At 42.3% G+C, this 60,948-nt stretch overlaps 2 protein-coding genes and 1 long non-coding RNA gene across 11 annotated transcripts; 2 read left to right on the top strand and 1 right to left on the bottom strand.

Annotated features, from left to right (window-relative positions):
* The first annotated feature begins 767 nt into the window (after positions 1–767).
* adcy7 (adenylate cyclase 7) lies at positions 768–30,426 on the top strand. 3 transcript variants are annotated; one of them, XM_086189216.1, is made up of 26 exons: positions 768–943; positions 5,073–5,270; positions 5,394–5,558; positions 6,059–6,208; positions 10,171–10,331; positions 12,075–12,186; positions 12,568–12,695; positions 13,198–13,356; positions 14,848–14,980; positions 15,306–15,494; positions 16,033–16,076; positions 17,969–18,028; positions 18,943–19,020; positions 20,371–20,440; positions 20,563–20,660; positions 20,891–20,975; positions 22,416–22,553; positions 22,640–22,747; positions 23,099–23,295; positions 23,482–23,593; positions 23,685–23,843; positions 25,246–25,392; positions 25,705–25,812; positions 26,036–26,150; positions 27,788–27,912; positions 28,257–30,426. In XM_086189216.1, the coding sequence occupies exons 1-26, from the start codon at positions 779–781 to the stop codon at positions 28,401–28,403; spliced, it is 3,351 nt and encodes a 1,116-aa protein (XP_086045342.1). In that variant the 5' UTR covers positions 768–778; the 3' UTR covers positions 28,404–30,426. The 3 variants fall into 3 exon arrangements, with proteins under 3 accessions (XP_086045342.1, XP_086045350.1, XP_086045359.1); XM_086189224.1 differs by having other exon boundaries at positions 795–943; positions 5,394–5,452; XM_086189233.1 differs by having other exon boundaries at positions 821–943; positions 5,158–5,270; positions 5,394–5,452.
* brd7 (bromodomain containing 7) lies at positions 29,457–38,621 on the bottom strand. Of its 5 annotated transcripts, none has more exons than XM_086189260.1 (17): positions 38,466–38,621; positions 37,902–38,095; positions 37,732–37,822; positions 37,588–37,648; positions 37,303–37,447; positions 37,014–37,124; positions 35,675–35,844; positions 34,926–35,040; positions 34,632–34,707; positions 34,329–34,436; positions 34,105–34,240; positions 32,521–32,632; positions 31,988–32,035; positions 31,169–31,253; positions 30,119–30,262; positions 29,711–29,842; positions 29,457–29,598 (listed from the first exon to the last, which is right to left on the bottom strand). In XM_086189260.1, the coding sequence occupies exons 1-17, from the start codon at positions 38,512–38,514 to the stop codon at positions 29,525–29,527; spliced, it is 1,851 nt and encodes a 616-aa protein (XP_086045386.1). In that variant the 5' UTR covers positions 38,515–38,621; the 3' UTR covers positions 29,457–29,524. The 5 variants fall into 5 exon arrangements, with proteins under 5 accessions (XP_086045386.1, XP_086045394.1, XP_086045422.1 ...); XM_086189268.1 differs by having other exon boundaries at positions 31,988–32,032; XM_086189296.1 differs by having other exon boundaries at positions 35,675–35,778.
* An 8,802-nt stretch (positions 38,622–47,423) lies between these two features.
* LOC147269689 (uncharacterized) lies at positions 47,424–53,638 on the top strand. 3 transcript variants are annotated; one of them, XR_015111546.1, is made up of 4 exons: positions 47,424–47,706; positions 51,432–51,582; positions 53,255–53,350; positions 53,439–53,638. It is a non-coding gene; the product is annotated as an uncharacterized LOC147269689 (long non-coding RNA). The 3 variants fall into 3 exon arrangements; XR_015111540.1 differs by lacking the exon at positions 53,255–53,350 and having other exon boundaries at positions 53,442–53,638; XR_015111543.1 differs by lacking the exon at positions 53,255–53,350.
* Positions 53,639–60,948: the final 7,310 nt, after the last annotated feature.

Genomic DNA, 60,948 nt, shown 5'->3' with positions numbered 1-60,948 from the left:
TTGAAGAAGCCTCAGTAAAGTTAAGCCATACTTTTGGTTTACAGTAATTGGTGTGGATGTCAGCGAGATAAATAAAATTTCTACAATACTCACTTTTAGGTCTTTTATTCAACAGTATCTTAGGTATTATATGTATTTGACTCCATGTTACCAGAGAGTTGATAAAATACTTATCTTCCTCTTTCTTGCCCTTTCTGCCCATACAGGTGCAACATTTCTGCTGCCTCACAAATATGGAGCTGCTGCCTTTCCTGCACTGTTACATCCTGAATCCTGGTGGAATCACTGATGAGCTTGTTTGATGCCCTCATCAGCTTCTGGTTTCCTTCCTCTTTATCCCTCTCCTCCCCTTTCTTGAACCCTCCTCCCCCTGTCCTCTGTGTCTCCCAGCCCAAGGCTTATTACTCAAACCCACTGAAGGGAGCAACACAGTAGCTGGCAAAGGATGAAGCAGGTCTGCCTGCCAGCACCAGACAGTGGATAGAAGATACAAAAGGACCAGCGAAGGGGAGAGACAGGAAGAAGGGGGAGAGAGAGCTTCAACAAAGCTCTGGGAGAAGCAACAGCAACATTCAAGATGCCACAGCGAGGGAAAAAACACAAGTTTCACTTGAGCATCAAGAGCTAGCAACGTCCCTCCTACAGATTGCGAACTGTAGATTTTTCAACTATCTATTTGGACTATACACACAGATACACACAAGTTTCGGATAAACAGACTCCTGCTCTCTAGGGCTCCTAGTTAACACTTGCTATGACTCTGTAAGAAGTGTGAGCCATGCCAGCGAAGGGGAAGTACTTGTTGAATGATCAGGAGCTGAAAAATGAGGCACTGTACCGCAAGTTCTCCTGCATCAGCCAGTATCAGCCACTGGTACTACTGCTGGGCCTCTCCATGCTCTCCTGTGGGGTCCTCCTCATTCTCTTCTTTGCTCTAAAACTGGTGAGTCTTTCATAGTCACACATTCATTGGAACAGTCATTTTGTATTGTTGTAGTTATTCAAGTAATGGTGTATGAACTGTGAAACTGGTCACACCAATTGGCTTCAGTGGAAGCCTCTAAATCATTGCTAAAATTGTGTAGTGTTTGTAAAAGTTCAAAATAATTAGTCAGAATGCTGAATTAACATCTGAGTGTAATGGAAAGTCTGCAGGTTTTTTTGTTGTTGTTGTTTTTAACCAAACAAATTGTGATAATGGCGGGTTTATTTTTTTTAAGATGGCTTTGCAGAATATCTGTACAAAAATGTTTTAAAGGACCTGTGAGACAGTGCTGTAGTTTTGAAATATTTGTCTCTGGTCGAAACACTGAAGGGAGGGATTTAGCATAGATATCAATCGGCATTTATTGTAGCCAGAAGCACTGAATGTGCATAATGCCCCTTTGATCCCATATGCAGAGAGACTTTGACCGAACTGGCTATTTTTAGTTGCTAATGAATATGATTAAATTATCTTATTGTGTATCCTGTCAGACTTTCCAAATGTTAACAGACCAAATGGGTACAATTTTAAGGGAATCATTTTTCAAGGGTTGTGCGACACTCAAAGTATTTTAGCTGCCATTTTATAGCCTAAACATGTTGTGATAGCTAACTTAAGATTGCTAGCATGAATGTACATAATTGATTTAATGATGAGGATCTTCTCAGACCTTCCAGGTGTTATCAGACCAAATGGATTGCATTATGGTTGTGAAACGATTAATTTCTCAAGAGTTGTGTGTTGGATGTCTTATCAGCCGCTTCTTTTACAATGTAAGTGTATGAGGAAAAGTATCTTGGGGCCATACAGCATCACATGCTTTCATGATTTACAAGAAGAGAAAATAACAATTTTGGTGTAAAAAAAAAAAAAAAGGATACAATGAGCTTTTAACTCATATTTAGCAAGAGATAAATTACCTCAGGTTCAAAGGATTAGAATAGGGAAAATGTACTTTTCATTTTATGGCATCTTTAAGGAATCATTTTTCAATTCTAACAGGTGCTGGGTTTGTGTATCTCAAGGAAATAATCTATATCTTACAGAACATACCACCTTTTCACAGATTTTCCTCTACACTTTTTCCTTTTCATTGTAGGAGAGGCTGTAGTGTCCATGTTACTTTAATGTGGGATGGTAAATGTCATCAAAAAGTACCAGCTTGTCAGTATGCAAAGTATCAGGACCTTGAAACCAGCTCTCCCTATTGAATTTCAGTCTTTAATGTTATACACCTATGCTTTTCTCTCTACGACACACCAAAATATCTGCTCTGCAAGTTTGATTTGATTATGTTTTAACTTCCTTTGTCATGCAGAAAGAATGTTGACATTACAAATAATACAGTAGGAATGGGTTGGGGACAAAATATTTTTTGGGGCAGTGTAGTTGACTCTCAACTGATTCAGCATTTGGAAAGAGAATATATTCAAACTACTAAGTAGATTCAGTGACCATTCAGGCATACTTCTTTATCATTGGTTCATACATCCTCATTAGTTTTTATCATAACAAATATTATTGGGTGTACTAAGAATGCAAAGGGCCTTTCACAGCCCTATATGACATAGTATTATTTTTCTGTACTTTTTTTTTTTTTGTACTCACTTCCATTGTGCAGTGGACTGAATAGGGTTCAAGTCATGTCCTCTAAGGCACATACAAACAACATCTGTATTTTGATAAGGTGGGAAGCGAGCCTGTACTTGGGCCTGTCAATGATCACTTGAATCCCCAAGAGACCGAGGGAATCACAAACTCCTAAGTTACTTTAACAAAACACTTCCCTACCACTGTAGTAGCTGCATCACTGAAATAGAGGATGCATTTTGTTTTCCCAGGCTTCCTAAGTGGACAGGCTAGAAATGCATTTCATTAAACAAAATCAAGAGCATATTTTAACAATGCTAATGGCACTTCTCTGTTAGGAAAGTGTCTCATCAGGTCAAAGGTCAGGGGTAGTCAGGGAAGCTACATAATGATGAGGTTTTGCTTAACTCTATTTACCTGGTGACAGTGGTTCTGTTAAGCATGGGCACTTTCACTGAGGCAGTCTCCCTCCTGATTCCACTACTTTGCTACACTTAAAATTCAAATCAAATTTATAATGAAAACTGAAAGATAAAAGTAACAGAATTATGGATTTAGATTTTCATTGTAAATTCCACAAGGTTGCATCAGAATGAACAGAATGTGATTGTGTTTCTGGCAGGAGGAGGCAGGTGTTCAATGACTTGTGCTGATCAGCAGCATGCTGTTGATTTTGGCATGCTGGCAGGTAACAAAGCAGTCAGTCAGTCTGGCTATTCATATAGTGAAGTGACAGCTTCTGTTACAGGAGATTATATTGCTTTTCCTTGTTGGGAAAAAAACATTGCAGCCTCCCTTTTCTTATTTGCTGCTGACTCTGCCGCACTCCGTCTCTCCTCTTTGTAATTTCACAAAAAGATCTGCCATCCTCATGCAGTCCTTTTGAAATGTCTCCATTCCTCATGTACATGCACATACATGCATTTTATTAGGGGAGTGGGCACTGGTGTCAGGAAGTCACTTTCAACTTAAATAATTGCTCTCCAATGGTGGACATCGGATGAAGGGCATTGCTGAGAGGAAAATTGCCTGAGCTGATGCTCCAAGTGCCATTTGTACCATCAATCTCAAGCCGTGATTGGAGAGAGAGATGGTATTTGGCAGCCTGTTGTTTGGGCTCTTTAAATTTTTATATGAATACAGCAGGTCTGTATGTTCATAAGAGCTGTATGAGAGTGGGTGTGAAGTGTATATTTCATGTAACTCGTAAGAGAATGTTATGATCTCCCACATTCTCACACACACATATGCTTTGGTGTCTAACTTCTTAGAATTGTGATTATCTAGCCTTTGAGACTGCTGAGCTTATTTTTGGATGGGACAGTGTAATATCCTCATAAGTAATAATACTAATAGAAGTAATAATAGAGATATGTTAAGTTTCCAGTACAATGAAAAATATGATGCATGTATTGGTTGATTGTCAGAATAGCTATAGCCATCCATGTGGTTTCAGCTCCTATTCATAAGTGTTCCTTTTCCGCCTTGTCAAGACTCACAGCTACATGGGGAGCACAAAGTGCTCTGGTTGAGATCTGGCCTTTTAGAATGCTGCCATGGTAACCAGAAAGCTCAACATACAATGCTGAAATGGCCTTCTACAAGCAAAGATCTATTAACACTGACTTAGTGTTTCTGTCTCACTCTTGAGCTCTCATTTAACCCCTTGTTTTCTCTCATCCTCTACCCTACAACCCCCCCCCCCTCTTTCTCTCACAAACAACTACACACTTAGACAAAAAAAAAATTCTTGCTTTCCTCCATGCATGGATATACCTGAACAATGTGCACAATCTTATAACTTCATGCTTATTTCTACTGTACAGTAACTCAATCAGGAAGATGGTGGCCTGGAGCAAGCAGGACATGACGCAGGGACAGTTGAGATATATTAAAAAACCCCTCTGTAATCCTACATAAGCCCCAATGTTCAGGCTGAATATGGATGGCTCTGAGGAGTAGGTTGTACTTGTAAGATCTCTGGTTTAATGTCAGAGAACAGATTCACAGGTTGGCTTCACAAATTTCAGATGTGTGCAAACGTATGTTTGATTTCACAATAGATAGACTATGCACAGGCACAATATGAAAGCACTTGTGAAAAACAGTTTGGTGAAAGCTATGATTTTTGTTTTGAAAGTGTTGATTTAACTCTGCAAAATCTTGACTTTTGGTCTTAGTCGAAAGCAATTTCTCTGTTGGTTTCCCTTGGTACTTAATGTATTTTTTAACCTTTTGGCATATTACTTTTTTTCTGAAGCTGCTGCTCATGTATCTGCAAGTGAGATAGATAATATATGGTCTTGAGACCCAAGGAGAGAGAAGAGTGCTGTCTGAGTTTAGCATAAATCAGCACAGAAAATGTATGGTAACTGTTTGTAATAGGTGTTTGCTTTATGCAAACAGTTATCACAAACCTGACCTAATCTCAGAATTTGCAAGTTAGTATGTCTGTAATAAAATCTGTTTGTTTTCCCCTCCCTTGCTGCCGGAACAGAGAGCAGAGGAACACTGTGCCTTTGTGAGCGTGGTGAGTGGCAGCCTATTTGTATTCCTGGCTGTGTTTGTGTTGGTGTGCACAGAGATGCTCTCACAGCGATGGAGACGTCTGTTGGGCCTGATCATCTGGGCCACACACCTCACCATGGGTTACACCTTCATCTTCAGCGGCCCCATCATCCTGCCATGGGACCAGGTAACCTCACGTTCCAGCAAGGTTTAGCATGAGGTCATATTTTTGGTACTGTTGACTTTTATAATTTGATCTTCTTGTGCAATGTGACCTCTGAATAACTATACTGATCCTTTATTTTTCCAGGTGCCTTTCTTCCTCTTCATCATCTTCACAGTGTATACCATGCTGCCATTCCAATTGTGGTATGCTGTGGTGCTGAGTATCATCTCCTCACTCTCCCACATCTTGGTCCTCTCATTGCGCCTCACCATTTACAGCAATGCACCCACGCCTTACCTTGCCAACCAGGTGAAACTAGTTGGATAAAAATGATAGCATTTTGTTTTAGAAGTGTTTCTGTGATGTAATGAATTGGCCTGTTCTAGAGCCAACACGAGTAATTAAAGACCAGCATTTGCTTTGTGTTTTAATTATCTTTACTGCCAAAGTTCACCAGACTTGCATATCATCCAGACAGTAATTAGACTCTTCATGTATTAAAGGAGGTTTTTGTCTAACTGAACCCAACACTGAAAATGTGGTAGAGAATATATGCTGGATTAGAGGTCATTGCCCAGAAAAAAAATCCCTTTGTTCACATTTTTCTTAATGTACACACCATAATTGTTTTGAAAGTCCCTTTCATCAAGGTGGTGAATATTGGAATACATTTGTTTAACCAGAGTCAGACATACAAAACAAACATATTAAACTCTGAAAAAGCAAATGAGTAATACAAGTTATGCACATCCTATCTAAGCTGTATTTTCATTTCAGCTCTGATGTCTGTGTCCACTGTGTTTTTGTAGCTTCTGTCCAATGCGGTGGTGTTTCTGTGTGGCAGTGTGGTGGGAGCCTTCCATAAAGTTCTCATGGAGAAAACTTTGCGGCAGACCTTTCAAGACACCCTGAGGTTCCTCAGCATGCGCATGAAGCTGGAGATAGAAAAGAGACAACAGGTCAGTATAACCCACTGGCTTCCTGAATAATGGTGCATCCTAAGTGGCACAAAGTAACACACTGGAGTACGTTACCAAAGCCTTTCAATGTCCAGGCAATTTAAGTTGTACTGGTTAAATATGTACGAATTAAAGTACAAAAACAATTGTCCCCTACTTATATTTTACTTCAAACACTTTCTTGGAGAAACAATCTTGGAGAGGAAAAAACAAGGTATATATTCTGTAATTACTATCACAAGAGGAAAGTTTTATTGTATATTATAAGCAAGTGTTTCTAATCATCAAAATGATTTCCTGTTTTTCTTCCAGTAATTTCATAACATCACTTCATGAAAACATGCATAACAGACAGATGATGAAAATCCATGTAGTAACAGTTATTGCCATACTTTCACAATTTGATTTGTACTTAAAACTTTGCCTTTGGTTAGCCTCAAGCATGGATGCTTTCATCGGGACTAACAAATCCTTCTCAAATTAGATTTTCCTCTGTTGTTTCCTCTAAATAAGATGCATTTTTGCTGACTCTCTTTGACTTCTAGAAATATTTTTTCCCTCTTTTGCATTTGTTGTCACTGCTGCTTAGGGCAAGACATGAAACACACTGGCAGGGAAGCCAGTGTGTTGCCTAGGAGGACAGATAAATGTCCTGTCGTGTTTGAATTGGGGCTGAAAAAAGGGAGCCTGGTGCGCAGTTACCCAAAGAAAGGAGAGAAAATAATAGCACGGTGGGGGAAGCTCCGTAACTGCTCCAACTGGAGAACCAATAAGAAACGAGCATTGCGTCAGCAGGGGGAGCCCACTGTGTAGCCCCTGAAGTGTTTCTTGGCATGGTGTGATTAACGTCAAAATAGTATCTAAACTACATGACATTAACACGTCCTTAATGAAACGAACACTAATGAAATTCTTTTAAACATTCTACACTTCACTGTAACATAAATTGGTTGAGGGGAACAGTTCATGTCACACCAGAGAGGCAAGTATCCATATGAACACAAAACAAACATGCTCAAAAATTGCAATTGTTTTAGGGGAGTGTGCATCTCTTTAACTGATGGTTGCTGAAATAAAACCTGTCATTGATGGTGGGAGAAGTACTATTTGGTAACATGGTGAGTGTTTCCGTTGGAATGTACTTGGTTGGAATATTTAATGTCATGCAGCATCCAAATAGCCAAGGTTATGTGTTCATTTGTCAACACGGCTATAGAGGTTTTAATAAATTAGAGAGCTAAGGCTAAAGTTCAATGAAAAAATTGTCCAGGTCCCCAAAGGATATTTCATTATTTTGTTTCATACTAAGTCCAATGTCGATTTAATTTCTGTATTTATTTTGCTTATTTTTGAATTAATGAAAAGTTAAATGCTGGAATGTTATGAGTAAAAACATAGTCACCACTCAGCAATAACACTCCAAATTAATTTAAGATGTCATTATAACATGGATGGTGTCCAGTAACATTCGTAGGGAAGAAAAGGCCTTTGACAGCACTCTTGGCTTTTGCAAAAAGCAACATGGAAAATTTTGTTATTTTTTAGCAAAAGTTCTGGCACTCTGGTGGGACCTGAACCCTTGCTGCTGTGCAGGGTATTGCTTGAGACCAAAAAAACAGGCAGAGGTCATTTAACTCAACCTGCATACCATGAAATATGGTAGTGGTAGCATAATGTCTGTCAGTAGGGGGTACTTTCATTTTAATTGGCCTACAGAGGAGAACTGACACATGGATGGAGATGAATACAGGATGTTCTTCCTGGGTTTATTTCAGGTATGTTAGTATAGGAATACATTCTGTGATTCGACATTAAAATGACCTGAAGTAAGAGGCATAATGAACACTGGAATAACTTCAAAACAAGAATGTGAATGTCCTTAAATGGCATAGTTGAAGCCCAGGCGGGTCAAAATTCCTCTGAAAATCTATGTAGTGAATTTAATACAACTCACACAGAAACATGATTCATTCCACCTGACCTATCTTGATTAAATATGAAAGCCAGAGTAGCAAACTTTACAAAATCCACATTTTCTCATATATTTATATTTCTGCATTACTTTGGGGTTTAGTAGAGTGACACAATTCTCCTGTTTGTTTACAAGTTTTGTACCACACCAGAAATGCAGATATGTTGAAGAAAATGAATACTTGCTTCGAGTTAGCAGCGTATCACTGCTACTCTGCCCAAAAAGACAGCTGATGGAATAACAAACACACGCATGCATGCACACACACGCGTGCACACACACACACACACACACACACACACACACACACACACACACACACACACAAATGTGAAATTTGACGTGTTGAAATCAGCTCAAAATGAAATAAACAAGCCAGGCCTTTCTCATTGTCAGCATAACAGGCAATGTATCCACTGCTGGTTTTTTGTTTGTTTGTTTATTCATATGTCACCATGCCATGGAAGTAGTCTGGGGCGCAGTCAATTGACTCTGGGTACTGTTAACTGCTTTCCTTTGCATTAATATTTATGGATTCATAATCAGATTAGATGACTAATTGTCTTTAACCATCTTCTCCAGTCCTGCCCATCTCCTGACAGCAGACGAGTACAGATGACAGTAAACTTGCTACGACACGTTTGAATCGGCATCTCAGCAGCATTAGAGCAGCACTGTGGACCTGACTAGGTTTCCTTCATACCACTTTGAAGCCAGTGATGCTTTTGTTTGCAAACATAGAATATGTGGTACTGAGTCATGTCCACCACCACTCCTCCATCATCTCAAAAGTTTACTTTTACATATAGTATTAATCAGAGGTTTATCATCTTATTAAAGTGTGTGTGTGTGTGTGTATTTATTTATTTATTTATTTTCCAGTTGGCTTGGTCACATTTTAATGTGCCATGTTGCTTACACCGGGAGTCCCCCACCCCCCCACAACAATAGCACACTGGTGTACAAGTACTCTGCTCTAGGATCATACAGTATGTTAACATTTGCTGTTTTTTTTTCACTCTGTTTGCAGCCACTTGTGCGTTGCAAACAACTTTATTGTGAATATATTATGTCAAAAGTATTTTGGAAACAATTCCAGTAAGCCTCGACTCAGCCAGTGCTGTCAGTTGATCTTACCTGATGCTGCTCTGATGATATGAAGAAGGATTAATCATCTGGAGAAGTTGCCTCTTCAAATTTCTGTCTTAATCAAGCCGTTGAACTTTGAAGCCTTCTCGGGCCACTAGCTGTGGGGCTGGACTGATTCTAATAGGTTAATATCTCTCACGAGGAGGTTTTCTCTTCACCTGCATCTGTTTGTTTGTTCTGTCTGTGAGATTACACAAAAAAAGGGGACTGATCTGCATTGAACACAGTGGAGGAATGTAGCATGGACCAAGGAATAAGAACCTATTTAATTTTTGGGCAGATTCAGTATATATAGAAAATGTTTTACAGTGGTGCAGCAATAACACTTAAGTTCTACAGATACTATGTTATTACAGTGATATATTTAGAGCAGGGGGTCCCTGCCTCTGGAGACCATGTTGAAGTGTCTTTTAGCAAGATACTGAACATCTTTGTGTTCTTGTTGAGCCAGCTGGTGACTTCCATGACAGCTTTATTGTAGATCCCTTTGAGTGCCGTAACGGTGGAAAAGCACTACATTAAATTTATTCAATTTACCATTTTACAATAGTTTAATAATTCTTTTACCTAATTAAAAACAGGTGAAAAATACTCCACCAGATCGTCAGTAAGACAAACTAAATGATGGTAAAACAGGTCTGAGATAATGAGCTTTGGATAATACTTGCATCCTGTGTCTAAGTGTGTGTTTTCCCTTTCCCGGATCACCTAAATTTCAGTGAAGTAACCAGGTGTGTGTGTGTGTGTGTGTGTGTGTGTGTGTGTGTGTGTGTGTGTGTGTGTGTGTGTGTGTGTGTGTGTGTGTGTGTGTGTGTGTGTGTGTGTGTGTGTATGGCTGCAGGAGAACCTGCTGCAGTCTGTGTTACCAGTCTATATCTCCATGAAGATGAAGCTGACAATCATGGAGCGATTGCAAGACTGCAAAGACAAAGAAGAGCAACAGCGACTGGTCAAAGATAACAACTTCCATAGTCTTTATGTGAAGAGGCATGAAAATGTCAGGTACAATCACAAATTGCCTTGTAATACAGAAGAAACGGTGCAGCTCAGTCTAACTTATCATGTTCAGCCATCAAGCCTTCCCCTTCTATTTGTTTTGCATCCCTGTACAGATTTACTGAACTTGAGATTTTGACAGTAAAAAGTCTTTGCCCTGAAATTTTTGTACATATACTTTGTCAAAGGACGCCAAGTTGAGATTTGAAAAAAACCTTAAATTGCTTTTGAAATTCCTTCTTGCATCAACTTCAAGTCATTTAATTTGTCACATCATTGTTGTCTTTGTTTCATCTCTAATGAAACAAAGAAAAATCATCTAAGAAATCCTCTTTGTTCTAATCATACTTTTGTTTGCTCTTATGTAGAAACACATTTAACTAAGTTCTTTATTTTTGTTCTGTCTACTTTCTCAATGTTTCAGTCTTGCATACCCTCAATCTTAGGGAAATTTTATTAATGCCCTCTCTATGTGCATGACTGTCTAAAACAAATGAGCAATAAATACAAAAGGCAGATTTTCCTAATGCTTCTCTGAATGAGAGAGATAAACATGTCCGTTGTCAGACCAGTGACCCAGTTACAGCTCTTTGTTTTATGAGGGTGTCATTATTTCAGCAACTGTGGACAGATATTTGGTGGGCTTAAACTGAACTCTGGCTAATGGATCACCAGCTTAAAAATGCAGGAAAGTTACAGTCTACCTCAATATTGGATTTGCAGCAGTCTTTCTTCAAAACAATAAGTGCAAATTTGCTTCATCAGTTTATATTTTTTTGTGTGTGTGTTTACAATATCAATATTTATTTCAAAGAGCAGTTTCAGCACCGGTCGGGTGCTGGTCAAGAGGTGAATGTTATGGTATGTTGACTGCTGTGTTCACTTAAGGCCACATTGAGAAGGTGTTGAATGACAGGCTGCTTCTCTTATCTTGCCCTATAATTTCCTTGGTCAGAATAGTCATTTTGGCTATGTTGACTGTCTCACGAAGCACCTGGCCATTTTCATTCATGTCAGTCAGTAAAATAACTCCATTCAGGTGCAATTTATGTACCCCTTTGCTGGTCAGCTGATGGGCAGCTGTACACAGGCCAGTGCAACCTTAAACCAACTAATGCCTCTAATCATCCCTGACTGACAACTTCAATCCTCACTGCATCCTACTTTATGTAGTGCTTTGTGAAAAATCAACTGTGTCAGACAAATGCTGTGTGATATTGGCTTTTTCCAAACTTAAACCTAGCTTTTCTAGTGGCATGTGGGTCTACTGCAGGTCAGTGGTGATATCAGTGTTTCTATGATTTGCTTACAGAGCTGTCTAGGCTTTGACCTGGCATTGAACCAGACAGGCCATTTAGGCTGATTAGGTCTACTAGAGGTTAATGAGAGATGGTGTTTTTTTTCCCCAAAAAGCATCATCCCAGTTCACAGACCTTAATGGCCGTAATGAGTCATAATGGGCCGCCAAGGCAGTGCAGAGACACTCAGCCTTTTTCCTTGAATTTGGAGAACATAAATTGTGTAAGGTTCAGGGGCTCCAGTATCCCTAGTCTTTCGCACAATAGTAAGCTGCTCAACACTGAATATAGACACTGAGTATAGATGAACCTTTTCAGAGGGGAAAGACCTTGTGATCATTTGTTTTAGCAACTTGGAAATATAATTCATTAGCTATTTCAGTTGAAAAGAAGGCTTATTTTTTCCTGTTTCCATGTGTTGAACATTTACTGTATCATTTCTTCCTTCCAGTATTCTTTACGCTGACATTGTTGGGTTCACCCGATTGGCCAGTGATTGTTCTCCCAAGGAGCTTGTCATTATGCTAAATGAACTGTTTGGCAAGTTTGACCAAATTGCCAAGGTGAGTAGTATTTATTATTTAAGTTACTCCGGATAGCATTTTCTTCAACAAATAACCTGCTGTTAGCGGTTCCTCTCTTTTTAATGATTGGAGTTAGTTGGTTTGTATGTGGAAAATTGCTGCTATTTCTCATACTAGGCGGTACTAGCTAGCTGATAGTTAGAAAGTTAGGCAGTCAAGACACTCTTCTTATCAAGGCATGGCTATGACACAAATATAACAGCTGTGGTTGGCTTTAGCAGCTTCCATGCATGTATAAACACATACTCATCAGCTGTTTCTCTGCTCATCCATATTTGCCTATTTAATATCGGTTAACCAATTGAATAAACCCCTAAAAGTGTGTTTTTACGTGTGTCTGTTCTGTCTTTAACCTTTTAGGAAAATGAGTGTATGAGAATCAAGATCCTAGGCGATTGCTATTACTGTGTGTCAGGTCTGCCAGTTTCTCTGCCTAAACATGCCAAGAACTGTGTCAAAATGGGCCTGGACATGTGTGAAGCCATCAAGTGAGTCTGAGCAAACCAAAGTGTTGAACTCTGAAACTAATGTGGTTTGTCATTTCAACTCTGGAATGTGCTAAGAATTATATAAATAAATGTGACAGAAGCAATTTGTGGGTCCTTTCAGAATATACTGCTAATCTGCAGTGGTTTAAGATTGAGACATTATAAAAGTCTTATAGGGTAATGCCTGGAGTTGTTTATGTTGAAAATGACTTGATTTTTAGCAGTACTAAGCTGTTTAGAAAGGGATTTGACTGGTCTGTCAATAAGTATAATGATAAAATTAAAGCGCAGACCTCAAACACAGAGAATTTTAATCAGTTTTATTCACTTCAGAGATGAAGTTTTACCATCCATATTAATACACAGAGACATGTACATCTAGATCTCATGCAGTGAACACAGGGACAGAACAGGACTGTAGACTTATTGTTTCTGACAGGATCGTCTATACAAACAACCTTTTCTGACAGATCATTTTTGTATTGTTGTGACACTTTTCCAGGCAGGTACGGGAGGCCACGGGAGTGGATATCAACATGAGAGTTGGTGTACACTCAGGTAATGTGCTGTGTGGTGTAATTGGCCTTCGCAAATGGCAGTTTGATGTGTGGTCACATGACGTCACCCTGGCCAATCACATGGAATCGGGAGGCCTTCCAGGGTAAGTGTTGGTAATACTTCGTTGTGCGTTTTATCACCCTCTATAGACATTATTGTAACGTATCATCATGTTAGTGTACACAGTTGAGGTTACTGAAGACCGACTAGTTTATTTTATAAAGGAAATAAGCAATAATTTTTTCTTGAGTCTATTCTACAAACTGTTAATGTCAACTTCTGTTTATAACAAGGGGTGATGCACAGTGCAATTAAATTTAATTGCATACAACCAATTACATAAAAACAATATCAGTTTGGGCAAGTTGTCTGGGAGCAGGAAAATAGAGCAGGGAGAATCACAGGAATGGCTCAGGGGACAAAGACTGACCAGAGAGGCTCTGGCTGACAGCCGGATGCTGGACGGGGAAGAGTAGGAGGCCTTGGGTGGGGGCCTGAGTATGGGAAGAGATCCCAGGCAAACTGTCTGGAGACAGGACATGGGTAAAGCAGGATTTATCAGCTTGGTGGCCTCAGTGTTAGAGGCCAGGCAGGCTGAAGTCCTCTGGCAGTTGACCTGAAGGTAGGGTAGACAGGGAGGACAGCTCAAGAGGATGATCCTCGTGTTTGTGACAAAGGAAAGGGCAAAGGCTTACCACTGGAGAATCTGGCTGAAGTTGTGTAACTGGATAAACAGGTTGATGGCAGTGGCGGGAATAAGAGTTTGAGAGCGTGGCTTGGGGAACAAAAAGGTTGTAGCCTCAGAAGTAGAAGATTTAGGCCTAAGCTTAGGTGAAGTAAGTTGTCAAGTATAAAGCTGCCAGGATCTCTGTCTGGCCAAGACACACTCTCATTATCCAGGATGTGGAATTAACAGGCCAGAAAATCTTTGCAGCAAAAGCATCTCTCCAGTCTGGGTCAACATTCTTATGCAAAAAACAAGTTATTTTTTTTTAGATTGTTTTAACTCAGAAAGTTCATTTGGCTTTGAGTTTGACAGCTAAAACTGCTGAGCCCATGCTTGGTCAGATCTGTCTGTCACATTGAATAGAGGCAGGTGGACCCAAATGTACGAATCAGCAGTAGCAGGTAGGATCTTGAAAGAGTGTTCATTATTTAATTTAACAAAATTTTCAAAGCAGGAACTGGTTGAAGAGTACGAAACTAACTAAAAAAATTGAAAATAATAGCATGGAGCAGGGCAGGATGGACAAGGACTAATTAACTGGCGAGACACAGATAAATATAATAACAAAAAATCAATACAACAGATAAAAGAGGTAACAACAGTCTAAAACAATCAAAATATGAAAATCAACATTGCAAACAGGACTGTGACAAAAATGAAGTTAATATATAAAAAAATTGAAACAAAGAGTTCTCATCATCTTGGCAAAACCAAATATCAGTGCAATGAATAATTTACATGAAGTTATGATTATTGTGCAGATGTGCCACTTTCTATGTCATAATCAAATTAAATGGTGCTGAATCATCCGAAGCTCCTCCTTCCACTATTTGATTGTCTCGTCCACTCTTTCTCTCAATTGGTCAGACGTGTCCACATCACAGAGGCCACCCTGAAGCACCTGAACAAGGCTTACGAAGTTGAAGAGGGCAATGGCCACCTCAGGGACCCCTACTTAAAAGAGCTCAATGTGCAAACTTACCTAGTCATTGACCCACGAGTAAGTGCTCAGACTGATGTTCTTGAAAATGGGCATTTGTATGACTTGAAACAAGTTGACCCCTTGACTTCTACGTTTTTTTGTATGATGGTGGAAATTTGTTAAAGTCAATATGTTTTTATCATTTCTCAAGCAGTGTTTTCATAGATTTAGAATTAGCTGTCTATATGCCATCAGGCTCCTATGTGTCGTTTGTGTGAGGGATGTACTTTCTAACTGGTCTCTGGTTACTTTGACGTACTCATGACAGCAATTTCTATGAATGTCAGTTAAATGACCACAATCTACTAAAAATATAACATGAAACGTGCGTGTATATCTGCAGTCTAAAGATACATCACAGAACAGCCGTACTGCACCTAAACCTCGAGTGAATGACGGCTTGAAGATGCGGGCATCTGTGCGTATGACCCGCTACCTGGAATCCTGGGGAGCTGTCAAACCATTCGCCCACCTCCAGAACCGAGAGGGTTTCACCGCCGACAACATTGTCAATGGCAAGCCACACTGCAAGGTGAACATTTAAATACTCACTGTGTATTTTACAACAATTATAAAACATACTAATAATAATAATGCAAAGGGGAAAGATGTACTGTATGTAGAATACATAAATGACGTGGTGGTGGATGGTCTTACTACTCTTACAACTAGAGAGGCAGTCAGAATGCAGACCTCCACTCTGTGATGTTAAATTCAAGCAGTTCCTCCTTCTTGACCCATGCAACACAACTCTATGAAGTTGAAGGAAAATTAATTATCATTGCAGTTTTTTTTTTAAATATTTTTTTAAGACAAATGCCACTAAAAGCACAATCAAGTTGGCAACTAATGTTTAATGTTTTAACTGTTTCCAAGAAATCGCTGTATCGTATTTATACAAAGTCATAATTTACACAGCTTACACTGAATGCAAATATAATGTAAACACAGTAACTTGAAATGATTATTTGTCAAGAAGTTAGTCTGTGTTCTAAATTAAGGAATGAAATAAGTTGAATTTACCTTGGTGGTGCGATGCTGCGTTAACATCTGCATCATGTCTTTCTCAGGACATCCCCCTACGGTCAACCCCCGGCTCCAAGATCCCAGAGAGGTGAGAATAAGTCTGATGCTATTGTCAAGTCAGTCTGTATGAAGTGGCAATTTTTATTTTCTAGACTGTAACGGAGGGCACGTGTAGCATCTTGATGGTCATTGTTGAGACAGAGAAGAGCGTCTCTCATCATCTTTCCTTGCCAAGATTTACTACATCTACTACATCTGTTTTCATGATCTAAACTCTGGCCATACCCCATTACATGTGGATGATTAAAGTGTGTGATACAGTCTATCCAACTGCTTAGTTGTTATTTTCATCTATACACCGAGAATATCATAATGTTCATCATCTTCACAGGAGGTTAGAAATTTTGATGGGGTGATTCCACGAGTGGATATGCTTTAAGTTTATGAGAGGTGAAAGGTCATGTCAGAGAATGTGGCACATTTAAATTCTTTGGTTCCAGATTTATTTATTTTTTTGTCTTGCATTGTAAGTTTGTGTTATGTCTATGCATTTGATGATCATATTCAGAGTGATTTACCACAAAAAAACACAGGCAGGATTTTCTCCTCTTCATCTTTGAGTGTTTGTAGAAATTGAAATATATACTCATAGAATAAGTTATGGTTAGATAAGAAATCCCTTGAGGAAGTAATTCTAACCTGTGATAGTGATGAGTATTAACTGACTCCAAAAAAAATATGATAGTCCCACTAAGATGTTATTTCAAATGACTGCTTAAAGTGATTCTCACCCCAAAAGGTTTTTGTTTGCCTTTTCTGACTGACTGGTGTCCTAAACTCATGAAGATGTTTTTCCCCCTGCATGACTCATTGGTGACTACAGAATTCAGAAAATACCAGCCATATATATTTAGTTTAAAGCTAATAGAGACCAACTACTAACAACAACAAAAGTGTCCAAAATGACTGTTCACAAACTCTGAAACCCACATGCTTCAATATAATCCCTGACTTCTTGATCTAACCATATGCTCAATAATCCACAATAACTTCAGTTTGAGCTAAAACTAATAAACTATAATTCTTCTGATTCAGAATGAGCAGGATCAGCTGACACACTTGGTCAAATGAATGGATCAGAAATCTTGGATTATACCGGATAATATGGGAGTTGTGCTGTTGTTGATAGTCAATCTTCATGAACTGCTTGCTAAAAATCTATGGCTGGCATTTTCTGAATTCTGGAGTTACGAAGAAGTCATGTGGGGGGAGAGTCTTGAGTGAGTACTTGAAAGGCAAATTGCACTCTTTGGGTATAACACTTTAACCACTAAGTAGGAGTGGCAGTTGTTTGATAGAAATATGTCAGGTGGTATTCTCTGTGTTGCTTAAAATTGTATATTATTTGAAAAGAAGTTACGTTCTCAGGAAGTGTGTTACACAAAGCAGAGGAGTCAGCCCAACCTACAAATAAAATGTTTGCCAGCAAAATATTGTCACTGATGTTCCACTCTGTTCTACTCGCAGTAAGTGTATGGACAAATATTTAAAGTGTAGCAACTGCTTACACTCCTACACAAATAGTGTGGGTTGGAGTAATGTGATTTGAAGAGATAAGTGTGTGCCTAAAAGCAGAAGCATTCCATCCTCTGAGTTTTATCTCGGAAATGGTTGATTCCATTCATGTATCCGCAGTCCATTGTAACAGAGGCAGTAGCTGATGGTCATGTCTGAGGCTGACGTGACAGAAGAGTGAGGCGCGCCCACTCAGTCCTGACAACATCACACAGTTTCTCTCTGTAGTTAAAATCAACTGCAGAGCATTACTTCGCCTTTTGACTAGCAAATGTTTAATATGAATTATTTTAACTGATTTGTATCGATATCCACATTGATATGACAATTGGCCCTGTGTTTCTGGGCCCCCACTGGTGTGGTGTGATGAATTTGTGTGTGTTTCTTACTGTTGGACCCTGACAGCCTTGATGAGTCTCTAGAAGAGCGGTTCTCCTTGCCCACCTCACCATTCAGCAGCTATAAGTGAGTGGGGCATTCATGGCCTGCAAGGTCCTCATTCTCCTCAGTGCAGTAGTTCTCAACCTTTTGTGGCCACTAAAAACGAAAATGGTGAGCTTTCCTATTAAGTTCCCACTGTGTTTTTGTATAATTTTTTTAACATTTAAATTATTATTATTAATTTTTTCATTTTTATTTTTACAAATTGCTATTAAGTGCCCTGTAATCCTTATGCTTCATAACTTTTCTCTTGGGGAATTATTGAAATATTAATAATTTCATCACTGACTCATTAAGATAATTTACAAAATGCTCCCACTATTAATTATTCTGTGACACCACCACCCCAAAATTCTTCCATGTGGTGTCCTGACCCCAGGGTGAGAACTACTACCATAGTGGATAGTCTTGCTGTTCCGTCTCTAACTTGAGGAGTGGTTTACTGCTGTTCTTACCTCCCCGTTTCATACCGCTTACTTCTCTGTAACAGGGCAACATGTGATCTCGAAAAACCATAAGAAACCCTGTAACTGCTTAGTGAACTGACATGCTACTATTAACACTGATCACTGATTGGGGCTTTTGTGTATCTGATCTGCGCATCTGTGCGAGTGTTTCCTTCCTGACAGAATAGGGGGTTTCCAAGCAGAAGCACGGCAGAAACACTCTGGCTGAAGCCCACAGAGATCATCTAACAAGCAGTATTCTGCAACCAGCACACTCACTCTACATAACTCTCTCACAGGCACAAAATAGATGTCTTTCTTCCAACTAATGCTCAGAATGGCATTAACCAAGTTGCCCCCAGTGACAGCTTAAATGGACCTGAGTAACCTGCATGACCTGATCTGGTTTTCCAGCATCTGTTCCAGTCATCTTTGTGGCTCAGCGTATGTACTCCTGCCTCTTTCAAATTGTCTCTTCACTTTCCGGCACAGGAACAAGTCCCAGAAGAGTAAGTTTGATGAGGAGCTGCACAATAAGATGACAACAACAATAGATGAGCTCAGCAGCAAGTAGGTCCATTTTAAGGTCAAGCATCAAGTTTTATGTATGCATTTGATTAAAGAAGTCAACCCAATTCATCAGAAAAAATCTGGTCAAAGGTTAAATCCACAACAAATCTCATAGGGCTCAGAACCTACTCTGTACTTTCTTGTCAAAAATGGTCTGTGACAGAAAACATCATTGATTTGACTTGCAGAGGTGGAAAATATGATACAAGAAATCTTAAATATTTGCCATTAAGGCAAAGCAAGGGGAGACAAAAAAAATCTGTTTCTAAGACATTGTGATTCCTAGTTTTCATACCTGTTAGATATCAAGTTATACTTAAGAGCCTGGATCAGTACAATTCTTTACCTTGTGATTGTAAAAGCAACATGTCAATAATAAGGCCACACTGATTGTTATTGAACCTTTAGTTTTTCACATAGCACATCAGCAATAACTCATAAATAAAGCCCCACAAGATGGCAATTTAAAATGATGAACTATCTCTTGGTAGAAGACAGAACGTAATGCCGTTCGGGTCTGTTAGGTCCTCCAATGTCAGCCCTTGCATTTGGAGTAATACAGACAGCTCTAGCAAGGGGTTTGTGGCAACATTGCCAGAGAAAATCCCAAACGGCGCACAGTTAAGGACACATTCTCTGCTTGTTTTTGGTTAGCTCACTACATTTGCTCAGCGGGAGCAGTGATTGTGCTGCTGGATTGGGTAGGCGCAGCTAACTCAATAGGCTCGCTCTTCATCTCATTTGTTTGTGAAATGTTTGTTTTTTGCTTTTGTTTGAAATTGGTTATTTTTTAACATGTCCTGTAGTGTGAGTAAATCATCACTGGAAACTGCATGATGTCACACAGGCAAGAGTGTCCGTGTCAAAGTCCATAAACTTGGCTTTGATTACTCCTTATTGCCAAACTGTAGTTTCTGCCAAATAAAAGTGAACATTTTCAAAATTCTTTATTTGCAAGGGAAAAAAAAAACCTTCCCAAGGGTTGGCTTTTTACTCCAATAGGAGGTACGAAAGATGTAGTTAGGCTACTGTTATTGCTCCTCGTGTTTCTTGCCTAACTGAAGATGCTGGCCAAACAAGTGGGAGCTGCCTGGCATTTTTAGACCAAATATACAGCTGTTGGAGAATCAGACCTGTTTACCGAAGTGCTGCTATTTTTACAAGATATTTGATCAAGCTTTGAAGACATGAACTCTGAAAGCAGCTCTTAATTCTTATGTGGGTCAGTGCTAGTTAACCCTTTAAAATAGCTCAGATGTTATGTTTAATCTCAAAGGAATTATCCTGTGTTCTTAATTTATTTTTATTTCTTCCTCCCATCCTACCTTCCTTCCTTCCTTTCTCTCCTAGGCAGTGGTCCAGTACTGAGGAGAGTAGTAGTTTAGCTCTGTGGTTTCCCAAGAAAGACCTGGAAAAACAGGTTAGTTGAACAAAAAGCAAAATTTTCATCATTTTAAACATTTATATTTTCCCTCATTTATTTCCATTCAACCATTCCTGCATTAAACAAGAAGTTCACTTGCTCTGCTTCTCACCCCTAAGTACCGAGCCCTGGATTTGCCAATGTTCAAACACTATGTTGGTTGTGCCACCTTCATCTTCCTCTGCATCTTTTTGATTCAGATGTTGGTCACGAAGGAGTGAGTATGACCAAATTTTTGTTCTGTTTTGACAATAAAAACTCTATAAAAAATTTGAATTATTACCATGCCTTGAAACTGGGAAGAAGAAACAATGGCCCTTTTTTGTGTCAGTCCTTTCGACGTTCATTTCAAAAGCCCAGTGTGAAGATGGTTTTTAGTCCAGTAAGAAAGGCAGATGTGGGAGAGTGATTTTGATCTGCTCATTGTTTTCTTTTTATCTCTCTCAGCCAGCAGATGTTAGGAACGTCATTTGGAGTGTTGGCTTGTGTCCTGCTACTGACCCTGGCCATCTGTTTTGCTGGCCACCTACAGGTCAGTGTGTTAAACACTTGAATCTCCAAATCATTGGCTTAAGACTTACTGTAAGTTCAAGTTCGAGATGCTCTTTTCAAGCAGTGTTTTTCCTGGTAGCACTTTGGTTTGTAGAAAGTAGAAAACATGGCAAAGAAATCTTGACATGCCTCTTTGAAGTGACCTCTCAAATTTGCCATTTGTGCTGCAACATGTTTGACTGTATACAGCAGTTTGTAGTGAAGCAATGCTCCCTGCATTCATCAAACATGCTGTAAAAAGAGTAGTTTTCATGGGTCAGAATGGAGTTCAGCAAACTGTTGGATCAAAGCAGCCAAATATTCAGACACATTTTTGATGGCACAGGTTTATGGCAAAACCTGAGACAGCATTGGCGAGCCCACACAAACTAGTCAGAGCTTGTCTGCTGAAGGTGTCAGACAGGAAAGGAGAGAGGGGATCTTGTATCTTGTTTGGTTGGATACAAGAGGGGTCCCACATGACACAGACCTCTGAAATTACAGACAGTGTTTCCTATTTTACCTCTGCATCTCTAATTCTACATTTGAGTAGAGCAGCAGTCATGCAGGCTGATGGAAAGGCAACTGGCCCCAGATGTGTGAGAAGTTAAATGAGCAGGAAGAGAAAGTCAATAACACTTAAGTTTTAGGTTTAAGGAGTAGAGACCTAGCCTAGCAAGCCAGACCTACATGACCAAATTCAGTTTGCTTCGGCTAGGGGCAGTCTAGATTTCCAGGCTAGTAGAGACCTTGTTTTTGTCCAAACCTTATAGTTAATAACAGATGTTTGTGTTGTCATATTTCAATATTATACTGTGAATACCATACCTTGTTAAAAAAACATGCAACCCTACATTGACTTATGCTGCTATTATTTGAAATGAGAAAAATGTGTGTGTTATGTGGTTTTGTTCAGATCTGAGGATAAAGAAATTGGGTTATTACTGATCTAGTTTTGAACATGTTTATGTTTTGTCAAACTGCATAGTTTTATTTCTCATGTGTCAATGAACGTTCCAGAGAGTGCACAGTCTAGAAAATTTTCCTCAATGGAGAGGTTTCGGGAAAAGTCATGGTCATGTAGACGTGCATGAACTTTGTAATGTCAATGTAAGGAAGCATGTACAAGTACTGGAGGAATCGTTGACGGTGAGGTTGAAAAGGATGCATGGACATGTGTCAGTATAGCTTTTCCAGAATTAGCCATTGTGAGAGGACAAACGTGTCATGGAAGCTATGCCCAGGATTGACTGCGCTGTAGCTTTCTATAGCTAACCCTACTGACTTGTGGATCACACCTGCCATTCAGTACTTGACAGGTTGTATTTTCCTTTCTTGGAAATAGCCTGCACCCTCACTCATAATGGCTCGTAAATGTCATATCCTTCTCATACCTGTTTGACTCCTGTTGTTCTTCACGCTTCTCTTTTATCGTCTGCAGCGTCTTTTTCCAGAGAAGCTGTCAAGATGCCAGTGGCTGCCAGCTGTGTCAGAGGCAGTGGTGAAAAAGCCATGTGTGCGCCTCCCTCTGGCCACCATCACAACTGTGGTCATCATTATCCTGGCTGTGTTCAATCTGGTGAGGGAACCTCCCACCCATAACACTCTGCTACTCCTGCTGGGTAACATTTCATAGTTCATAGAAATCTTTTTGATCTCTCACAGTGCTTCATCCAGACAAGTTTTACAAAATGTTCCAGTGATATTCCTGACTTGCATCACACAAATGATTCCCACGAGCAGGAAATACAGGGAGACCTCTTCTACCTCCCTGTGAGTGAAAGATTTGTTTAAAATCAACAACACTAGAACAGTATTTCATCCTTATTCATGTCAGACTGGATTAAATCTTATTTCTGTTTGTGTTTATCAGATTAGCAGAGAATTGTGGGTTTTGTTGTAGTAATGACCAGAGTAACAATACTGTAATACTGTATAAAGACCCAAAATTTCACACTAGAACATTGTTTTAAGTTATGGTAAAGTGTCATAAGCCCATTTTATTTTTCTGTAGTCTGCTTATAAAGGCTAAAATAAATACCAATATATTCCCAGTATATCCTACATTCATAATTGACACTCCTGGTCAATGCATGTCTAATTCCACCTCTCTCTCTCCCCCAGTACTCTGTTTACTGCTGTATCTTATCACTCATCGCATGTGGAGTTTTCCTGCGGGTTAGCTTTGAGCTGAAAGTGCTCTTCCTCACCCTTGCCTCCACGGCATACTACATCATCATCCTCAGTACCGATAAGGACCTCTTTATGGCATACGGAAATGTCCTCTACCCTCAGTTAATTGCCAGGTGGAACTGCAGCAGGTGAGACAGGATACAAACAATAAATTGTTTAGTTTTTTTCAAAGATAAATATGAAAAGCATAATATAAAAAACAGGTGAATGATAAGGGATTAGCACAGTGGAAGTAGTGGTGGTGTAGAGTCACAGTACCGTAAAAAGATGAGTTATCTCATGTATGAGCATCAATGTTCCCATTTGTTCTGCAGCACAGACGATGAATCAATCCTGAGACTCACTGGCCTGGTGAAACACCCACAGGTGATGAGCTGCATCTACATCACCCTGTTCCTGGTCACCATGCTCATCATCTCACAGCAGGTAAAGACATTATTAGCTCTTCGACCATTTATCATATCACATCATATTTCTTCAGTTTCTGCTTCAACCTCTCTGTGTTTGTCTCTGCTAGAACGAGTCCTGCTTCCGTCAGGACTTCCTGCTAAAGTACAAGAACCACACAGAACAGGATGAGATCGAGACCCGGGAGAATCTAAACCGCCTGCTCCTGGAGAACGTGCTGCCAGCACATGTAGCTACGCTGTTTGTCGGGGAGAATAAAAAGAATGAAGTGAGATTCATTTTAGTCTCTTAATTAGATTCCAATCTGATTAGGATACATATCTGCTGGTACAATTCTAATTTTAGTTCCCAAATTTTTTTTCTTGGTACTTATTATTGTTACTGATGGCATTATGTTCAAGGTTACATCACAGGCTATCCAATAATCCCAATCTGATATCCCATCCATTGTTTTTGTCTGAGCCAGAGTATGTTTGCTTTGAAAATTCAAAGTCCCCACACTCAACATTCATATTACATAACATCATGACTGGCTTTATTTAGGCATCACACAGCTAAACATCATTCAAGCCAAAACTGCTCTCCCTGTATGTTTCCCACCTGATTGGGTCCCACTAAAGTGCCATTACCTCCGCCAAGGTTGTAATTTCACCCACATCTGTTTATTAGGTTCATGCAGAAACCAGTGTGATGAGTTTCATGCAACGTGGAGGGGTTTACCATGAACCCAAGACATTTGAGCAGCAGATCCAGGAAACGTCTTCACTTTCTATACTTTGACATTTGAATGAACTTCTCAGGAAATATTACATGGCTCTTCATGAAGAAAGAGCATGCATGTTAAGAGTATTAAGAATTTAGAAAAGATCTTGATCAAACTTTATTAAGGAGTAAGTTGTTGCTCTTGGCGGAGTTCTGTGGTCTCCTTTCTAGTTCTGAACAATGTGAGCACAAGTTAGATATTCATCTAGACATCTGTATTTATGAGGTGTTCATGAACACAATTGTTTTTCTTTCCCTTTCTCAAGCTTTTCATGAAATATATGTTTTCATCTTGAAATGTTTTCCCCATTATTATGTTAGAAATCTTGTGTGTTTAATCAGCTGGAATTATCAAAACATCTTTACACAAAGTCAATGCAGAAGACAAACTGAAGACCAAACAAGATGCCAAGAAGTAGTAATAGATGGCTTCAATACATTCTGTGTGTCCCCTTTAACAACTGTGTTCTTTTTTGAACGTTTTAAGTTAATGTTGAGTTGCGTAAAACAATAAATTCACCTGTGCATTAACTTTGGTCGGCTTTGAAATAAATAAAAATGCCTTGAGGACCAGTTATCAGCGCAGTAATATTCTGCTCAAGCGGAAGAAACAATATTTTCTCAGTTACTCGATCAGATGATACCAGATACCAGATACTAGATACTAGGTTGATGTTACGCACATTTTCCTCACCACTTAACATTGAAGCCAGATGTGAGGATTGACCTTTTAATACAGACTGGGGTGGAAAATATCCCCCATCCCCTGTTAAGGCAGTGGGTTATAGGTCAAGTTAGTTATTTTTGACCAACAGCAGAACTATTAGCAGTTAAAAAGAGGGTGTCTCCAAATCAAACATGAGAAAATTATTAACTATGTCCTCTTGGTGTGTGTGTTTCCCTGACAGGATCTCTACTACAAGTCCTACGATTGTGTGTGTGTGATGTTCGCCTCAGTTCCAGATTTCAAAGAATTTTACACTGAGTGTGATATCAACAAGGAGGGTCTGGAATGTCTGAGACTCCTAAACGAGATCATCGCAGACTTTGATGAGGTCAGTGTGTGTCAATGGAAAAAACATCTTTATCCATCCTTCCTCTCTGTAGGCAGCACTGTGCTGAGATACCTTAGCCATTATCTGTCCAAAATAAATCTGTCACCAGCCACACTGCCTACACCCAGCCATTAATGTCCTCACAGAATGAGCCATTGTAGCTCATGTAACAGCAAGAACATGCACCTTGTGACTGGGTTAAGATAAATGAAAATGTTCTGTAAATGAGAACCCACAGGAGGATGAAGCTCCCTCCTCATGTCTCATTTATATCATTTTGGTATTTTTTTTTGTTTTCTTCTAACCCAACAGCTGCTGTCCAAGCCAAAGTTCAGTGGTGTGGAGAAGATCAAGACAATTGGCAGCACTTACATGGCAGCTGCAGGGCTTAGTGGGACGCCTGGTCAGGAGAACAATCAGGTGGAGTAGCAAGTGCCTCAGACCTGGATCACGCTGGTCCTGGTAACTGGCAGAAGTACAGTAAATACATGCGCGTTGTGGATACTTCTGTGCCATCATATTGTTTCAAAGCTATTGCCTATCATTCCTCTGCTCATCTTTTCCACAGGAAATACCAAACGCCTGAGTAATCTTAAAACATGAATCAGTCATAGTGAAGATGTTGAATGACATGTCATTTCAGGACAGGGAGAGGCAGCAAGCCCAGATCGGGATCATGGTGGAGTTCGCCATCGCTCTGATTGGCAAGTTGGATGGCATCAATAGGCATTCCTTCAATAGCTTCAGGCTTCGTGTGGGTGAGTGTGCTCGGCCGTTTGGCAGCCTCGAGCGAGCCTCTCATTGACTGAATCCTGTACTGTCCTGTACCCAGCTTAAGAAAAATCCTACGTTTCCCTGGTTACGCTCAAGCTGAGTGGCATCTATCTGGTGTTCTTGCAGTGAGAGTAGTTGTATTCACCCAGACGATTACTGCCCTGCCATGTTGCACTCGGGTTGAGTAAAATGTTCATCTGGAGCTGTGACAGAAATTCTGCTTAGTATTTCCGACAGATGAGCACGCACTTCAATATTCTTATAAACATGCTAACAAAAGTTTCCTTCATACCTTGACATGTTTCACCTGCCGAACCTCCTGCAGTCTTCCTCACGAGTCACATGATGTTGCTGTGATATCAGCTGATTTATACAGGTTCTGTCATCTCTACTTGAGGTTGTAAGATGACAGTGGCTCTTGTTTACAAGACTATTTAAAAATATAATACAAGTGAGACTAAATTCATTTCAATTTCTGACTATGATTCAACATGAATAGTTTATCCTTTTCAGCTGATACTGATGTGCTTGTTTGTCAAACTGTTACTTTACACCATTAATTTGTGTCAATGGCAGATTGACTGTTTCCCACCCAAGATGAGTTATCTAGGAAGATTTTAAAGTTACTGTCACATCATGTAATGAGACAGAAAGCCTCATTTGTGTTTCTTGTGTCTGTAGTTTTTCTTACTTCAGACATTCCCAGGCTGTTGATCCTGAGCCAGAATTCTGGAAACATTTGTTTCATTCAAATATTTACATTTTTAAGGAGCTCAAAGCTCAGATAGAGCATAAACACTGAATGTTTTCACTGATCAGAATAACATTCTTATCAATAGGTTGTTGCACAACAAGCTGGGACTCCCTACAAAATTTCGTTATGTTCTCATAATGGCAAGGGAGCCTCTTGAATACACTCAAAATCCCTTGGCAACTGGGAAACAAAAAAACAAAGAAGTTTCACCCTTGAAATAATCGTTATTGACAAGCAGTTCAAAGGTTTACGGTGGTGCCATACTTTGTCAATGTCAGGAAATGTGTCCCATATATTTCAACCTTTCTGATGCCAAATCTCTGGTGCCAAATTAAATGCAAGTTTTTATTGTTTTACTGCTGAATTATAATTATCTGTGGACTGTTTCTAATATAAATCATTTTGGTAATGTAACTGAAGCAAACCCAGAGAATCCTTGTCAGTGGTCCTCAATTTTTCCAGTCAAAGTTGTCCTCTAGATAGTGATTTTAATTTCTTTCCTTTTGGTTCCTCTTGAGGCATTTAATGTGTGTGCAGTTATAAAAATCACTCAAAGTATTTTCCAAAGCCTGCATTGAAATGACACTGGCCCCTAATGAAAAGGCCACTCATAATTTCCTTTGCTGGCAAATGTCCTTGACAAATAATTATCAGAGATCTTTTCTTTCCGGTGAACATTTCACCTCTTATTCCCACCTCAACCGATGTGCTGAGTGGGTGCGTACATGGAGGGATGGTTTTTATCCTTTGTGAAATTTTGCATTTAATTCTTTTCGTAATTATTTTGCCTCAAAATACTGCATACTGGATCAAATCCAGTTGATCATAAAATGCATACATTAACTAGATACCTCTGTCTGTCCACAGGTATTAATCACGGCCCAGTAATAGCTGGAGTGATTGGTGCCAGGAAACCTCAGTATGACATCTGGGGCAACACAGTCAACGTAGCCAGCCGCATGGAGAGCACTGGGGAGCTGGGAAAGATCCAGGTACATCCAGCCCAGCCAACAAAGGCGCACAGCATCATTTCATTGGGTTTATTTAAGAGGTGAAACATTCACGTCAGGTCTCACACTGCTACTGCTACTGCTACTGCGTCCAGATATGCTGCAAGAGACTGAAAAACAACCTCCTTCATACGTACCACGGTGGGGGGTGGGGTCATCTGGAGATGAAGTATTTGCTTTTCCTGAAATGTAGCATGAATATTATGTTGTCAGGCTAAATTGATGTGTGTAATCTTCAGGAAAACACAGGTGTAACTTTAGCTGTGAGGATCTTGGGCTTTCACTGCAGTTTTGTGATCAGTCTGTGTGTTCGTGCCCACCTCCAGGTTACAGAGGAAACGTCTGACGTGCTGCAGAAGCTGGGCTACTCGTGCGAGTGTCGAGGATTCATCAACGTCAAGGGGAAAGGCGAGCTGAAAACCTTCTTTGTTTGTACTGACATGAGCAAGCAGCAGGGTATGGGGCTGAGCTGAGGCCAGGCTGCCACAGCCGACAGAACTCACAACACACTCATATACACAAGTCAAGAGTTTACAGACTCCCGCTCACCACAAGAGTTCAGACAGACTATAATTCAGCGGTGTTTCCTGTGGGTGTGGATGGCTGAACATACGAAGGCAAATGAAGGACACGGAGGACCTGCTGCCTCGCTGGCTGTGAGGTGGACAGAATCTACCCGCGGCCTGATGGAACATATCAGGACGTGGTAGTGAATTCTGGGGCGGTGGTCAGTATGTACAATCACCATCTTTTTCTATTCATCAACACACATCTGTCCAGTGATGACACTTTTCTACTTGTCTTTAATTTAGATGTTTGTAATAGAAAAATACACATTGATTGTACTAATGCTTAACAGCTCATTTTTGTAGACCTCGCTTGTCCTTTAAAACAGTATAAGGGATTCTGATGGGTCACATTTGAAAACTCATCAGCTGTGTCTGTTAGAGAGGAGACAGACAGTTACTGTGGAATCAGCACATGTACAGCTACAGAAAGAATAACCATAATGAAGAGTGAGCGGTCAAGCTTCAGTTACACCTGATAACGATGATGGTTACAGCCTCATAAATAATGCTTCAGCTGTGTAGTTTGGCCTAGTAACCATTTAATGCTGCATATATGACAAAACATCTGCTTCATTTCAGGAGGAAATGAATGAATCCATGTGCTACGCTGTGTTTATACTCAAAACAGTTTCAGTGTGTCTTGCTGCCTGGCTGCATATGTGGTGTGATGAGGGAAACCCTCGTCGGTGCGACTGAACATCCTGCCTGCTCTTAATCTTTCTCTGGCTCCGGCTCAGGTAATCACCTGAATTGATTCAGATCGCTTTCCGTGCCTCTGAAAACTTGATTTGTCTTGTGGCCTTAACTTGACCTTCATCTTGTCCATAATGGTGTTTACATAATTGTGTATTGGCCTTTATGTGAACAAATGTGACATTGAATTTTGTCCAGTTACAGAATGTAATAAATGTTTTCTGAAGTCTGCGGTTTGCCATTACATGATCCACAACAGTCATGGCTTGTGAAAAGAAAAAGTTTATTGATTGAAATGTCACACAACAAGGACGATATTTACAAAACTTAAGTTATGAAATCGCGACAACTGGCACCACATCCTGACAACTTGACAAGGTCTCCATTGGCTCCACCGTCTCCTGCACTGAAAACATTCAAGTACAACATTGCATGTGTAGACTGTACTGCATTTTCACCCAAAACACATCAGACAAAACTATTTCTTTCAATGTTTGTATATATTTGAAGATATTCACCTGTAGTTAGGTCTATGAGGGGCTCAGAGGGGACAGCGATGCCCATGGCCTTCCTGATGCCGTAGACGCTGCTGACATCACATGGAGCCACTTGGCCCGTCAGCTCAGCCAAGTTCCCTGTCACCTTCTCCGCTGCACATGAGGAGATACCAAAACAGGAAATGAGAAAAGTTTTTTTCCCGGGCAAACTAAAACAAAACATGATCCGTCTCTCTGGGGCTGGAGCAGATCATGGGAAATAAAACACAAGGAGCTTATGGGTTGTTCTGCTACTGGGTTCTTCGCTGTCACTTTTGCTGCTGAGAAATCGGGGAGACCCCATGAGTAGAGAGGTAAATGGAGTACTGGTGGGGCCCTGCAGCTGCCTGAGTGCAGGAACAAAGGGGCCATGAAGAAGGGGGATCTTACCCAGCTCCAGCTCTTTAGCAGTCGGGGCCAGCAAACAGATCATGTTGGGGGGCTGCTTGGCACTCAGACGCTCCTTCTGAGCTTCCTGCAGGTCACGCAGGAGCTTTGTAGTCTCGTCCAGTTTCTGCTGGATGTGAAGAGCGTCTGCAACACACAAACACACGGCTGGTACTTCCTCTGAGCTCCTCCGGTTACATAGCGGTCAGCTCTTCCATTAGACACAATACAGTCATTCTTTCCCAGCCCTGATACAGATCCCTGAGCGGTTTCTACCTTTTTTCCACATTCGTTTCTGAGAGTGCAAAGGGGGGGGGGGGGGGGGGACCTCTGCTGAGCTGTTTGAAAGATGCTAAATGGCTAATTGAAATCCCTGTACTGGCAGCGGAATTCTTTTTTTTTTTTTTTCCTTCTTAAATTTCCTCAACAGCAACAAGTTCAAAACTTCTTTTCAGTATCAGCCTGGTCAGAGCAGGTTTTTATTGAGATGTGGTTTGTGTCATTACGGTAAAATGCTCTGGTGTTCGTTTAGATTGCTTCCTTTATTAAACTGAACTTAAGCTGCTAAGAAACTATTTGATGTGTGCAACTTGTCACCTTGTTTTTTGTGTATTTATATTAAGCAGGTTTACATTTGTGAGACATAGTTTAGATTATTAATAATCCTTTGAAGATGTTTTTAAAGTCATTAAAAAGCACCCATTGAATTTGAACTCAGTGCAGTGGTTGTGTTCACACAGGCCTATTGGTGTATTTGTGTCCCACATTTGCAGGATTATGGGGGTTGCAAGTGACTGGCATCTTATTGGGGGGGGGGGGGGGGGGGGCTGAGTTTCAGTTTGGGAACCCCAGCTGAAGGAACATTTTATTGACAAATCCCCTGTCACAGTTTTATACCAAACCAACGACTGCTTTCCTGAATCGTGTCAGTTCCCTTCTCTCACTCCCCTCATTTCCTGTCTGCTCTCATCAGCTACACAATAAGACGTTAATGCCCCAAAACATCAGAATAAATACATACTAATACTGTTCTAATAATGAAGGATGTTTTACCCCCAGACAGCTCTTCATCTATTTTCAGACCCGCAGCAGAACACAGGACTTCAAGCCTGCAGCTGGACACTTGGGGCTGGGATACCTATGAGAGAGGACGGGGGTGCCAGGGGCAACATGTTTAGTCAGATTGGAAAAATGCATTCCACATTAGACAGCTGATGCTCGGAGGGAACATCCCGGCCTTTTGAAGCCTCTTTAGTCACGCTGCTCCTTCGCTCCAATAAAATCAAACCGTAATGAAAAGCTGCAACACCCAAGCAGGGGGATGAGAGCACACTGGAGCGCAGCCAAGAACAGCAAACAGCCGGGATAGAGGGCTGCTGTGTGTCTACTGGAGGGGCCCCTAACTTTGGTTTCCTCCGCTGCTCTGAGGGCCGATTCAGCTGTGCCGCCGGCCGCGGGCACTGAAAGACAACACGGGCCCCTCCACAGTCTCCCATAGCGAGAAGCGCCTCTGTGTTTTGAGGAGAAATGTTTCCATGTGTGGCTGGAACAAAGCTGAAGGCAGGTCTTGGCTGTGTTGACACAGCTGGCGGATGCAGCAACTATCTGCTGAGAACATCTATGATGATACAAGTGCGATGAAGGATGAAGCATGTGTTACTGCATCAGGCGTAATGCAGGGACATGTGCTTCAGCCGGACCTCCGCTCCCAAACATCAACACTTGTGAGGCAGAGCAGCTCTGGGTGGAGCTTTCTCAGCTCAGGCTGTTGCTTCTCATTATGATGTCGCCTCCATTTGAATGTTTGTAACCGCTGAGGACCGAACAGGTTTCATCTGGAATGTAGCTTCAGTGTCTGTTTTGAAATCTCACCTCCATATTATCCTTTTCCTCCTGTGAGTTTGCTGGTTCCTCCACCTGCTGGACAGACACACTTCAGTCCAGTGGCAAACTCAAGAGTTCTGTCCAGCACTGCTAAACTAAAGCTGGGAACACATGACAGCGCTGGTCCAGCCTCAGGACCCCTGCCCCTCTTTTTTTCCTTCATGACAAGTCACGCAATTCTGATTGTTTCTATTATGTAAAAGACCATATTTAATGTATTGACTGTTTTGCACTTGGTCATGTTAACAAATGAATGAATGAATGTGGTCTGGAGGCAACACTACACTCAGAATGGACATGGTGGGAATGAAACACGTCCTTCAAATTAAAAGCTCAGGGTGGATAAGCCTCTTTAGACCTTTTGCATCAACAACAAAACATGCACAAGTTGCTACCAGATCTAATACCTGCAATGGCACGCGGGAATATTTTAGGAGAGACGCCAATCATCTGGTGTGTGCATCTTTAGGCAGCATGAGTAGTAAAGAAATCCCAGCTAGGATAGAAGACGGGGCACTTACTGGCTCGGTCACCCTCAGGGTTTTTGAATGTGTTCCGTTGGTCAGCGCGTCCAGGAGATTGTCGGCCAGCTTGAACACATACTCGTCTGATTTGGCCAGGAACTCTGACATGCTGCCAAACACAAACATTTACCATCAGTCAGTCCTCTCAGCAGCAGCAGCAGCAGCTTCACGTCGCTGGCTGAAATAATGACCGCATCGCACCTGTAGTTACAAAGTGCTTTATAATGAAAAGAAAATGAGAGTTAATAAAACAAACTACTGAGGAAAGGCTGATGTGGGCTCTGCTGAAGCAACAACGGAACCTCCTACACAGTCAGACGGAGACATATGCTGCTGCTAAGTACACACTTTCACACACTTGCAAACAAAAGTTATGTGCTTCTCTGTGAAAGCCACGCTTACCAACCCAGCAGCGGAGTAAGCACCCAACTAAATCACCTTTATGGTTCAAAAGAAAGAATAAAAGCAGACGGACGCACCGGGGCGTGTCTCGCTGCGTGTCCTTGGAAAGCCTCACACCAGCAGGACTAAATCACCGTACTGAGATGGATAAACGAGTTGGGTCCTAAGTGCTCCTCAAACACACACCTTTAATCTTTAGCTTCAGTTCAGAAACTGTGGCTGTTCTTTGTTCTTTTTGAACAAAGGAACATTCAAGAAGTTTCTCCAACAGATGAGCGTCCTTAAGGACTGCCTCATCCACTGATACCACCTGCTGAAACACTCATTCACGCAACAATGGAGGCAAATGTTTATTACGACACACCCCTGAGTAACACCGAATACTCTCAGTGCTATAATACAAGTACGGAAAACGTCTTATGTGACTTGGTTTATGAAGAAACTCCAGAAGAAAGCCGGTTTCTATTCATTTCTTTTTCGTTTCCTTAAGAAAACTGGCAGATAAAAAAAGCATTGCTGCATCTCTCTCTCTCTCTCTCTCTCTCTCTCACACACATCCAGAAGTCAGTATCTGTCCCTCTGCAATCAATTTAGATTATAATCCAGCCAGATCATTCAAAACCAGATTGTATTTCCATAAACAGAATCAGAATGTCAGCGATGAATGGATGTGTTGGACGACACTGTCGTGGGGAAAAAATTCTTTGAGCGCATCGTCGACGACATTTCGATTTACAATAAATGGAAGCATGAGTTGACTTTGCTGGGACATCAAGAAGAAGAAAAAAAAAAGGTCCAAATGGCTGATTTTCTAATGTGTATTTCTCAGCTTCGATGTACAAACGTCATCTAGCACAAGAAACACAGAAAGAAACATTTATGCAGTGTTGTATTCAATGTAGTGTTTGACTAAATAAAATAAATAGCCATGTGTTACAGAAGCAAAGCCGTTTCTGGATACTGCTGCTGAGCAGGAGCGCCGCTGCTGCAGCAGAGTTCCTTCATGTGGCTGTGAGTGATGAAGAGGAGGACGTGTGGGCTGAAGTCAGGATGAGGCCCAGTCTACAGCTGACAGCCGCCCTCCTCCGCACTGGGGAAACATCTGGACTGAAATCAGCCAGGAATGCCTGAGGTGACGTCACGTGTAAAGCCAACCGAGCTCAGGTGTGCGCTACATACCTGTCTGAGCCCTGCAGGCTGGACTCGTCTCCGTAGACGGCGTAGATGAGGTCGGAATCCTCCTTACTGACGTTGGAGAAGCTGGAGTCGTAGGTGGGTGCGTAGGAGGTGAACGGCCCGTAGTTTATGTAGGACACTGAGGAAAGCGTGTTAAACACACACGGCTCGTTATCAGCAGTAACCTCAAGCAGAGCCCAGCTCCGTTGCTACACGCTGTCCAGTACCTGGAGTTATCCGGTTCCTCTTGTCCTCCCTGAAGCCTTGCAGAGAGTTGACGCCGCTCTGCAGCCGATTGGACATCATGCCCAGCTTCACAGGACAGTAACCCACATCTGCCACAGGAAACAGGTTCACATCCAAAGCTGCACTTAGCAATTTTGATCTTAGAAATACATGATGTCCCAGCAGCAGAGAGATGTTGACTTGTTCAAAGGTGGACAAATGAACTCTTCATACTTTATTTCTCGATGTAACAGTAGTTGCTTGTTAACCAACTTTTAAATCAGCCACTCTTCTGGTGGATTTACCTCCGACTGAAGGCTCTGCTGGGTTGAGAATGCCCAGCGTGGTGGAGCCATCGGCCTTCCGCCTTGCAAACTCCAACTAAAGAACCAAAAACAGGTAGCAGAGACTTCTTCAGAGTGAGAACCAGTGTGTGTGTCGCGGGTCTGAGTGAGTGCTTTTACCAGCAGATTCACTAACAGGGCAAAAAGTGAGTAAGTTCATGTGTAGCTGCTTTAAAATGAGCTACTTTCTTTCCACACCGGCCCTCTGAAACAGGAGACGTCATATTTTGGACAGTGGACATGTCTGTTCCTCACATCACACTGCAGCACTCTGTTGGACAGCTTTCCCCCGGACTCCGAGATGACCTTGCGGATTTCCTCCAGCTCTTTCTCTGCCTTCGCCGCTTCGTCCTTGGTGTCTTTGTCCTGCCTGCAAAGGAAACACAAATTGAAAGACGGCGGTTGACCATCAAGGAAAAGATTTTTTTTTTTTTTTTGTGGCATGAAAAGAAAAAGCACGCACAGCTGCAAAATACAGCGATCCAGGAGCGTTTGTGTATTTCGTCTACATTCATTCCTCAGTTAATCTCTATGAGCAAGATTTTCAACACAGTGTCATCTTTTAAGAGGGGAAAAAAATTGTGAAAGAGGTGGAAGGTGTTTCTGGGTTGCTCCTCTGGCACGCAAGATGGAAGCAGTTGGCATACATCACAGGGTAACAACAACGATTCACCACCGCGAGAGCAAACAAGACCCGGCACGCTGGAAGGAATTCCTCACATTCTCAGCCTCCAGCTTCACAGCAGAAAGCTGAGTAAAGGACGAGTCACAGGAAAACGAGCTCTCACACTCTCTCTCTCTCTCTCACACACACACACACACACACTCACTCACACTCTCACTCACTCAGCACCAACAGGGTGGGAAACTGTTCCCATCATCATGACACTGTCTTTATGAACACAACTGGTTGGTCTGAGCCTCGCTGGTGTGACATCATGGTCTGGTGGAATTAGTGGTGCCTGTAAAGGAAACCTGTGTGTTTAGCGAGCGCGGTAGAGGACCTGGGTGTGCTGGGCGTCTGTGAGCGCTCGCTGGAGTCGGTGGCGGGGACCCCCTCTCTTTTCAGGACCAGGCTGGTGCCCGCTGGCTCTTCAGACTTGCCTGGCTGTTGAGCAGAGGGGTTCAGGCCAGAAATGAACTCTATACTCTGCTTCAGACTCTCCAGCCTCTCCTGGAGGAAGGACAGGGAGACGTTGTTCATCGTTTCTCTTGGACAGGTGAGTTGAACAAAAAAAAATAAACAAACAAACAGATTCACAAAGCTGTTAGCAGCCCTGATGATGCCGCTGATCACTGGAGGATAAACTGAGGCTATTTGCTGCCCCCAACTGGTTCAGTGTAGCAAAGGCAACTTCACGTTTAAAGTCAGAACCACCTGAGTAGACGAGCTTAAACAGGGACAATTCAAGCACCTTTCAAGCGTTTGAAGGTTCCTAAATTATATCAAAATAAATGCAACTGTGAAAAATAACCATTACAGAATTCCCTCACACCTCCTGTGTAGGCAGAGTGCAGCAGGTATGACGTATTTTTGCGGGCATCACCGCGCGTTCCCTGGGTCGAACGCCAACAGGATTTCTACTCTGGAATTTGGATTATTGCTGAAAGGAAGTTTCTGCGGCAAACAAAACCTTAAGAAACTTACAGGTTGTGTTCAGCATGATAATCTTCACAAATCAACACCACTTTTACGAGTTTTGAAGCATCGACGCAACTGTTGGACCAAACTTAACATTGCGCTATAAAAGAACCAGAACACGTGCACGTCTTCAATGTCAACACAACTTGCTTCCTACAGCCTCTGTAGTTTTGTTAAGCCGCTTTTTGTAAGATATTAAAATGCTTTGAAATTCAAAGTCGTGGAATTACAGACGTGTTTTACACTGCAGAAAAAACCTGGAGGTACCTTCAGCTTGAGTCACCACAGAGCTTATCTCAGGCATCTCACAACAACCCCATTGGCTTTAAGAGGAAGGAACCGGACGTTTAACAAATCTCTCGTATTTCCACATTCAAGGACTCAGTCCTCCACCGCTCTACAGTCACTTTGTCTTCTTCATCATCTCCTCGTACAAAAGCTGGATTGATCCTCTTAAACAGACGTACACTGACAGCTGCAGACGCCACGGACGTAACGACGACAGAAATGTTGCAGAGAGAAAAAAAATGTCACAGATGGTGATGATTGTTGGTAAAAGGACAGATCAGGTCACGTTCTTCTGACCTTCATTGAAACAAGCTGGCAATCATAAGTAAATACCGATATAAACTGAAATGGGAATGCCTTAATATTTCGGTTCCCAGACCTGATTTACACTGTTAGTGACGTCATTTCCTCACCTGGCTCAGGATCTTCATCCCAGAGTGCAACAGTTTCCGAGCTGCTTTGTGGTAGATCGTCTCGGGTTTGTTGTAAACCATGGCGTTTTCACACATTATCCTGAAATCCCCCTGTCGCAGCGACGCCATGTACAGTCAAAGAACAGAAATAAAAGTTGTTAAATAACAGCCACCCACGTACACCCTGCATGGATGATACTGCATGAATACCACGCATACACAGACGGGTTTACTCAGCGGACTTAGGGACTGGTTTTAGTTCATCCCCACGTACGAACACGCGAGATACCTTGAGCTCATCCAAGGACTGGTAGCTCTCTTTCTTTACTTTGTCCTTCATGGTGCTGAAGTCCATCGGACGCTTGATAAGCGAGGAGTATCCAGGAGCTATGAGGTCCGTCACTGGGAATGTGAAGAACGCACTGGGGTCTTTCCTACAGAGGAAACACACAGTTACATACACAGAAACACATGTCAAATTTGAAGGGTCAAAGCTAACGATCCAATCAACTCCTCACTCAGAAAAAAAGGCGATAGGAAGCTGATATTTATCAATAAATGATCGATAACGCACCTCTGAAGTTGCCTGATAAGTTGGTTCAAGGCTTCCTGCAGAGGAGTCTGCTCTTTCTCTGCTGAATAGATGGACGCGGGGAAGTCAAGACGAGCTTGAGGAGAAGCGATTTCACTTCTCACAAGCATTAAATGAAGAATTTACCTTCCAACTTATCCAGCTCGGAGCGGATCGGGGTTCTGCTCTGCTCTCGGTCGTCGTCCCCTTCATCGTGACCTTTCTTCTTCTTGGTCATCTTCCATCACAAACACAAACATTATAACCGGAAAATGCAGGCGACTGCTCACCCTACAGCACAGTCGGCTTGTGTTTACCTTTTTCTTTCCTCTGTCGCTCTCCGGCGAGCCGAGGCTTCTTTCTTTGTCCTTCTTCTTTTTCTTCTTTTTGTCTTTGGGTTTATCATATTCCGTCGACTGCTCGTCGTAAAAAGTATCTAAACTGGAGCTCCCGGTCGTCACTTCGTTACCAGACACTTTCAAAACCAGCTTCAGGGGTCTCTCTCCGTATTCTACGGATATCAGGTAAACGAGAATCATAAGAATGCTAACACCAGCTAGCTCACCCATACCAGACGGAGAAGTGACAGCCAATGGCGATGTTAGCGGAGACAAAAACGGCACGAGTAGGTCGAGCCGAATTATAATATAAAGCTACCGTATTTACAACCATTCTGAATTTAACTCGGTGATAGAAACACGCAGACAATAAACCGCATAATACCACGTTAGACCAGTGCAGCTACACTAGCAGAGCAGCTAAGCTAACAGTCAAGACTACACTCGTTTCAATGCTGCCAGTGTCTGGATTCGGTCTATTTCTGCGTATGTGTTTTGAATAAACACGTCGGCAAGTTCTGTGAGTGTCTGTTGATTAAATACCTTCATAAGCGTGTTTTTCGGACTTGTGTTTCTTGTGCTTCTTGCCCATTGTTTGTAGTTGACGTTAAACCGGGCTGGCGGCTCTTCTTTTCCTCGACGGTGGCCACAGCAGCGCAGACGGGAGGGGAAGCAGTGAGGAGCCGTTACCCGCCACCTTCCGACGGGGCGGTGATATTGCGTGGTAATGGGACTTCTCTTATCGCCGGTAGGTGGCGAAAAAGAATAAGAAACTTAAAATTTAAACTTCACGGACCACTAGAACTTCACTTACATCATGTGATAAGCTCCTGTTATTCAAGATTCAGTGTTATCTTCTCCCTTTAATCCCTCTCATTACCGACTCTTACAAACATCTCCAGAGGTGGTAGGACAGGCTTACTAATTTATCATAAAAATGACCTTAACGACCTGATCAGACATTAGAAAACTTAACCCAAATGTAAAGTAGAAAATACGAAACTTTTAAAACTCAACCGCAGAGTGAAGAGTTAAATCAACTCATGTGTCAAACACATATACGCTTGAGTTTCACAAAGTTGTTGACTTGATTATTTATTTTTACACCGATGCAGTCCCTGCACCTCTGTAGAAGCAGAGCATCTGAAAGGGCCAATTAGGGGGGCCTTTCCTGCAAATGTGCATACCACCTGGTGAGGGCCCCAAGTTCCTGTAGTGGAAAAACTGCCACGAGTGTCATCCGTCTCTGCTCGGTTGTGTTGTGCTTCATGAGACACTGTACAGACTACAGGTTCCTTGCCGTGCAGAGCTGTTATGCTCTGTTAAATCAGCACATATTGCACCAACTGATGAATGACAGATGTTTTATTCATGAAGGAAAGATAGTGTGCATTCTTTGAAGCACATTCCAGGTTTTATGAGGAGGGCGAATGATGGGGGCAGAAGGTTTGAAAGGAATGAAGACTGACTGAATCCACCTTTCCAGCCCTTGGATGAAGGGGTGACTCTGATGCTCTGCTGATTTTCGAGTCTCCGATCCAAGCAAAAACATCCCTAACAAATTACCTCCTCATCTGTGTGGTGAAATGTCAAGCTTTTAGCACCACTCCGCCTGTACCCCGAAGATGAAGAACGCTTCAGTTACGAGGCCAGCAGAGTTTTTTCTTTCTGTGGAAGTCAAAGGTCACATGGTGCTCTGACAAAGTGCCAGCAACTTAATTAGTCAGGAAGTGCTTCAACAAATATTTGACACATCTTGAAGTAACAAAGTAAAACAGATGTAATCGGAGCGGGACCAGAAGTATTCATTCCCGCTTGTCTTTCAGGCTACAACTTCTCTCACACCATCTCCACCTACACAAAGCATTTCAACGCCATCTCAGAGTCAATATCCATCCATGCGAAGACACCTGAAACCACGATGTCTCAGGGCTGTTCATGCTCACTGGGTGTAAATAGGAAGACGACTGCTCACCCTCTGATGAGTTATAGAAAATTCTCCATCCGAGGAATTTCTTCGCCTGGAACTACAAAATGGTGGAATTGCTACTTTGAAGCAGCTTGAGTGCAAGGTGATGCATAGACTGGAGGAGGTTGTGGAGCAAATACACCGATATGTTTGAGTTGTACCAGGAGCTGATAAACCCGATGAGGAGGCTTTGGTTGGTCCATGGTGTTGCTCATCCACAACAGGGTCAGAAGAGTTTTTAAAGGTCTCTGTTCTCAGGCCTTGAGCAGTGTGGATGTGAGGTGTAAAAGTAGCCAATGTTACGGGTTTTAGCATGGGGGAGTAAATTCAGAATATTCAGCTGTTCTTTTAAAATCACATTCCAGAAATTCAGCGGAGACGGTGTATAGCAAGATGATGTAGAGCATAAGAGGAGAACAAATAGAACATCACTCAGAGAGCCCTGATTTAAAAACAAGAAACCAGCTGAGATTAGCATGAGAGCTAAAACCAGGCTTCTCCAGTGTGACCTGGGCCTGAGAAGGAGAGTGTTTGAGATTGATCCGGCCCGCTGCAGCCCCAGAGAGGCCGTGGGATCCATCTGCTTCATTCCAGCTGCGGCGCTGCACACGCGTTGGAAGTCCACGGATTAAAAGGAGATCAGTTACACCAAACATGGCTAACAAATGGCAGATGTTGTGAAATTCATTATCCTCTGTCACAGCAGAGGGGCTGAAGGGACCCAGAGATTGTTTTCACATGAAAGCAGCATCCCGGCAGAACCATGGGAAACCGCGTCCCACTCCGCAGGCTGGAGGGAACGGAGCTGTTTGGTCTTTCCACATATACAACAAAAATACAAACAACCACAACGTGGAATGATTTATCCGCCTAGTTTGGCTGAACCAGCATTAGAGATCACAAATGTGCTGTTTGGGCGACACTGAACAGACCACTGCGGTCAATTTATTTTTAACATGCTGTAACAATTCAGTTTAGGTTTCTCAATGTTGTAAATTTTTTGTTCTGACTTCCATCACGACTCTCTTAACATACCAGACTGAGAGCCATTCACTGGATCGCTCTGACAAATTCTCCTCAAAACAAAGTAAGGATGATTTTTCCACAATCTGGACTGTTTCGTTGTTGTTTTTTTTTCTGCTTAATTTCTCTACTTAATAGTTTATTTTCCCCCCTAGAAGTGATAATATGAAAATCGTACCATAAAACACAATATTTTGGCCACAAGTCACATCAGCACACGTATTCAGAGCTGCGCAACTTATGAACATTGATAAGTGGGCGGTCCTGAAATAGTAAAGTTTAGTTTGATTTAGTTTACTGGTTTAATTATCAGGGAAACCTAAATGACATAAATCATTACACCAGATTTGACTGGAGAGCTAATTTGCCTCTGCAGTCCCTGGAGAAGAGATACAGACAGTACAACTGTTAGGAACGCACTGTAACAACAAGGACACCAACAATACAACCGTTAAGGACGGACAATTCCGATTATTCCAAAGAACATCAGATAAAAGAGACGGCGCGGATCTCCAGGTCTGCATGCTGGAGAGCAGTTCGACGGATCTGAGCTGCGTTTCAAGTTAAAAATACCAAACCTTGTGCAGCCACTGAAGTGGGTGGCACTGAATTCAGTTTATTTGCTGCTCTGACTGAGAAAAATGCTGATCACCCAAAAACTATATTCTTAAATTTTAGCTGAGCGCTCCGGACACATCGGCGTCGTCCCTGCAGACTGATTGTGTGAGTGGCGCCGCTGCAGGTTCACGAATTCATCTATGTTCAAGACACTTGAACAATAACACGAGGCTGACTTAAAAAAAATAAATAAATAGAAGAATTTGTTTCCTTGAACTTGAATTGAAAAAAAATTCCGGAGAAAATGTTGAATATAAATGTTCTAGGGATCATTTTCTTTCAGTAAAAGTGCGGGAAAAAAGTGTAACTAGTAAGGAAGGAATTATAACTCTAAAGAATAAATAATGTCATAGGGGATCTTACGTCCTGTTTAGCAGTGGTTTTATTGTATTAACCATAAATAAACCAATTCATGAATGCTTAAAAACTCTTTACCCGGCTGACTCATCAGAAAGTGGAAGTGTTAAATTTACACTCTGCCTTGTGTTCTTCTTTTACTGGCACTTATAACTCCTGCCTTGATGTCTTCTAACAGTCAGTTCAGAAACTTTCACATTAGTAGAAATTTCAAAAGATATTGTTGGGGCTTGGTAGCTCTGACACGAAGATAAATGTTATATGACACCGGTTTGAACTATAGAATTTGAACACTGTACTCGCTGTAATTGACTTTTGGTAATTTCATCACATTGAATGCCTGTGACACATGCAAATGAACAACTTCTCCTCTTATGGAAGGCTGTGAGAACGCGGCGTGAAGTTTGGTCATAGAAGTATATTCTTTTTACTAGAAGTTGTCAGAGCGCCGCTCAGAAATGACAGATGAAATGTTTGGGGTCATTACAACTGTCAACGCAGAACGGGTTTGAAGATGTAACCAGCCATCACCAGTAAGTCAGACAGAAACATCAAAGGGAGGAAGCCAATCATTCTGCCTCAGTGATTTTCTCCCGCCTGCCAGTCTGTCACGGCAACATCTTTGAGCATCAATCACTCATCCCAGTCAAAGCCTGATGTCGATGCTGACTATTTTTATCTGCAACCAAAAACCTTGTCTGGCTTTAATTTTCAATTTTTGCAGCTCAGTGCTGTCACCGTGATGCTCCAACCACCAACGCTGTTGATATTTGGTTGAATGTAGATTGTGATGTTAGCCGAGCGCGGTCTCTTACGTTTCCAGCGCGTCTTCGCGCGTCATTTTGGTGGAGAATAGCGGCGAAAGCGGATATGTCGGTGTGTTTTTACTGGTGGGGAGTGGTGTTCTTAACTGACATCTTTACCCTCCAAATGTCACGGTGTTTGCATCCATTTTGTGGAATACGAACATGCAGATATTGATTTTCTGTCCCATGTCCAGCATCTTTCTGTAGTTAATTTGATGTCTGGTGCCAGCTGGAAAGACGAAGGTCGATCTCATGGTCAGTCTCCAAACAAACGGAATCATTTGTATTTATTTCTAAAAAAACAAACAAAAAACAAACAGACAAAAAAAAAAACCAACAACAGTTATTTGAATTCCCTCAACTTCATCTTATAAAGATATGTGAAATGAACACAACCTCTGACCCCCCCCCCCCCCCCCCAAGCATGACATGGTGGTGGCACACAAACAAAATGTATGAATATGTGTCAGCACCACAGAAACAATAATACAACAGTAAATTAGAACTCGGTTGTTGTGGTCGAGACACAAAATCTGTTTAAAAAAAAAAAACCTCTATGTTGTTGTCTATGTAATTTAATTGTTGTTATCGACAACAGCTTGAAATTAAATACATTGTATTTTATGACGTGTCAGTGTGGTTAAGGTCTGGTCAGGGTTAGGAACAGAGAATAGTTGAGGTTTGGAAAGTACTGACCTGGTGCCGCAGGGAGCTGAAACCCACACAATCACACAACAGCTGGTTAGCTTAGCGCCGTGAATGGTAGAGGGTGCGGGGGGTGTTAGCATTGCTTTGGGAGAAAAAAAGTCACCTATCAAATCTATTTTTCTGTGCATAAACAGAAGGAGGGTTGTGCATGACATCGGTTGTCTGAACTGCTTTGGCCAGTAAAACAACACTAATCATCTCTGACGATTTCCTCTGGATGAAATGAACCTCATCTATGTGCCGGTTTTCTGACTGATGTATGCTAACGCTTCCCACTCACTAGCATTCATAATGCTAAGCTAACTAGCGGTCAGCTGGTCGCAGTGGGTCTCAGTTCCCCACACAGAGGAGAGAGGCGGTGTCCAGCCTCTTGTCTGGCTCTGGGGAGGACGACCAAACGATCTAAATCCTAATAACGTGGCCATGTTTCTTTGAGAGGCCATGGCGGAGCTCACCCTGGTTGTTTTGAACGAGTTCCATGTGAAATTGCATGAAACACGAGGATGCGACAGCCAGCACCTTTGGGCCTTCAGGACGCCCTGTTGGAGTTACTGAACGCGCTCTTGCTACCATCTGCATCTCCACATGTTCGTCGCAGCCATCTTTGATCCAATTACTCTGATGTATTTTTCATCGGGCTTGCTTAATGTTTTTGTATACTAACGTCACTCTCTGCTTTAAGGTACTTAATGTATTATTCTGTTTCTGAAAACGCAATTATAATGGAGGATTTTTTTTTCTTCAAAGGAGGCTGGTCTGATGTGTGATTCTATGGGGGATGCCAGTGGGAAGAGAGTGTGTTTTCATGGAGAATTGTATGCGTGTGTGTGTGTGTGTGTGTGACAGTAAAAGAAAGGTGTGTGTATGTGTGTGTGGAGGATGGTGGGTGACCACTGATTTCTGTCAATCTGAGCCTTTATTCTCCCCGAGCCTCTGAAGACAGGGGTCCTGGGGTGGGAAAAATACACAGGGGAGAGCGGTTCAAAGCACGCGAGCTTGGTGACGATCCTGCGTCAGATCCTCATCCGTTTGAAAAGTTCATATAAACTGAACGAAAGCCGCTGGGACAGGGTCTTTGCAAACTCAATGAGAGTTTATCATCTCAATACAGGGAGAGGCGCTGCTTGAGGTGGAAACGCACTGCCTGTAATATCGCTCTCCTTCAGAGGCTTATCAGAAACCCCTCCTTCCTCCAGAAACGGATAAATCAGGGTCCTTATAAATGAGGCATCTCAGAACAGTGGCTGTTGTCCCTCTTAGCCTGTAGCCCCAAGAAAACAACTCCTGTTTGTGACGGCGACAGAACCGCCAATCGCAATCACACGCGTTTTCTCGATTTTTACACTTTAGGCCAGAGGAAGTTGCATTTACCTCAATTATCTCATGATCAATGTATCTATTTGAGACCCAAAGGCCATCGAATTTCCTTTTTAAACAGTTTTTAAAATCACAGGTGGTAAAAGTACACAATTCATTACTCAAGATTCATTACTAGAAGCGCGTTTACTGAGAGTGAAAGAATGAAGTGAAAGAAGAAGTACTCATGCACCCTATTTAGATAAGTAAAATAAAGAAGTATAAGCTCTTAAAAGTGCTGAAAAGTATAGATTATAAAGTATTGTGGCTTTTCTTTGTACACTTTTCAAACGCAGCTTTCAAGCTTCACATTTAAGCTCTGCTCTCCAAACCTGTTACCTTCTTCAAGCTTTCTGACATTTTGCAGAATTCTTCTCTCTTTTATACATTTTTGTGTTGTGAAACAATTTGTCTGCCTCTTTAAACTCTTGCCTGTTTCTCTCGTTACTTATTTTATGCCATTTTTTATTTTTTTTTTATAAACAGCCAGGCATCAAAACTAATCGTGGAGCGTGGTTTTTAAGAATGTAAAGAAAAGAAAGGACAGATGTTCGTGTTAAAATGTGGTGAGTAAAAGCAAAATGTTGTCAGAAAAATGTAGGTGCCTGAAAAATTACTTAACTACAGTACAATGCAAAGTATTTATACACTGTTACTTCCCTATCCCTGTCGTCAGAATTGGACAAAAATATTCACTTTGTAATATTTCTCTGTGATCATCAACTTTCTTGTTAAATATACCGAGTCGCCGGCGGCCGGCTGTTCTGCCGTCACGTCGAGCCGAGACAGACAAACGTACAGTCTCCTCTAAGCTGACAAACAATGAAAACTTTCCCACTGGTTTGGCATAAAACGACCTCCATGACAGTGAAATCCAGGACCTTGGAAAAGTGGGAGGAAACCAGCGATGACTGTGAGGGGATGGCGATAATTGTCTGGTTTAGATACTGATGCCCACAGGTACGAGTAATTACGGAGCCCATTATTCCCTCCTGTCTGTGGGTGTGTGTGTTTGTGTGCTGCAGAGGCCAATCATTCAGGCAGGTCCCAGCAGAAGATTACAAAGGTGTGGCTGCTACGCGACTTCCAAATGTGGCACATAAAAGACAAAAGTGTGGATCAACAGAGGGTGTCTCAGCCCCATTCCGCTACTTTGCCGTCAGTCTGACAGATGGCATAGGCCTGTCTGAGGCCTTGGCAATGAGGAGTGCAGTGGCTTCAAAGACCCTCTGTAATCTGCAGAGACATCACAGGCTGGGAGAAAGTGACTGTCTCCCAGACACCCACCCTTCTAAGAGGGTGAGCGAGGCGCTAATGAAAGGCAGATAAAGGGATCGCAGACACACACAGAGACTCATGAAAAAAAGAGAGAGCGAGAGAGAAAACATCAGGTAGGCTCGCCTTTTTGCTTTGCCTTTCTTTTCCTTTTAAAGAATCTACAGATAAATGGTCTCGTCAGTCCTTTTGTATCCTCTGAAAAACAGCAACAGACAGATAATTTTCAAAGCTCTCCTCCCCCACTGAGCGTGACTCAATTCAGACTAAATGGTCAGCGCTGAGTATGGGGTAAAGTTAGCAATGATGGAGGAAGGATGATGAAGATTGTGCTTTTTGTGTGTGTGTGTGTGTGTGTGTGCGTGTGTGTTGGAAATGCCACCGGGTTCCTTGTGTTTTTTGGTGGCTTTGATGTGCCAGTCAGGCCTGGCGCCCGCTGTCAGCTTCCGCATTTATCAGAGGAACTTAGTTCTTTGTTTCACCTTGCTGCATTCACTCATTTACAGAAAGGAGCCACATCCCTTCATTTGGACTAATCAGTTCTTCTTTAGGTGACATCTCAGCGCGCTGCAGGTTAACGTCTCTTTCTACGCAACACCGATGCTCCACAGCAACATTTTCAAAAGTCCTTTCATTTTGTAGAACTGCAGGCTGACGTCAAGCTGTACATAACCGAGCTAAGCAGAGACACACTTCTGAAGAGTTCACAATAAAAAAAAAGAAGGAAAAACAGTTATTTTCTTGTGGGAGGAAAAAGCACAAACCTTTTCTACAGTTGTGGATCCGTCTGATTCCTAATGTTCTACATGACTGACAGTATGATGGGGACTACGGACAGCCTGCAGGTCCCTGGAGGGACTCACATGCTCACTGGAGGCAGTACAGAGGACGGACGGGTTCAGTGGAGCAAGCCTGGGTCAGTTATAGTCAGCAGGCCCCCACTCAGCTCCAGACTCAGGGGATTTGTTAGCTCCTCTCACGGTAACCCGACCGCTCTTCCTTTCGACACATTCGCCTTTTGTTTCTGACGAACCGCTGGACTGTGCAGGCCTGTCAAAGATGGTAATGGCGCGTTTTCAGGAAATACACACAGCCCCACATTACCCACCCATTTCAGAGTGTAAAGCCAAAATACAATCCTGCCCTGCGTCTTCAAGACTGGGAGGTGTTTCTAATACTGTCCCAAACCAAGTTCATGAAAATGGGATGTAGCACGTCTCATTACAACCAAGAACAGATCAACAGCAACACACACACTGCCTCCAAAGTGATCATTCACACACACCAGCTGCTTTCTCAAACTGATTCAAATTAAACAGTAAACCTAATGAATGAAATTATCTAATAAATCCAAGTGTACATTGCAGTTAATATCATTGTTGTGTATATGTTGTTGCTGTGCCTGCCTCAACTTTGAGTAATTTCCTGTTTTATTTTGAAAATATTTTTTTAAACTTCCTGTCTCTGTTTGATTTTCCCACCAGTGTGATTGCTGGCTCCGCCCCTAACGTGTCTCAGGTGTGTCCAGTTAGTAATTGTTGGTCTGCTCTGTTTCCAGCCGTGCTGTTTGGTTTTCACCAGTTCTTTCCTGCTGTACTGGATTCTCTGGGGGTTAAACCTTTAGATTTGTTTGTCTTGATTTCCACAGATTGGATTCCTCCTGTTTTTATCTGTAAGTATTGATTGATAATTAAATATCTTTTTTTATTTTTTTTTATTTCTGCGCTTCCTGGTACCCCAGCAGCCTTTAGGCAAGAGGTGGGGTTCACCCTGGACAGGTCGCCAATCCATGGCAAGGCACAACAGAGACAAGACCAACACATAGAGACAGACAACCATTCACAGTCACACCTACAGTCAATTTAGAGTATCAGTCAGCCTCGTCCCCTCTTGATGTCTCTGGACTGTGTGAGGAAGCTGGAGTACCAAAGAGAACCCACACAGGAACAGGGAGAACATGGAGACTCCACACAGAAAGATCCTGTGCTGGAGTCGGGGCTCAAACCTGGAACCTTCTCGCTGTGAGGCAGCAGTGCCGACCACTGCACCACCGTGCCGGCCTCAGTTTATTTTGAAGGTGTTAATAAGAATTATTCTGGGGCCGAGCGCCACACCTGAGAGTAAACACCCTCTATGGCTTTCATCAGTTATTTCCAGTTGGCGCTAAAACACCCCCCTGAAAGGGAGTGGACTTAATTAGCATCATGGCTTCTGGTTGACACAAGACTGATTTAGGGTCAGATTAACACCATTGCTCTTAACTAGCACCGAGAGGTGTGACCATAAATCCTAGTTTGGGTGGCACTTGATGTCTCTCAGCTCCGGCGGGTTGGTCTCCTCCCTGCTGCCTGCCGGGGATGCAGGAGTCATTGTGTAATTAAGCTGGAGTTTAAATGAAGGCCACTTTAAAGAAGAAGGAAAAAAAAAAGGCGCATGTGGTGAATCAGAGACTTGTAATGAAATGCTTTACAAGTTCAGCGTCACAGTCCGAGGACTTAATTTATCGTTCACGGTCGGCGTGTGTATAATCTTGTTCAGTGTTACATCCCGGCGAAGAGCGCTGAAGCACAGATTCTATAACTGAACAAGACGAGAGCAGAAAAGCAGTTTCAACTCTGAAGAGGAGGTCGTGTTCGCCCTGTCAGCAGGGTGACATAAAAAAAAAAAAAAAAAGATTTTCTCCAATCTTAGTGGACAGAAAATGACCTGTTATTTTACACTTCGATGTAGCGTCCTCCTCACGTTACCTCCTCACAGATTTCGCCAGGCCAGCTCGTTGTTAGGAGTTTCAGGTAGTTTTTTTTAGTTTTTTTTTTTTTTAGCTCAAATCAAAGTGTTTGTGGATTACTGAGCACACGGCTGGATAAAGGAGACGTGGATTATACTGGATGATGCGCTTGAGAGTTTTAAACTTTTTTTTTTTTTTTTTTTTTTGGTGGTGGTGGTTTTGTTGCTGTTAGCCTCAAGTCGCAGCTAGCTAGAGCTACAAAAAAAGGTGACGCAGGAGGGAAGAGAACACCTCTGTGACCTCGAGTATTTGTTAGAACTTTACAGGCAAAATAAACTTTTTGGATGAGAAGTGGCTTCAACAGATGTATGTAGCAGCTTGTATAGCATCAGTGCAGCTCGTGACCCCGGAGACAGACGCACAGCCCACTGGCTGCTACGCTTGATGTCATCGCTGACCCGTTTGTTGAAAGGAAATGATCAGAATCCGACATACTTTGTTGATCTTTATTGTGGTCAGCAACCATTTGAACGTTATTGCCGCAGCTGTCCTGACGTGTTTTAAGTGCTCTGTAAAAGATTTAAACATCTTCCTGTTATGAAGAGTGGATTATTTTGGGGGGGGGGGGGGGGGGGCGGCGGCGGCAGCATTGTCGTAAAGATTTGCCAAGTCTTGTAGTAGCTGAGAGAGATTTCACTGTGGTTTTAAAGACGTTTGATAAATAAAAAGCAACACCTGCAAGCAATGATGCGATTGATGAGTACGATGAAGACGTATCAGCGAATCAGAGAGGAGGTCCTGGCAATATTCGCAGAGTCTTCGGTCAAGAATCTCTCTGCTGTCGTTAAAAAGAGACTCACCCAACCATGAAAATGTCAGCCAAGCAGAAATGCATCCAAAATGGCAGTATTATGCCTAAAACACAATTCCCCTGACATTTATGAGGCAAAAACATGTGACCTGAGCTTGTCAGGCATTGAAGGAGGAATTACACAACCCAGCCCAGCCCCCCAATTAAAAGAATTTAGAGTATCACGACTTTCAGAAATGATAAAAACATGATTACCACATTTGAGGAGCCTTTCCTCTGCCAAGCCTTTTGATGCTGCTGTATCCAACAGGCCTCAGCATATGTTGCTGTGTTGAGATGAAAAACAGTTCAGATATTTCAGCCATGCTGAGATTTATTTTTGTTAAACTGAATCCAAGAAAAAAAGGCATCTTGAGGTCATGATTTATTTATTTTTTTTTCTTAACCCTCCTTTGTGACTCTGGAATGCAGGGAGAACCAGCCACGTATAATTAGCTCGACGTCAACGTGGCGGCAGCAAAACTGCCCCCCCCCCCCCCAAAAAAAGTTAAACTCTCGGGCACATCGTCTCCTGACATCAACATCTTCTCTACCCAGCTGCATGCTCAGAAATTCACTTTGATTTGAACTAAAGTCCAACTGTGACACTTCTAGTTCGGCACTATCGCGAACAAGTGGGCTGGAAGCTCAAATCCAAAACGTTTATGGATTGTGGGGGAATCCAGCTGGATAGAGACATGGATTACAGCGGACGATGTGGCTCGAGAAGACTGGAAACGGACGTTTTTGGCCAGTTGTGGTGGTGGTCACAGTCAGTCGGCATTAGCTTCAAGCTAACACGTGGCTGGCTCTTTCTGCACTCTGGAGTGTCAAAGAAGCAACGCAGGAGGGAAAAATGTATTTGTGAGCTCAAGACAGAATTTGTGAGAACTTAAAAGGCAAAACGCACCTTTCGGGTGGTTTTCTGTAACTTGACTCTGCTGCAGTGACACCAGCCCTGTTCAGTAGCTTCTTCTTTGCTCCGAAAAGCAAAAAAACACCAGCGTGTCGTGTCTGTAATCACCACACCCATCCCTTCACATAATGCAAGCAGGCCTTGCTTGCTCACCACATGTGGGTGCGGATTACAGTAAACTTTTGCACCCAGGACTGTTCCTGAGAGAATGCATGCAATATCTGTTGTGGTCAGAAGTAAGTGAGGAATGATTTAAAAAAACAAAAACAAAAACAAAAAAACATTCCAGGTTTGTAGTAAAAATGACAAGTCATCCACAAATTCCTTTTTATGTGTTATATGTGTTTTCAGTTTAATAAATAATCCTAATATGTCATGAAACTCAACTAAATTCAGTGTAAATATCAGTGATTTGTCGCATAAAACACTGAAAGGGACATTTCTCACGATGGGCAGGCGCATGAGCACTCAGTCCAAATTTCTCTCAAACGACGACACACTTTGGCGTAAAATAAGAAAAAGGCCTTATTCTGGAATTGCTGCTTCTTCAAAGAAGCCTCCTCCTTCAACGGAGAAGCTGGCATGACCTTGTTTCCTTGGGAGTACTAGATACAGAAAGCTGGAGGGGCTGTGTGAGGAAGAGGAGGGGTGGAGGAAGGAGGTGTGGGTGGGGGCATAGTGGAAGAGGTGGGGTAACTTCAAAACCCACATCAAAAGGAATAAATAATTGTTTCTGCTGTTTTTGTTGTTGTGATACGGATCGGCGAAGCAGCAAGTGGCGAGCAGGAAGCTTTGATTTGAGGCAGCCTTCCTGAAGAGGGCTCCTTCTGTCGGCAGCTGAGCAGAGAGAAGCAGGACGTGCTGATTAAAGTCCTGTTTGTTTTAATCTTTTCTTTTGCCCAGGGGAGGCCCACAGAGAGGGAGGGATCCTGCTGGGGGGTGAGATGATTCCCTCCTCTGAGGACTGATTCTGTCTCCCTTTGCGTCCTGTAAAGGAGGCGATGTGTGCAGCATCCAGACGTATGGAGAGGAGCACGGGTGAAGGGTGGAGAAGGTCTGGACCAGAGTGGGTTGGTTTTACAGGATATAGCTGGAGGTCTCAGGTCAAAGGGAATAACGCATCAGGATGAATCATGCGCGTGAGCAGACAGCTAAACTGCATCTCCGTCGTTAAAGACTTAACGACACACCGTCATTCCAAACCTGATGTTTCAATCGCCTCTCCCCGTCTTTTTCCTCTTTTGCTCAAATCTGATCTCATAATTAACTCTAACGCTTGAAATGACCAAAACCTCTTAACACTCCATTACAGAAACAATACAAACAGAAAACCAATCAGGGTCCTTTTGTGGCGGATACTGGATCCTGCTGTCATGCTGGTATGACAGTGCAGCACTCTGGACAGCAGTCGGTGGTGGTGGTGGCCTCTTTAAATGAAATTTACTGCAGGAAAATGAGACAGTTAACTTCGGGTTAGGTTTAAGATTTGGATGGGAGGCACAGGAAGATTTTTTGGTTAATTCTCTGAAACTGAAGAGCTTTAAATGTGACACGAATGGGACACAAAACCACCTCCCACTGAAAAATATTTAGGAATGAAAAAACACTCGGTGACCTGCGACCTCCCATTGCATGTTAAGACAAGTAATGTACTAAAACTACGTGGGATGGGATCGCAGGAACACAGTCGGTTGCGTTGGAGCTGCTTAGCGTGTGTCTGAAATGTCGCACCCATCACATCAACTCCAGAGGCAGCTTGAAATGAAGACATGGGCGGAGCCTGCGTAAGCAATTTCATTGAAGCTCCTTGTGATGCGTTTGGGGGCGTTGCATCTGAACGGTTCGCTGAATCACATAACTACAGTGAAAGCCAGCCCACATTGAAACAACTAGGTTTCCTGATTTCCCAGTTTGAGGGTCGTTAGGTTACCAAGAAACTTAAATGCCCCGAAAAAGTTAGTTTTCCACAATAAGGGCCCTTTAAAATCTGACCTCCTGACCCTAAAACCAGGGCTTAAACCTCAAACAGCTATTTAAAGCTGTGAGGTCCTGTTTTTTGGTCACCTGGGACACAAGTATGGTGGGCTGTTTCGAACCCACACAAGCGCACTCTGCGGTACGTGCCAATTTTATATCATTTAAACTCAACACTTTCAGAATAAAAGCCTAATATTTGAATTGACCAGACTTAACCTCAGACGAGACAGAATTCATGAAGCAGCTACAGTGTATCAAGCAGCAACACAATGTGCATGCAGTGACATTATTGCTAAACATCAGTAACAAAAGTTGCACTCATTCTCTGTCCCCAGACTTCTCATCTTGAGTATTTGCACTGATTTTTATCAACTGATGTGACACCGATGCTTTGATTCTGACAGAAACCCAGTATTGGAAAAAGTGTCATCAGAATTGCTGAAAGAAGGAAATAGAGTTGCTGAAGCGCACATTGCTTGAAGCCCTTTATGCAGTTATTCAAACAAAGTTGTCTCATTGGATCTTATCGACATATGACGAAACAAAGGGAGGCAGCGTTTTCTTTCCCTGACAGTAAACAGCAGCTCTGTCCACAGGCCTGTCAGTGTTAGAGACAGAGCTCGTTAGGAGCTGACATCAAACGCTTATGGAGACTGATGATTTAAATATTGAATCGACTAGCGGCAGCGGCAGCCAGACAGGGGAGAGCTGGTATGTGCTGACACTAAGACAGATGTATATTTTAGCAGCCGTTTCCCCACTAAACTGCCTAATGGCCTTAGGGATGAGGCAGATGAAAGTCAGACCTGCAGATCTGCTGGGACGTCTCCGGGGTTTCATGTACTGTAAGTGGCAAATACCCCATCACCCTCCCTCCTCAGCCGTCCTCTGTCCCTGCCCCCCAGTCCCCGTTACATGCTGCTTTTCTCTCAGTAGGATCAGAGGAGAGGTTCCCCAAACGGAGGCCCCTCGCCAGGCTCCAGGCAGCGGGGACACTAACAAGCTCTAATGATCTCCAGCCAGGCTTGTCGCTCTGCTCTTCCTCCACTCGCCCACACCACGACCCACAGAACAGGCCTCCAGACAGATATGGATGCAGATTTCTTTACACCTACCTCTTGATGTGCTGCTAATAAATGCGCATGAAAGACTGTAATGATGAATGGTTGGTAAAAGAAACCCTCAATGACCCTTTTTCCTCTCTGCACTTCTGTTGTGCAGACGTTTGTTGGCATTACTGCTCTCCAAGAGGAGACCAGATGTGAGGCACTGGTGGGATTGGAGATAATTGCAAACTTGTTTGCGCCTGCTTCTTATCTTGATGGGTCCGTGCATATCTTTCAAAGACCAAAGAAGAAGAGAAAATGCCTCCCACGTCACTGCGACCGAACGACCGGGGAGCTACAAGGTCATTTTGAGCTGCATGGATCTTGAACTGCTAGCCAGTAGGTCCACCTCAAAACAACTTCACATTGTTTAAATGCAGTTGTTGGCAGGTCACGCTGCATTTTTGAGTTCATTGTCTTGACATAATGACATTGCGTTGAGATATTTTCAGTGCAGCTACAATGTGGTTTCATGGGATATAATTTTTCCGTCATCTACATCAGCAACATTAATCATTTTGGCGCTGGTGTTGAACAGAGTCGAAAAACAAAGACCTTTTCGAGGCTTTTATTTCGGCAACAACAGACATATTTCCATAATAAAACCTTTGACTGCAGCTACAGATGTTTGAGGGTTGGAGCAAGAAAAATATCAACCACGTGTCCCAAAATTTGAAGAAATGATCAACACAATTGCAAAAATCCATGAATGGAAAGAGTGAGGGAATTCACTCAGCTTCATGAAGTCGACAAGCATGAGATCTTTTCAGTTCCACGACCTGCTCTTGCTAAAGTAACCGCTAGTTCTATATTTTGGTTAAGCATCCTCAGAAAAGTTGAAAACCGTCAGCCTAGTCTGGCGGTGCATCCGCTGGTCACTGTCCACTAACGCTGGCGTCTGAGCCTCTGAGTTGGTCTGTTCTATGCGTGTGTAACCCAACCTACACTCTTAGCGGCCAGTAGTGCACGCTTGTTCATCACTGTAAAGATTAAGAAGGCGAAGGGTTGACATTCAGAAAGATGATGGCAACTGACAACCAGCAAGTATTTATTGCTTTTAGCTGAACAAGATGGAAGAATGGGGGGGGGGGGGGGGATATAATGTGTGACTGATGAATGGAAAAAGGACCAGGACAGCACCAGCAACAGCGTCGGTCCAAATAAAACCAAACCTCAGGCATCTGCGTGTATCATAATGTGCAGACAATTCACCAGATGCTTCTTATAGTCCAGCGCCATGATTGAGTTTAGGTTCAGCGTCGGGATGTATTGCGTCCAGTCTGTCCGTGAGGTCTGACAGACAAGGCCTCAGAGAGAGAGAGAGAGAGACGCACTGTAGATGAACGCTTCAGGCGTGTGGAAGTGTTTTCTCTAAATATGAGGGGGATGTTCGCATGTGTGGTTAAACAACATTGAATCATATTAAAACAACAAAAAAAAAAGTGAAATGGTGACTTTTCACTTGAAAGAATATATTTAAAACCCGAATAATGATAAATGGCTACCGACACAGGGCCCTTTCCTCAATGCACGGTTTAGTTCAAGTCAGTGCTGTCCTCTTTTGTTGTGGAGTACATTCTGCTCAGGGAGTAATGAGCATGAGGCGATCAGACAGCAAAGCTGGTTCTGCCCTCTGAAGTTTGTGCCAGAAATGCACATCCTCGTTAGACTGGTCCACAGCTACTCGGAACAGAAAGTTCCCAACTTTGGTTATTATGAGCCATTGTGTTTGCATCACTCTCTAACCCCTAAACCTTCAAGTGTATAATTGAGTCGTTACAGAATGTTTTCATTAAGTCAGAAGTTGCTGTCCAGTCAGGGCAAGCAGTATGTCTCTGCTTTCAGCTTAGTGTACTTCAAAGTTCTCTTGAAACTTAGCTCTGTGTTTATTTCTGTCAGTCTTGAAGTCTGTGTAATCAGAGGGGAACTGACTTGAAGGTCTTTACGGGTCCACTTTGAAATAGATCAGTACCCGCTTACATCCATCCTCACTGGATATGAGAGGTGTGGACATAAATTTCGCATTGGACAGTGGATCAAATGAATATGAAATTTCAACATTTTGATCTAAGCACTGAGAGCGGATAAAAGGCACAGTCCAAAGCGCATCTGAAAAAGGAGCTTACATTTTCTATAATATTAAACCTAAGTCAGCCTTTGATCTTTTAATCCTGCGCTCATAAGGTTGTGAGATAAGCAGGCATGACTAACGTCTCTTTCTAATAGTCAAGAAAGAGCAGAGCCCATATAATGAGCTATTTTACTCCTTTTGAAGACAAATTGGACTGAAATTCCACATTTAATGGATCTTCCATTCATGACATGCCTTTCAAAGTCAAAGGAGATGGTCAGTCACTCCGTGTGAGTACCTGGCTTTGTTTTTCACACCGGGTGTCCGATCTGCTTGTTGCTATCTTTACGCTGGGATCATTGACATGTCTTTCTTCGTCAGATGTTGTCACTTAAGGTTTATATAAACAAAGCAGAGAGCAGCACCCTGATGGCCCCGTTCTGATCCGACACAGACATGATAAAAATCAGAAGTGGACAGACATTTACACCATTTACACTTGACACTAGAATGTTGCATCCTCGCTCCACATGCTAATAAAAACATCTGCTATTTCAGTTTTCCTAATTTAGAGGAGTTTAAATGCTGGCAGGCACCAATGCCCTTCCGATATCTGCAGGAACGTCAAATGCGTTTCGAGGGCAGCATCACAACACGTGGATCAACCGTCTCAGCAGGTTTCAAGTCATGTGTCGGACCCGCCAATGGGTCGGACCAGTGAGCACCCTTTAGATACGGCTGTGGTGCTTACATGAGAACTGGAGAGTATTTGAACGCAGGTTGCGAGTATGTCACCTTTGACTTCATCCTGTAGGTTGTATTTGGTCCAAAATGGCTGCAGGGTTAGTTTGCAAAAACAGGAGGTTCCTCTCTTGGACTTCTGTTGTCTTGGTGACGAAGAGGAAAACACTTTTGAGTCAGGAAACACGTTTATACATTCATGTTATTCCTTCATCCCTTCAATTATTCACCAAAATTACCCAATAGACCTGTTGTGCTGCAAAATCTTTGTGTAAACTTGTGTTCAGTGTGTGGGATGCTACTAACTTGCTTGAGTTTGTTGTTGATTTGCGAAGTGAGGAATTAAAAACAGCAGCATGCAATAATTAGCTGAAATAATTGCAAGATTATACCTGCAATGTTTTTTTTTCCAGTAAACTAGACTAAACACACACACACACACACATACACCGCTCTTTTGAACCTTGTGTTTTTTCCATCTGCTGTTCAGATGGATTGTAAAAGTCTGGAGGAAGTTTGGGGAAGTTGAACAGGTGCACTCTCTTCTTTCTCCAGTGATTTTCTTGCTACTACTTGATCTGACCACCAGTCATAGCTGGGGCTGGATTTTCCAAACCACTTGTTCTCTAACATTTAGATGAGCTGTACCATGAATCTACCAAGCCACAATTTAGAAATTGAATTGAAACAATAACGCAGATCTATTATCAACTTGTAAAATTCTAGTCTGTGCCTGAGCACCTGCCCTGTAGCTCTGAACTTTTTTTTTTTTTTTTTTAAATTGTGATCCCTTTGGACATGAAACCTAAATTGTAATTTTGATCTCTGACCTGTTAAAAGCACAAAACCTCGACCTGGTTAACCTTTGCGAGGCCTAGCAAGTCACCTACTTCCCCTCCTCTCAGTCTAATCACTTCTGGAGATTAGAGCCTGTGCGCTAACTTCAGCTTGGTTGTAGTTTAGCCTCCCATGGGCTGTGCTGAACCTTTATTTGGGTGACAGTCATTCCCATGGCTCTCTTTCTTGCCGTTTCACGAGCAGACAAAGTTATTTAAATCGCTCTAATACTGTCATCTCATATTCTCTTTGCCCCGTTGTTATGCAACTGCATGGACTCAGATGTAAAAGGCACTATGCATTACCTCTTTTCACTTATCTTGCCTTCTCTGCAGTCAAATTACTGTCCAGATATGTGATGGGTGTTGAACAAAGGCTAATTTGTTTAAAGGCTGGTCCTCAGGATGAAGCGCACCACAGTGCTATATTCATATATTACATTTGCGTTTTTACACTTCAGACGGCCGCTCTGTCATGTGGCCGTTTTCATCTCCGCTTTTGATGCTGGTTAAAGGGGAATGCAGTCATTGTCCTCTGTGGCCCGCAGGCATGTTGTGAACTATGGCGAGTGAGTCAATGGAGAGTCGGGGGCCGGTTAAATGTCAGGCGCACACGGCCACGCTCACATAGCTTAATGCAGGCCTGTGTCTGGCCCTTGTCCTCGGCCCCCTCCAACTCTGTGTGTCTTTATCCCTCTGTCTCCAGCCTCTCCCTCTGTCTCAGATGTACATGCCATCTGGCCTGGCTTCACATCTGTGGATGTCCTGTCTACAAAGGCCGGACAGCAACGCTCTTTATGCAGCGACTCTTTGCGCTCTGTGGCACCTGCCATGGCTTAAATCGCTTTGCAGATGCAAAAGAGGCAAGTCCATTAATAGTGTCCACCACTTAACATCGCATTTTCTAAAGCGTTTGCTGGAATACCATTTCAGAGCCACAAGCCAAAAATGCAGCTTTCGCTTTGAAAGTCTCTCTAAAGCAGAAGGACATTTGTAGATCAGTCAGCCACCTGAACAGCCATAGAACTCACATTGCAGTGTCAAACATTTCCTGAAAAACAACACGAGACAGCAAATATCAAATCCGATCTCATATAAATATAAAAAAAAAAAAAAAGACCACTGCCTGTTAACACCCTCATGGGGTGGATTAGCATCTCTTTAAAATTGTGCCATAGCAGCACAAAAACAAAGGCAATAGAAAGTCGGTTAGAATCTCTGGTTCTGTTTCTGAAGTGAACTTTATGATGATGATGTTGAGTGATACCAGCTTATTCAAATGACATTCACTGATTAAAAGCAATGTTTTATGAAATGTCAGTATAGTGAAGATCAGGTTTAGGCGTAAACCAGACCAATCAGGTCAGGAAATCATTTGTGGTTGGGGGTAAACTGGGCGTACGCTGTACAATCTGCGTCGATATTTTTGAGCTGTATGACTCACTTTGAAGTCTGTCTGTATTTTCAGCTTCATTGGATGTCGTTTGCAGGGTATGGGGGGACACGAGGACCGATCACAGCCCAATCAGCTGCTCGTGAGAGGCTGCACGATTGAATTTCAGATGGAAGAAATTGTACTTGGCCGACTCCTTCTCCTCGACAGTGGAAGTCGAGCCTCAACCCGTTTCCACTGATACAAAGTGGCAGATAACATGTGAAAGCGCTACAACAACAGCGTGTGTCGTGGGACGCCGACCTGCGGCTGCAGCACATCTGTTTGTGTATTTCGTGACGTGAACGAGAAAAACAATCACTATAAACACCTGTTCTTCAAACAAATACAATGTCTTCTTAAGTGATTCCTCATTTCCTTTTTCTTCCAGGAGCAAAATAACATCTTTAGGGCTTTCAAACTAAGCTGTATTGACAATGGTATAATACGTGTTTGTTTGTTTTTTTACAGGTCTTTGCGTGCAAAAGGTGTAAGCAGGTGAATCTTGAGCTTCTGCTTTACGTCACAAACCATCTAGTCGTACAGTTTTAGGTGGAATTAAACAATGGTTCTGAGAAGCTTTAAAGGGACAGTTCACCCAAAAGGGAAAATTCATACTCACCTTCATGCCGATGAAGTGAGAAGGGCTGAAGTTTTGTTTTTTGTTTTTTTAGTTCAGAAAACACTGTTGGAATTTCACAGGAAAAGGCATTGTTGCAATCTTTTTAAACAGCTGAGGCGAATTGTGACCTAATTTCAAATGTAGAAAAATCTATAACTAACAGTAAAATGCCTCCACGCTGCTCATCGGAGCTGCTCAGAGTATCCTGAAGCTTCGAGATGCCATGTTTGGAAAAATTGTCCCTGCTATGTCTCAGGCACGTTCTCCAAACAACGTAGCATTTCAAGGGTGAGAAGATAATAACTGATAATTCCTTTTTTTGGGTGAACCATCTCTTTAAAGTTGTAAAATGCAGTGCTGTGACGGGACTCAAACACCCGTCTCCCATTAGCAACAGAAACCACTTGACTAAGGTTTGGAAAACGCTGTCAGTCGAGCTAAAGCTGTGAACCGTGGTGGCTTGAACACTTGTCTACTGCTGCAAGGTCTGGTGTTCATTGCCCATGTTTTAGCAACAGTAACCACCAACCATCACATGATGTTGTTGAACCAGGGTATTTGCGTGTCTTCCGTGAAAAGGGATCCTCATTGCCTGAGTTATGTTGCCATTGTGTCCATGGTGCTGCCAACACATTTCGTGCCACCGACACACACACACACACACACACACACACACACACACGCACTGTGGAGTTGAGATGTTGTAGCGTTTTCTGTTTAATCACCCTGTAATACAAACAGCAACTAATTTGAACTCTTTGCGTGGTATTTATCAAAATAGACTCAAATCTTCCATCTTCTTCAGTCAGGATTTGATCATCCGCTAATATTCTTGGTCTTAAAGTGGGGACATTAATGCAAAGTCTGACTAATATTCTCCGAGTTTGGCCTTGGTAACACTTTGCTCCACATATGTGTTCAATATGGGATCAGTCACAGTGAGTGCGTGCGTATCGGGAGGGCTGAAAAACCACGTGCCGTGGATTCTCTCCACTGGGACACGTGAGTAGACATTTGATTCGTTATACAACGCTACAATACCCGACTTGGACCGTTTCATGTGTCTGTTCTAGGAATGCGTCTCAGTCAAGACGTCTTTGCTGAAAACCAGTGTCAGACAGCATGATTTCCACAGAAATGTATTTTTAGGTTTTGTGTCCTGGTTTAAACTGTGCATCAAAAGAAGAGCACACTCAAGAGAATGTTTTAATCACTGGATGTTTTGACGTGTACAAAGCGCTCCAGATACCAGAGCCCATCGTTTTTAAGATCCAATTAAAAGCCCAAACATTTTTTTGTTTTTCAACAGTTGAGAATTGAAAGCGCGGCCACATTGCTTCCTTCTCCTCTATTATGATTGTCAGAGCTTTAAAAGTCTCACAGATAACACTAGAAAGCATGAATAACTTTATACAACTGATGCACGTAAACCTTTCATCTGCCAATTATGGAGCGGTGGTTGAATATCGCATTTGTTTTGGTTTCGGTGATGTTAACCTCCATAGTAGCTTGGGCTGCAGGAATCTATTCTAAAGGGTTGTTGACATGACATGAATGTTAAAGAGGAGGAGTTACATGAGCAGTACAATCAGCATCTATCAGGGTTCAGGATACCATGGCCTGTGTGACCGTTGC

This window comes from Aulostomus chinensis, chromosome 2 (genome assembly GCF_037954235.1).
Source record: "Aulostomus chinensis isolate RoL2024-O1b breed Wild chromosome 2, RoL_Achi_v1.0, whole genome shotgun sequence".
NCBI lineage: Eukaryota > Metazoa > Chordata > Actinopteri > Syngnathiformes > Aulostomidae > Aulostomus > Aulostomus chinensis.
Note: the sequence above shows the minus strand (reverse complement) of the source record. Positions and strands in the feature narration are given on the sequence as shown.

Coding starts and splice junctions, on each gene's coding strand:
- adcy7 (XM_086189216.1), top strand. CDS start 779: ATGCCAGCGAAGGGGAAGTACTTGTTGAATGATCAGGAGCTGAAAAAT. Junction 22,554..22,639: donor TCCTGGCTGTGTTCAATCTG/GTGAGGGAACCT, acceptor GATCTCTCACAG/TGCTTCATCCAGACAAGTTT. Junction 25,813..26,035: donor CTGGTCAGGAGAACAATCAG/GTGGAGTAGCAA, acceptor ATGTCATTTCAG/GACAGGGAGAGGCAGCAAGC.
- brd7 (XM_086189260.1), bottom strand. CDS start 38,514: ATGGGCAAGAAGCACAAGAAACACAAGTCCGAAAAACACGCTTATGAA. Junction 38,096..38,465: donor CGAAAAACACGCTTATGAAG/GTATTTAATCAA, acceptor TGATATCCGTAG/AATACGGAGAGAGACCCCTG. Junction 34,708..34,925: donor ACAGAGTGCTGCAGTGTGAT/GTGAGGAACAGA, acceptor TTGGTTCTTTAG/TTGGAGTTTGCAAGGCGGAA.